Here is a 72089-nt window from a genome sequence, read left to right as displayed (position 1 = left end):
ATGGTCAACTTAGACATATTTGTGGCTTTAAGAGTAAAAGGGACATGGTTAGTGGTTGGAATTATACATCAAGGTTCATTATGGTGATATGTTCAAAGCTTCATAGCAAGAGTTGGTGTAAAACTAGATTGCAAGGGTCTAGGAAGTTGTTTGGGGGCTTTATTGAGAATTCTATGGTCATGCCACCCAATTGGAATCATGATGATCAATTTGAAGATGGGTGTCAAAACAAAGTGTGGGATCCCGGATCGCACAAGAAAAATCAAGTTTGGGAGCCCCAAGCTCGTGAGGAACTCCATCAACACTTGGTGCAAAAAATAAGGAATCTTGGGGCACAATGGAGGACCAAGCATTGGTGGATGTTCAAAGATAGCTTCAAGCACAAGCCACCTTGAGAGGAGCTCCCCATAAGTCCAACTTAAGGACAATAAACAAAAGTGCTAGGTGGGAGACACCCCACCATGGTAACTTCTTTCTATTTTCTCCTTTTTGTACATATTAGTAATTAGTTTAAATTCATGTTTTGTTGAGTTTGTTGAGTCTAATTAGTAGTTTAGTATTTTAAATAAGGTTTTATGGTGTTTTGGTAGCTGTTTGGAGGTTTGGAATGCTTGGATTGGTGCAAAAACATAGAATTTTTTTTTTGAAAAACAGAGCACCATCCACGCGTACACGCACTGCGCGTGTACGCGTGCATCAAGCATTTTCGCCTATCCGCACGCGCGCGCCATGTACGCATACGCGTGGATCCCAAAATTTCATTCCTCCATATATTGACCCGAGAGTTAGGCCCACACTGCGCCAATGTTGTGCCTTTGGCACAAACCAACTCGCACGTACGCGCACATGACGCGTACGCGCCACTCTCGAAATAAGCCATCGACGCGGACGCGCCATGTACGCGTATGCGTCGCGTCCATTGCACCACCCTCCGCGCGCGCACCATGTACGCATACGCGCGGATGTCCTTCTTTCAACACATCTCTTTTCTTCTCCTCTTTCCATTTCTTTCCCTCTCCTTTCTTCTTTCCTTCTTCTACCACTCATCCAACACTCCCAAACACCATTGATAACCATTTATTTTAGTTAGTTAATTTGTTAGTTAGTTAGTTTATTAATTAGTTAGTTAGTTAGTTAATTAGTTAATTAGTTTAATTTTCATTTATTTTTCTCTTTTTCATTGTAAGTGTTGGATTATTAATCTTGTTTACCATTAATTGCTGCTAAGTATTAAAAAGGGATGTTATCTTAACATCATTATGTTTATAATCTTTGTTGGATTCTATTGTTGAGGTTATATTTTGCTACTTGGTTTTAAGTTCTTCATGCCTACCTTTTAAGAATACCAAATGATGAGAATTGCCTTCGAGCTTGTAACTCTTCTTGAATTGCATGATTTGTCCACCATGTGATTTGAACCCTATTCTTTGATTAGGCAATCTCTTGATATTGGATGTTGAGCATTTACTTCAATGCCTTGTGTTTCATGATTATATGCATCCACATGTTTTTAGCTTGAATGCTCTCATACTTCTTTAATGCTTGTTTCACTTTACGAGCTCACTTAAGGCATCTCAAGCATACTAGAATGAGTAAAGTGCATGCTTCTTTAGTGACATCACTTTCTATACTAATGTGTGTTCTAAACCGCACAATTTAGAATTCACACACCTACCCTCCTTAATGTCACACTAACTCACTCACTCAATTCTAGTGATTACCACCTCATTCCAACAATGTATGCTTCCTTGCTTATGTATTTTCTCATCCTATGATGTTATTTTCTATTTTTCATGATTGATGCACCACAAGCAAAAACGGAAGCGGAACAAAGAACACGCAGCACCTGGTTGACCTACCAGCTGAAGGTAGCAATCCGGAGAGTCACCGTACCGCTTTGCTCATCTTTGGATGCACCGAGGACGGTGCAAACTTTTAAGTGTGGGGAGGTCGTCTGACCAATCGGCGATTTTGGGTGACATGTTTCTAATCCCAACACTTTTGCATTTCATTTTAGGCTTTTAGGATTTTTTTTGTTGCATTTTCTTAATTTTGCATATATATATATATATATATATATATATATATATATATATATATATATATACATAATAAGCTCAGTCAAAATGATGAAATTTTTTGAGAAATTATCTATAGGGCACCAATTGATTTGAGTGAAAACTTTTCATTGAACTTGCTTGAATCATATATATATTGTGGAACATGATTTTTGAGCTAAGAACACACAAGCTTGTGAGATTTGAGCCTAATGGTGTGGTTACATCTTATAACCACTTATTTTCCTTCTTGTGTGCATTATTCTCTTCCTATGATTGTGATCTTTGATTTGTTTAATTCTCTATGTCCATTATTTTGTGTATTTATACATTTATATGATTGAGGTCATCCTTTCATTAGCTCACTTACCTAAATAGCCTTACCTTTTATCTTCCATTGTTAGCCAATTTGAGCCTACGATTAACCCACTTGTTCTTAATTTAGAACATTACAAGCCTTAAAGCGAAAAACAATAAATGTCCTTCATTTGGATCTTTGATTGGCTTAGGCTAGTGAGTGTGAGTAACATTCAAGTGTGGGAACCTTGGGACATTAGGTGAATAAAAGGGTAGTTTTGTATTTTTATTGAAATTATTGGGAATAGGGTACATGCTCATGTATTGATAAAATGTATAGATCTTATGCATTGACGTTCTTGTATATAGTTTGAAAGAAAAAAAATGAGAAAAACAAAAGAAAAAGAAAGAAAAAGAAAAAAAAACAATATAGAAAAGAAAAAAATAGAAAAAGAAAGAAAAAGAAGAAAAACAATAAAAAGGGGACAAAAAAAGTAAAGTTCAATAAAAGAATCAATGCATAAGGGTTGTAATAAAGAAGAATGCGTGAGTATGTGAAAAAGTGGGAAAAATGGGTAGTTAGGTTTGTTTAGAATTGTATAGGATGTCATAGGTTAGGTGGAAAGTTTAAGCTTATCAAAGATTCAAACTTCAAGCTCACTTGACCAAATATGCATCCTACCTTGACCCTAACCCCATTACAACCTATGAGAAAGACCCCATGATACTTGTATGCATGCATTGAATAAATGTTGATTGTTAGAAGAAAAATAAATCTTGGAAAGCATGATTAGAGGAGAATTGAGAGAATCAACCCAAACACTTGAGCAAATAGAGTGCAAACACATATCCGGTGAGGGTTCGATTACTCAATTACATGATTTCACCTATAATCATCTCTTTTCATGCAAGTTTGTAAAAATATTTAATGGCTCAATTCAATTGTGGTTTGACATGGGTGTTAATACCCTTAGCCCTTATGCATATATGATATTATTGGGAATTGATTTATTTTGACCAAGCATTTGCATTCATGTAGATAGTTGCATATAAGTAGATTGTATTTAGTTAGTTTTCATTGAATAAATACCACACCCTTACTTCATTCTTGGTTTAAGCATGAGGACATGCTTGGTTTAAGTGTGGGGAGGTTGATAAATCCCATATTTAGGGTTTATCTTGTATTGATTTTAGGGGATTTTATCACCTTTTAACCCACATTTATTCAATGAAATAGCATGGTTTCATGATTGTTTCCCAATTTGTGCTTAGATATGAAAACATGCTTTCTAAGCCCTAAATTAGATCAATATAATTCACCTTTGATTCCACTAGATGCCTTGATTTATTTGTTAAGTGATTTCAAGTTGAAAAGGCTAGGAATGGATCAAAGGAGTGAAGAGGGAAGCATGCAAAGTGGAGAAATCATGAAAAAGCCAAAGATTTGAGAAACAACATCTACGCGTACGCGCACGGTACGCGCACGCGTGGATCGTGAAATCTTCAGGGACGCACACGCGCATTGTACGCGTACGCATCGGTGGCCGTATATGATTTTTTAATAGAAAACGTGCCCAACGATTTCTGAGAGCTGTAGGGCCCAATTTCAACCAACTTTGGCGCCAAAATGCATATAAGGACCAAGGATTGAAGGGGGAAAGCATCATTCACTCAACTTAGCATCATTCACACACATTAGGATTAGTTTAGAGTTAGTTTCTAGAGAGAGAAGCTCTCACTTCTCTCTAGAATTAGGATTAGGATTAGGTTTTAGATCTAGATTAGAATCTCTTAGATCTAGGTTAATTTCATGCTTTGATTTACTTTTCCTTTTGTAATTCTTCTTCTTCTACATCTCCTCTCTCTAGTTTAGCATTTAATTCTTGTAATTCTCTACTTTTATGTTGATGCACTTTTGTTTCTTCCATTTTACTTTTAATGCAATTTATGATTCATGTTCCTTTATTGTTCATTTGATTTGTTGTTGTTTAATTCCTTGCAATTAAGTAGTGTAGATTTACTTTCCTTGCAATTTCACTATGTTTTCCTTTTATGCCTTCCAAGTGTTTGATGAAATAATTGAAAGGATTTTAGAGTAGAATTTTAGTGCTCTTGGCTTGGGAAGATAACTTATGAACTCTTGAGTTACTAATGTCCAAGTAATTGACGGTTGGGAGCCATTAACTCTAGATCTCACTAATTGATTTGGTGGAGAACTAGGACTTATGGACTTGGATTGACATAGCTCACTTGACTTTCCTCTACTATTAGTTAGGGGTTAACTTAGTGGGGTTGGTTCTTGCCAATTCTCATGTTGTGGTTAGTGATTAGGATAGAGATCCTTGACCACCAAACCTTGCCAAGACCTTTTTAGTTGTTAGTTTATTTTCACTTCCATTTACTTTTCATGTTTCTTATCCAAAAACCCCAAAACACCTCATAACCAATAACAAGACACTTCATTGTAATTCCTAGGGAGACGACCCGAGGTTTAAATACTTCGGTTTATAGATTCTAGGGGTTTGTACTTGTGACAAACAAATTTTTGTATGAAAGGATTATTGTTGGTTTAGAAACTATACTTTACAACGAGATTTCATTTGAAAAATTCTAAACCGTCAAAAGTTCAATCATCATGTAGCCTTATAGACTTTTTCTGTGTCCTTACTCTGTCCCTGCCTCCAAAGGATGCCCTTGGACCTTGGTGTGTATCTTGGGGTTTTTCTTTTACTGTTTGTATTGCTCTTGAGTCATGTTTGTCTAAGCTATTTTGGTTAGTAATCCATTCTCTTTTTCTTTTTTTAGGACTAGTTGGCCATGTCTTCTCGCAAAAATATTGTTGAGACGTCTTCTAAGATTCCTGAGGGGATGTCCGATTGGTTGGACTCCCTTGTGTTGATGTGTGTTTCCGTAGTAAATGCTGAGTTTTGTGCGGAGCTTAGAAAACATCACCGACTCTGTAAGAATAGGGATCAGGAAAAGAACTATGAATTGGTAGCGCCTGATTCTGATGAGAGGGTTTGCTTTCCTGCTCTGAGCCGGGGGGAACGCCCCTTCTTTTATGCTTATGACGATTTTTTTAGTCAGCTGAATATTACTTTTCCTTTTACTTCCTTTGAGACCGACCTGTTGTGGTCATGTAATGTGGCTCCATCCCAGCTTCATCCGAATTTCTGGGGTTTTATTAAGATTTTTCAGTTGTTCTGCCAAGAGTTGGGCGTCACGCCTTCTCAGACTCTCTTTCTTTATCTTTTTGTTTTGGCTAAGCCCGGGATTTCTTCAAAAAAGAAAGCCTCTTGGATTTCTTTTCGTTCTGCCAGGGACACAAAGTGTTTGCTATGTATGATGAGTCTTTTAGGGACTTTAAGAATTATTTTTTTAAGGTCCGAGCTGTTGAGGGAGCTCGACCATTTTTCTTAGAAGTGAATAATGAACCTGCCTTCCCTTTGTGTTGGCAAAAGAACATTGTGGTGTCTCGATACACGTGAGAGATGCTTGGCGAGGTTGAGCAGGCTTTTGTAAATATTTTAGAAGACATCTGAGGGGAACCTCCCCATCTTGACACCAAGAGGTTTTTGGGAGACCCCTCCTTGGTCCGAATTGTGTTGGGTATTGGCCGACTTATTTTGCTTCTGTTTTTACTTTGCTTCCTTCTCTTTCCAGTTTGTAACCTGCTTCTTTATGGTTGTTTTTTGTTTTTCAGAGATGGCCAAGAATAATGACTCCATGAAAGCCTTTAAAAAGGCGAGGAAGGCTACCGCGCCCCAAAACATCTCGGCCAGGGTGATCGGGGAAGGGTCTTCTCAAGTTTCTCAAAAACTACCTGTGTTGAACTCTCCTGGACCGAGGAGGATGATCCCTATCCCTCGGGTTCATGTGCTTGATCCTCCCCAAGCTTCTGCTGTTACCTCTTCTCCTTCAGCCGTTCCTCCTTCAAAAAGACCTCGGGCTGTTGAGCCCTTCAATCTAGATGCTCCTGATTTTGACACTGTTGGGTTTGTCAACCAGCAGATTGCCCCTTATGGTATTATGCCTACTGACGATGTCTCTCTTCTTCGTCATTTGGATTTTATTACTCGGAGCAGTGTCAAGATGGCTCATATGGGAGCAGCATTATATCGGACCACCCAGGATCTTCCTATTCATGCAACAAAGGCTTTTATAGAGGAGGCCAAGTCAGAGTTTGACCAGATCAAGGGTTTGAAGGAGGAGCTCGAGGTGAAAGTGGCCAAGCTGGAAAAGGAGCTGGAGGGTGAAAAAACTAGAGCTATTGCTTTGGCGGCCTCTGTAAAGTTGGCTGAGGATACGACGTTGAAGCATAAGGAGAGCTATATCACCACTTATAGAGAGATGATGGGTCTCAGGGAGAGTTTGGAGTCTGTCCGAGCTGATTATACTGAACTTCAAGGTTATCTTGTAGGCAATGTCAATGCTGCTTATGAGAATTTGAAGGAGCAGGTTTGGGTTCTTGCGCCCGAGCTTGACCTCACTCTTTTCAGCTTGGACAACATTGTAAAAGATGGTAAAATTATCCCTGATGACCCTGATGATGATGACGATGTCGAGCCTCCTCCCGTGCCTGCTGCCAAAGTCTCTGTTACCCCTGCTTCCTCAGCTCCGACAGCTGAAGTTGGTCAGCCTGAGTCTGATCCTGACGTCCAGATCCTGAACCGGGATGATGGGACGGTAGATGATGTACCTCTTCAAACTCGTCCTCTTTCACCCCATGATGCAGCTACTGGGAAGTCTTTGGATCATCTATGATTATTTTTGGTACATTTGTGTATAGCCCGACCTGTGGGATTTAAACTCTTTTCTTTGTAATTTGTAGTCTTGGTTTCTGAATACTTTGGTTGCTTTTCTGTTAGCAACTTTATTTAAAAACAAAGTAATTTCTCAGGCTCTTGGGGTTGATTTCAGGTGGCCTCTTGGGTCTTTGTTTATTATAGCCGTTTTGGTTCCTGCCTGTTGATTGCTTGCTTAGTATTTAGGTTGAGGTGTTGAAACACTGTTTTCTGACCTCTTTTGATTGCCTTTACACTTTCATACTTGTAGCTTTACTTCTTTTGGGTCATAGCCTTCTGGGTCTGACCTGAAGTCCCTTATAGCGCATGCCTTCTGTTTGGCTGACTTCTTCTGAAGTTATTTTAGTAATCCATTTTGTTTGGATCTTTGTCAGATCTCTCCTATGGATTACCTTGTATAACTTTTTGTAGGTTTGTTGGGGCCGACTTCATCGTGTCGGTTTCTTCTAAGTTATTTCCAGTAATCATTCTTGGATCTTTGTCAGATCTCTTTTATGGATTACTTTTATAACTTTGGTTTGTGGGAGGCCGACTTCATCATTTTGGTCCCTTCGAAGTTATTTCTAGTAATCCTTCTTGGATCTTTGTCAGATCTCTTTTATGGATTACTTTTATAACTTTGGTTTGTGGGAGGACGACTTCATCATGTCGGTCCCTTCGAAGTTATTTCTAGTAATCCTTCTTGGATCTTTATCAGATCTCTTTTATGGATTACTTTTATAACTTTAGTTTGTGGGAGGCCGACTTCATCATGTCGGTCCCTTCGAAGTTATTTCTAGTAATCCTTCTTGGATCTTTGTCAGATCTCTTTTATGAATTACTTTTATAACTTTGGTTTGTGGGAGGCCGACTTCATCATGTCGGTCCCTTCGAAGTTATTTCTAGTAATCCTCTTTTTTAGGGCTAGCCAGGCCTCTTTCCAGGGATTTACTTTTTATAACTTTTGTTGTTGTGGTCGACTGGTCCGACTTCTTCATGTCGGTCCGTCTTTTTAAGTTATTTTTTAGCAACCCATTTTTATTAAGACCTTGTCAGGTCCTTTCCTATGGGTCACTTTCGATAACTTCTTGCATTTAATCTGTTTTGTCGCTTTTCATCTTTGCCGATTTTGTAGAAATTGGGTATGATCCTCGCTTGGCCGACCTTTGGTGAATTCAGTTTTCATCCTTGTTGGTCTTTATCGTGATCGGACAGTGAATTTTAGTTTTCACTTTTGCCGATCTGTAGCTTTATAATCGGGCGATGAAATTTTGCATTTCAGATTAATGCGTCTTGATAAAGGATTTGTGGAAAATCTGAAAAAGCTTTATTGAAAAAGAAAATATGCAAATATATACATGTGGGAGTTTTACCCCTCTAAGTTAGGTATTTTATGGATCTTGGTTTGGTGCCTCGTTAAAAAACCTTTTTAAGGAAAAAGAGTGCACCTCGTCCTAAGATCCTTTACCACCTACTAACTGTAGTACCTTCTTAAGTTGCAGGCGTGCCATGACCTTGGGAGTTCTCGCCCCTCGAGTTCGGATAGCTTGTAGTAGCCTCTTCCGAGTACTTCTATGACTTGGTAGGGTCCCTTCCAGTTTGCTGCCAGCTTTCCTTCTCCAGGTCGAGTTGTTCCGATGTCATTTCGGATTAGGACGAGGTCATTCTTGGCAAAACCTCGCGGCACTATCTTTTGATTGTATCTTGAAGCCATTCGACGTTTTAATGCCTCTTCCTTGATCCAAGCTCTTTCTCAGATTTCTGGAAGTAGGTCGAGTTCTTCCCTGTGAAGTTGGGAGTTGGCCTCTTCATTGTAATGGATCACTCTGGGTGATCCTTCTTCGACCTCCACTGGGATCATTGCCTCCGTTTCGTAAGCTAATCGAAAAGGTGATTCCTTTGTGGTGGAGTGTGGAGTCGTCCGATATGGCCATAGGACTTGCGGGAGCTCTTCATCCCAAACACCCTTTGCTTCCTGTAATCTTCGTTTTAACCCGGCTAATATGACTTTGTTAGCAGCTTCTGCTTGTCCGTTGGCCTGGTGGTGTTCTACGGATGTGAATTGGTGTTTTATATTCAGATCGGCCACCAATTTTCTGAAGCCTGCATCTGTAAATTGAGTGCCATTGTCTGTGGTGATGGAATATGGGACCCCAAACCTTGTGACAAAATTTCTATATAGGAATTTTCGACTTCTTTGAGCAGTAGCATTAGCTAGGGGTTCCGCCTCAATCCACTTTGTGAAATAGTCTACCCCCACGATGAGGAATTTGACTTGTCCGGATCCTTGAGGGAAAGGACCGAGAAGGTCGAGTCCCCATTTTGCGAATGGCCAAGGTGAGGTTACACTGATAAGCTCCTCTGGTGGGTTGATGTGAAAGTTGGCATGTTTCTGACATGGTGGACATGTCTTTACGAATTCTGTTGCTTCTTTCTGTAGAGTTGGCCAATAGAATCCTGCCCGGAGTACTTTTTTGGTAAGAGCCTGTGCTCCGAGATGGTTGCCACAGATGCCACTGTGTACTTCTTCTAAAAATTTCTTTGTGTTGGAAGTCAGCACACATTTTAACAGTGGTGTTGAAATCCCTTTTTTGTATAGAGTATTATTTATGATGGTGTAGTATTATGCCTCCCGTATTAACCTCTTTGCCTCCTTCTTATCTGTAAGGAGTATTTCTGTTTTGAGGTAGTTAATTATGGGAGTCATCCATCCTTGATCCAGATCTGTTATGGTTAGGACCTTTTCCTCTTCCGAGATTGACGGATTCTACAACATTTTCTGGATGAGGCTTCTATTGTTGCCCCCTGGTTTGGTGCTGGCTAGTTTTGAGAGTGCATCAGCTCGAGCATTCTGTTCCTGAGGTATATGGCGGACCTCATATTCCCCGAGTTGTCCGAGCTGTTCCCTGATTTTGTCCAGGTACTTTTTCAAGGTGGGATCCTTGGCTTGATAGTTTCCTGTTATTTGTGAGGTGACTACTTGTGAGTCACTGAAGATGGTAAGCTTTTGAGCTCCAACCTCCTTAGCCAGCTTCAAACCAGCTAGTAGCGTCTCATATTCAGCCTGGTTGTTTGAAGCAGGGAACCTGAATTTGAGGGAAAGTTCAATTTGAGTTCCTTGATCGCTCTCTATTATCACGCCTGCGCCACTTCCGGTTTTATTTGACGAACAGTCTACGTAGAGATTCCATTTTGTAGGGATTTCTGGGGTGTCCGTAAACTCTGCAATGAAGTCGGCCAGATACTGTGATTTGATGGCTGTCCGAGCTTCATACTGAAGGTCGAATTCGGACAACTCGACTGCCCATTGCAAGATTTTTTCTGCTAAGTCTGTTTTCTGTAAAATGCTTTTTATGGGCTGGTTGGTCCGAACCTTGATGATGTGAGCTTGGAAATATGGATAGAGTCATCGAGATGTTAGTATGAGAGTAAAGGCGAATTTTTCTATTTTTTGATAGTTCAGTTCGGACCCTTGTAGTGCTTTGCTGATGAAGTATATAGGTTGTTGTCCACTGTCGTCTTCTCGGACCAGTGCTGAGGCTACTGCCCGATTTCCTACTGCGAGGTACAATATAAGTGGTTCTCCTTTTCGTGGCCAGGTTAGAATAGGTGGTTGTCCTAGGAATCTTTTGAAATCTTGGAAGGCCTGCTCGCACTCCATCGTCCATTCAAACCTCTCTCCCTTCCTTAGAGTGGCGTAGAAGGGGAGAGATCTTATTGCCGATCCAGCTAAAAATCTAGACAAGGGTGCCAATCTTCCATTGAGTTGTTGTACCTCTTTGACACAAGTTGGGCTCTTCATGTCGAGTATGGCCCGACATTTATCCGGATTTGCTTCGATTCCTCTTTGTGTGAGCATAAAACCCAAGAATTTTCCAGCTTCTACTGCGAAGGTGCATTTTGCAGGGTTAAGTCGCATGTTGATGAGCGGATAATTTATACGCTTTTTGACATTGTTTTTAGTATGTTTTTAGTAGGATCTAGTTACTTTCAGGGATGTTTTCAATAGATTTTGTGTTAAATTCACATTTCTGGACTTTACTATGAGTTTGTGTGTTTTTCTATGATTTCAGGTATTTTCTGGCTGAAATTGAGGGACTTGAGCAGAAATCAGATTCAGAGGTTGAAAAAGGACTGCTAATGCTGTTGGATTCTGACCTCCCTGCACTCAAAGTGGATTTTCTGGAGCTACAGAACTCGAAATGGCGCGCTTCCAATTGCGTTGAAAAGTAGACATCCAGGGATTTCCCGCAATATATAATAGTTCATACTTTGGCCAAGAATTGACGATGTAAACTGGCGTTCAACGCCAGCCTTCTGCCCAAATCTGGCGTCCAGCGCCAGAAAAGGATCCAAAACCAGAGTTGAACGCCCAAACTGGCACAGGAACTGGCGTTCAACTCCACAAATGGCCTCTGCACGTGTAACACTCAAGCCCAAGCCCAAGCACACACCAAGTGGGCCCCGGAAGTGGATTTGTACATCAATTACTTACTCATGTAAACCCTAGTAGCTAGTTTATTATAAATAGGACCTTTTACTACTGTATTTGACATCTTGGAACGCATTGTTCTTAGACCATAGGGGCTGGCCACACGGCCATGCCTGGACCTTCACTTATGTATTTTCATACGGTAGAGTTTCTACACTCCATAGATTAAGGTGTGGAGCTCTGCTGTTCCTCAAAGATTAATGCAAAGTACTATTGTTTTCTATTCAATTCTTCTTATTTCTCTTCTAAGATATCCATTCGCACCTAAGAACGTGATGAAGGTGATGATTATGAGTGACGCTCATCATCCTTCTCCCTTATGAATGCGTGCCTGACAAACACTTTTGTTCTACATGAATTAAGCTAGAATGAGTATCTCTTAGATCTCCTAACCAGAATCTTCGTGGCGTAAGCTAGAATGATGGCGGCATTCAAGAGAATCCGGAAGGTCTAAACCTTGTCTGTGGTATTCCGAGTAGGATTCAATGATTGAATGACTGTGACGAGCTCTGAACTCGCGATTGCAGGGCGTTAGTGACAGACGCAAAAGGATAGTAAATCCTATTCCCGCATGATCGAGAACCGACAGATGAATAGCCGTGCCGTGACAGGGTGCGTGAGCATATTATTCACTGAGAGGATAAGATGAAGCCATTGACAAGGGTGATGCCTCCAGACGATTAGACGTGCCGTGACAGGGCATTGGATCATTTTCCCGAGAGATGACCGAAAGTAGCCATTGCCAGTGGTGATGTATCACATAAAGCCAGCCATAGAAAGGAGTAAGACGGATTGGATGAAGATAGTAGGAAAGCAGAGGTTCAGAGGAACGAAAAGCATCTCCATTCGCTTATCTGAAATCCCTACCAATGATTTACATAAGTATCTCTATCCCTTTTATTGTTTATTTGAATCTAACAAAATATCATGTTTAAATCTGCCTGACTGAGATTTGCAAGGTGACCATAGCTTGCTTCATACCAACAATCTCCGTGGGATTCGACCCTTACTCACGTAAGGTATTACTTGGACGACCCAGTGCACTTGCTGGTTAGTTGTATCGAAGTACAAAGAACAGGACAACACAATTTCGTGCACCAAGTTTTTGGCGCCGTTGCCGGGGATTGTTTGTGTTTGGACAACTGACGGTTCATCTTGTTGCTCAGATTAGGTACTTTTCTTTTTATTTTCAAAAACTTTTCAAAAATCTTTCAAAAATTTCCTCATCTGTTTTCGAAAAAAAAAAATTTGTTTTCAAAAATATATTTTTCTTCAAAATTTTTCAGAATGAATTCTAGTGTTTCAGATAACATGTTTTAGCTTGGCTGGCTATTAAGCCATGTCTAACTCCCAGGATTTTGATTGAGGACTATGAATTCATTGCTTCCTTTTTCCCAAATATTTTCGAAAAAAAAAGAAAAAAAAAGTTTTCAAAAATAAATTATTCTATGGCTTCAAAATTTTTAAGAATGAATTCTAGTGTTTCATGAAGCATGTTGGAGCCTGGCTGGCTGTAAAGCCATGTCTCAATCCTTATACTCAAGAGAAGAGCTTCTTTGTCTTTCTTAGCCAATTGGCTGTTGAATGCAAGGAATGTCAGGCGTGTCATGTCTGAGTTACATACTAAAGCTTGGCTGGCTATTAAGCCATGCCTGACCCTTTGATTGGAGCTTTAGAGCATAAGATTCCTGGAATTCATATTAAAAATTTTGAATCCTTATTTTTCTTTTTTCTAAATAATTTTCGAAAAATATAAGTTAAAAATCCAAAAAAATCATAAAATCATAAAAATAAAAAATATTTCATGTTTCTTGTTTAAATCTTGAGTCACATTATAAGTTTGGTGTCACTTGCATATGCATCTTGCATATTTCAAAAATTCATGCATTCATAGTGTTCTTCATGATCTTCAAGTTGTTCTTGGTAAGTCTTCTTGTTTGATCTTGATGATTTTTTGTTTTGTGTCTTTTCATGTTTATCATATGCATTCTTGAATTCTTAGTGCGTAAGCATTAAAGAATTCTAAGTTTGGTGTCTTGCATGTTTTCTTTGCATTAAAAATTTTTCAAAAATATGTTTTTGATGTTCATCATGTTCTTCATAGTGTTCTTGGTGTTCATCTTGACATTCATAGCATTCTTGCATGCATTCATTGTTTTGATCTAAAAATTTCATGCATTGCATCCTTTTAGTGTTTTTTTCTCTTGCATCATAAAAATTCAAAAATAAAAAAAAATATCTTTCCCTTTTTCTCTCCTCAAATTCGAAAATTTGGATTGACTTTTTCAAAAATTTTTAAAATCAAATTGTTTCTTATGAGTCAAATCAAATTTTCAATTTGAAAATCTTATCTTTTTCAAAATCTTTTTCAAAATCTTTTTCAAAAATCAAATCTTTTTCAAAATTCTTAGTTATTTTCGAAAATTCCAAAAATATTTTTCAAAAATCTTTTTCTTATTTTTGTATTAAATTTTCAAAAATAACATAAACAATTAATGTTTTGATTCAAAAATTTGAAGTTTGTTACTTGCTTGTTAAGAAAGATTCAAACTTTAAGTTCTAGAATCATATCTTGTGATTTCTTATGAATCAAGTCATTAATTGTGATTTTAAAAATTAAATCTTTTTCAAAAACTAATTTCTATCATATCTTTTTCAAAAAAAAAATATATCTTCTTATCTTATCTTTTTCAAAATTTGATTTCAAAATATCTTCTCTAACTTCCCAACTTCTTATCTTTTCAAAATTTGTTTCAACTAACTAACTAACTTTTTGTTTGTTTCTTAACTTTTTCAAAACCTCCTAACTAACTCTCTCTCTCTCTCATTTTCGAAAATATCTTCCTTCTTTTTCAAAAATATCTTTTCAAAATATCTTTTCTAACTTCCTAACTTCTTATCTTTTCAAAATTTGTTTCAGCTAACTAACTAACTTTTTGTTTGTTTCTTATCTTTTTCAAAACCACCTAACTAACTCTCTCTCTCTCTCAATTTTCGAAAATATCTTCCCTCTTTTTCAAAAATTTCTTTTTAATTAACTAATTATTTTTATTTTTTTTATTTTTGAAAAAAAAAATTTCGAAAAATACTAACAAATTTTCAAAAACCAATTTTCAAAAATCACTAACTCTTTTTTAAAATAATTTTCGAAAATTATTCCTCCCCCATCTCATTCTATTTATTCATTCATATCCTAACATCTCATCTCACATTCCAATCCTCACAGTTGTGTTTCTTCCTTTACATCACATCCTTTATCTCCCCCTCTTCTTCTACTTACAAAGGGATCCCTATACTGTGGTATAAAGGATCTCTATTATTATTATCATTTTTCTGGCCATTCTTCCTTGTCATATGAGCAGGAGCAAGGATAAGAACATTCTTGTGGAAGCAGATCCAAAACCTGAAAGAACTCTAAAGAAAAAATTAAGAGAAGCTAAAATACAACAATCCAGAGATAACCTTTCAGAAATTTTCGAACAGGCAGAGGAGATGGCAGGCGAAAATAATAATAATGAAAGGAGGATGCTTGGTGACTTTACTGCACCTAATTCCAATTTACATGGAAGAAGCATCTCCATTCCTGCCATTGGAGTAAACAACTTTGAGCTGAAACCTCAATTAGTTTCTCTGATGCAGCAGAACTGCAAGTTTCATGGACTTCCATCTGAAGATCCTTTTCAGTTCTTAACTGAATTCTTACAGATATGTGATACTGTTAAGACTAATGGAGTAGATCCTGAAGTCTACAGGCTCATGCTTTTCCCTTTTGCTGTAAGAGACAGAGCTAGATTATGGTTGGATTCTCAACCCAAAGACAGCCTGAACTCTTGGGATAAGCTGGTCACGGCTTTCTTAGCCAAGTACTTTCCTCCTCAAAAGTTGAGCAAGCTTAGAGCGGATGTTCAAACCTTCAGACAAAAAGAAGGTGAATCTCTCTATGAAGCTTGGGAAAGATACAAACAGTTGACCAAAAAGTGTCCTTCTGACATGCTTTCAGAATGGACCATCCTGGATATATTCTATGATGGTTTATCTGAGCTATCAAAGATGTCACTGGACACTTCTGCAGGTGGATCCATTCACCTAAAGAAAACGCCTGCAGAAGCTCAAGAACTCATTGACATGGTTGCTAATAACCAGTTCATGTACACTTCTGAAAGGAATCCTGTGAGTAATGGGACGCCTATGAAGAAGGGAGTTCTTGAGGTTGATACTCTGAATGCCATATTGGCTCAGAATAAAATATTGACTCAGCAAGTCAATATGATCTCTCAGAGTCTGCATGGAATGCAAGCTGCATCCAACAGTACTCAAGAGGCATCTTCTGAAGAAGAAGCCTATGATCCTGAGAACCCTGCAATAGCAGAGGTAAATTACTTAGGTGAACCTTATGGAAACACCTATAACTCAACATGGAGAAATCATCCAAATTTCTCATGGAAGGATCAAAAGCCCCAACAAGGCTTTAATAATGGTGGAAGAAACAGGTTTAGCAATAGCAAGCCTTTTCCATCATCAACTCAGCAACAGACAGAGAACTCTGAACAAAATGCTTCTAATTTAGCAAATCTAGTCTCTGATCTATCTAAGGCCACTGTAAGTTTCATGAATGAAACAAGGTCTTCCATTAGAAATCTGGAAGCACAAGTGGGCCAGCTGAGTAAAAGGATCACTGAAATCCCTCCTAGTACTCTCCCAAGCAATACAGAAGAGAATCCAAAAGGAGAGTGCAAGGCCATTGACATAAGTGCCCTGGCCGAACCTGTGAGGAGAGGAGAGGACGTGAATCCCAAGGAGGAAGACCTCCTGGGACGTTTAGTGACCAATAAGGAGCTTCCCTCTGAGGAACCAAAGGACTCTGAGGCTCATCTAGAGACCATAGAGATTCCATTGAACCTCCTTATGCCCTTCATGAGCTTTGATGAGTATTCCTCTTCTGAAGAGAATGAAGATGTCACTGAAGAGCAAACTGCCAAGTTTCTTGGTGCAATCATGAAGCTGAATGCCAAATTGTTTGGCATTGATGCTTGGGAAGTTGAACCTCCCTTGTTCATCAATGAACTAAGTGATCTGGATCAACTGACATTGCCTCAGAAGAGACAGGATCCTGGAAAGTTCATATTACCTTGTACCATAGGCACCATGATCTTTAAAGCTCTGTGTGACCTTGGTTCAGGTATAAACCTCATGCCCCTCTCTGTAATAGAGAAACTGGGAATCTATGGGGTGCAAGCTGCTAAAATCTCATTAGAGATGGCAGACAGCTCAAGAAAACAGGCTTATGGACAAGTAGAAGATGTATTAGTAAAGGTTGAGGGCCTTTACATACCTACTGATTTCATAGTCCTGGATACTGGAAAGGAAGAGGATGAATCTATCATCCTAGGAAGACCTTTCCTGGCCACAGCAAGAGCTGTGATCGATGTTGATAGAGGTGAAATATTCCTTCAATGGAATGAGAACTCCCTTGTATTCAAAACTCAAGGATCTCCCTCTGCAACCATGGAGAGGAAGCAGCAAAAGCTTCTCTCCAAGCAGAGTCAACCAGAGCCCCCACAGTCAAACTCTAAGTTTGGTGTTGGGAGGCCACAACCAAACTCTAAGTTTGGTGTTGAACTCCCATATCCAAACTCTAAGTTTGGTGTTGGAGAGTCTCAACAAAGCTCTGCACATCTGTGAGGCTCCATGAGAGCCCACTGTCAAGCTATTGACATTAAAGAAGCGCTTGTTGGGAGGCAACCCAATGTTTATCTAATTCTTATTATTATTGTTTTTCATATTTTCTTAGGTTCATGATCATGTGGAGTCACAAAATAAACAAAAAAAAATCAAAAACGGAATAAAAAACAGCAGAAGAAAAATCACACCCTGGAGGAGCATCTGTCTGGCGTTCAAACGCCAGAACAGAGCATAGTTCTGGCGCTGAACGCCCAGAATGGGAGCATCCTGGCACTGAACGCCCAGAACAAGCATGGTTCTGGCGTTCAACGCCAGAAATGGCAGCAAAGGGGCGTTGAACGCCCAAAATGGGCACCAACCTGGCGCTGAACGCCCAGAGTTGTGTGCAAGGGCATTTTGCATGCCTAAATTGGTGCAGGGATGTAAATGCCTTGACACCTCAAGATCTGTGGACCCCATAGGATCCCCACCTACCTTCACTCACTTTCTTCTCTCTTCTCAATCATCCTCTATTCCCAATAAACACCCATCCCTTCTGTCTTCCATTTACCACTCACACCCATACACCCACTTACCTTCAAAAATTCAACATCTCTTCCCCACCCAATCCCACCCATATGGCCGAATACACACAGCCATCCATCTCCTCCATATCCTCTTCTTCTTCTATTCTTTCTTCTTTTGCTCGAGGGCGAGCAACATTCTAAGTTTAGTGTGGTAAAAGCATAGCTTTTTTTGTTTTTTCCATAACCATTGATGGCACCTAAGGCCAGAGAAACCTCTAGAAAGAGGAAAGGGAAGACAAAAGCTTTCATCAAGGGTCTATAGCTCAGTGGTAGAACATTTGACTGCAAATCAAGAGATCCCTGAGATACCTCAGGGGATACATTTTCTTCCACACAATTATTGGAAGCAACTAAGGGTGGAACCTCAAGAGCACTCCATCATCCTTCATGAAATCAGAGAAGATATAAAAGCAATGAAGGAGGAGCAGCAAAGGCAAGAAAGAGACATAGAAGAGCTCAAGGACATCACTAAGGTGGACTCATTCCTTGTTCTTACTTTCTCTGTTTTTCGTTTTCTATGTTATGTGCTTATCTATGTTTGTGTCTTCATTACATGATCATTAGTAGTTAGTAACGTTGTCTTAAAGTTATAAATGTCCTATGAATCCATCACCTCTCTTAAATGAAAAATGTTTTAATTCAAAAGAACAAGAAGTACATGAGTTTCGAATTTATCCTTGAACTTAGTTTAATTATATTGATGTGGTGACAATGCTTCTTGTTTTCTGAATGTATGCTTGAATAGTGCATATGTCTTTTGAAGTTGTTGTTTAAGAATGTTAAATATGTTGGCTCTTGAAAGAATGATGACTAGGAGACATGTTATTTGATAATCTGAAAAATCATAAAAATGATTCTTGAAGCAAGAAAAAGCAGCAAAGAACAAAGCTTGCAGAAAAAAAAAATAGGCGAAAAAAAATAGAAAGAAAAAGAAAAAGCAAGCAGAAAAAGTCAATAACCCTTAAAACCAAAAGGCAAGGGCAAATAAAAAGGATCCCAAGGCTTTGAGCATCAGTGGATAGGAGGGCCTAAAGGAATAAAATCCTGGTCTAAGCGGCTAAACCAAGCTGTCCCTAACCATGTGCTTGTGGCGTGTAGGTGTCAAGTGAAAACTTGAGACTGAGCGGTTAAAGTCAAGGTCCAAAGCAAAAACAAAGAGTGTGCTTAAGAACCCTGGACACCTCTAATTGGGGACTTTAGCAAAGCTGAGTCACAATCTGAAAAGGTTCACCCAATTATGTGTCTGTGGCATTTATGTATCCGGTGGTAATACTGGAAAACAAAGTGCTTAGGGCCACGGCCAAGACTCATAAAATAGCTGTGTTCAAGAATCATCATACTGAACTAGGAGAATCAATAACACTATATGAACTCTGAGTTCCTATAGATGCCAATCATTCTGAACCCCAATGGATAAAGTGAGATGCCATAACTATTCAAGAGGCAAAAAGCTATAAGTCCCGCTCATATGATTGAAGCTCTGTTTCATTGATAGTTTGGAATTTATAGTATATTCTATTCTTTTTATCCTATTTTGATTTTCAGTTGCTTGGGGACAAGCAACAATTTAAGTGTGGTGTTGTGATGAGCGGATAATTTATACGCTTTTTGACATTGTTTTTAGTATGTTTTTAGTAGGATCTAGTTACTTTTAGGGATGTTTTCAATAGATTTTGTGTTAAATTCACATTTCTGGACTTTACTATGAGTTTGTGTATTTTTCTGTGATTTCAGGTATTTTCTGGCTGAAATTGAGGGACTTGAGCAGAAATCAGATTCAGAGGTTGAAAAAAGACTGCTAATGCTGTTGGATTCTGACCTCCCTGCACTCAAAGTGGATTTTCTGGAGCTACAGAACTCGAAATGGCGCGCTTCCAATTGCGTTGGAAAGTAGACATCCAGGGCTTTCCAGCAATATATAATAGTCCATACTTTGGCCAAGAATTGATGACGTAAACTGGCGTTCAACGCTAGCCTTCTGCCCAAATCTGGCGTCCAGCGCCAGAAAAGGATCCAAAACCAGAGTTGAACGCCCAAACTAGCAAAGAAACTGGCGTTCAACTCCACAAATGGCCTCTGCACGTGTAACACTCAAGCCCAAGCCCAAGCACACACCAAGTGGGCCCCGGAAGTGGATTTGTACATCAATTACTTACTCATGTAAACCCTAGTAGCTAGTTTATTATAAATAGGACCTTTTACTACTGTATTTGACATCTTGGAACGCATTGTTCTTAGACCATAGGGGCTGGCCACACGGCCATGCCTGGACCTTCACTTATGTATTTTCATACGGTAGAGTTTCTACACTCCATAGATTAAGGTGTGGAGCTCTGCTGTTCCTCAAAGATTAATGCAAAGTACTATTGTTTTCTATTCAATTCTTCTTATTTCTCTTCTAAGATATCCATTCGCACCTAAGAACGTGATGAAGGTGATGATTATGTGTGACGCTCATCATCCTTCTCCCTTATGAACGCGTGCCTGACAAACACTTCTGTTCTACATGAATTAAGCTAGAATGAGTATCTCTTAGATCTCCTAACCAGAATCTTCGTGGCGTAAGCTAGAATGATGGCGGCATTCAAGAGAATCCGGAAGGTCTAAACCTTGTCTGTGGTATTCCGAGTAGGATTCAATGATTGAATGACTGTGACGAGCTCCGAACTCGCGATTGCAGGGCGTTAATGACAGACGCAAAAGGATAGTAAATCCTATTCCCGCATGATCGAGAACCGACAGATGAATAGCCGTGCCGTGACAGGGTGCGTGAGCATATTATTCACTGAGAGGATAAGATGAAGCCATTGACAAGGGTGATGCCTCCAGACGATTAGCCGTGCCGTGACAGGGCATTGGATCATTTTCCCGAGAGATGACCGAAAGTAGCCATTGACAGTGGTGATGTATCACATAAAGCCAGCCATAGAAAGGAGTAAGACAGATTGGATGAAGATAGTAGGAAAGCAGAGGTTCAGAGGAACGAAAAGCATCTCCATTCGCTTATCTGAAATCCCTACCAATGATTTACATAAGTATCTCTATCCCTTTTATTGTTTATTTGAATCTAACAAAATATCATGTTTAAATCTGCCTGACTGAGATTTGCAAGGTGACCATAGCTTGCTTCATACCAACAATCTCCGTGGGATTCGACCCTTACTCACGTAAGGTATTACTTGGACGACCCAGTGCACTTGCTGGTTAGTTGTACGGAGTTGTGTCCACACATAGAGCCACAATGATGATTCAATACAATTATATATTGTTAATCTCACACAAGTACAAAGAACAGGACAACACAATTTTGTGCACCACATGTCATGCCTTCTTATAGTGTCGAATACTTGGGTGAGGTCGGACAATAACGACTGTTCACTTTGTGTCTTTATTAACATGTCGTCCACGTAGACTTCCATGACTTTCCCGATGTGGTCTGCGAAGACCTTATTCATTAATCTTTGATAAGTGGCTCCTACGTTTTTGAGTCCGAATGGCATGACAATGTAGCAGTAGTTTGCTTTCGGGGTTAAGAATGAGGTTTTCTCTTAATCAGGTGGGTACATCGGGATTTGATTGTATCCCGAATAGGCGTCCATAAACGAGAGGTATTTGTATCCGGAGGAGGCGTCCACCAGAGCGTCGATACTTGGGAGTGGATAAGGATCTTTTGGGCAGGCTTTGTTGAGATCAGTGTAGTCGGTGCACATGCGCCACTTCCCATTTGATTTTTTCACCAAGACAACGTTAGCTAGCCATTAGTGGGTACTTGATTTCTCTTATGAATCCTGCCTCCAGTAGAGCTTGCACCTACTCTTTCACAGCTTGGAATCATTCTGGTCCGAGCTTTCTACGTCTCTGCTGTACTGGTCGAGATCCTGGGTAGATTGCCAGCTTGTGGCACATTAACTTAGGGTCTATGCGCGGCATGTCTGCGGCCTTCCAAGCAAAGAGGTCGACTTTGCTTCGTAAGAACTGTATGAGGGACTCCTTTTCGTCCCCTTTTAGAATTGTGCCAATATTGGTCGTTTTATTTGGAGTATCTCCGATTTGAACTTTTTCTGTTTCGCCTTCAGGGTGTGGACGAAGTTCTTCCCGTCCTCGAACTCTCCTGAGCTCAATGGTGTGAATTTTTTCTCCTTTGCCTCTGAGGTTCAGACATTCGTTGTAGCAGCGGCACGCTGTCTTCTGGTCTGCTCTTATTGTTGCGATTCCTTCTGTAGTCAGGAACTTCATGGATAGATGTGGAGTTGAGACGACTGCACCAAGCTGATTTAGCGTTGTCCGACCTATCAGGGCATTGTAGGCTGAACCAACGTCGACCACAATGTAGTCTATGTTGAGTGTCCTTGACCGACTTCCTTTTCCAAAGGTGGTGTGCAAGGAGATATATCCAAGTGGTTGGATTAGAGTGTCTCCCAGCCCGAATAGGCTGTTTGGATATGCTTTGAGCTCTTTCTCCTCTAGGCGGAGTTTGTCAAAGGCCATTTTGAACAGAATGTCCGCCGAGCTTCCCTGGTCTACCAACGTGCGGTGGAGATTAGCGTTGGCTAATATGATAGTGATGACCATGGGATCGTCATGTCCTAAGATGACACCAGCTGCGTCTTCTTTAGTGAAGGTGATAGTGGGGAGTTCGGGTGCTCCTTCTCCTTCTTTGACATGATATATCTCCTTCAGATGTCTTTTGCGAGATGATTTGGAGACTTCTCCTCCTGCAAATCCTCTATCTATCATGTAGACGTGTCTCTCCGGAGTGCGAGGTGGTCGTTCAGTTCGTCCAACCTCTTCTTCTCTTATTCTTTTTCTTGGCTCATCTGATTTGTTGGCTAAGTACCGATCTAGTCTTCCCTTTCTTACCAATTTTTCTATGATGTTCTTTAGATCGAAGAATTCGTTGGTGGGATATCCGTAGATTCGATGGTATTCACAGTACTCTGTCTGATCTCCCCCTCCCTTCTTGCTTTTGAGTGGGCGAGGTGGAGGTATCTTTTCTGTGTGGCATACTTCTCGATAGACATCTACGAGAGACACCCGAAGAGGGGTGTAATTGCGATATTTCTTGATCTGTTCGCCATGCTGGTATTCTTTTTTCTTGGACTCTTTATCCTTATCATGGGAAGAAGAGAAGAGTCCGGATTTGGAGGCCTCTCCTAATCGGGAGTTTTCCTCCATGTTGATGTACTTTTCCGCTCGTTCTTGTACCTCATTTAGAGATGTGGGATGTTTTTTTTATATAGAGTGACTGAAAGGTTCCTCTCGTAGGCCATTGATGAGGCCCATAATGGCTGCTTCTGTTGGTAGGTTTTGTATGTCCAAACATGCCTTATTGAATCTTTTCATGTAGCTACGAAGACTTTCCCAATCTCCTTGTTTAATCCCCAGTAGACTTGGAGCGTGTTTAGTTTTGTCCTTCTAGATGGAGAATCTGGCCAGAAACATTTTGGCTAAGTCGTCAAAGCTTGAGATGGACCTGGGGGGCAGATTGTCAAACCATTTGATTGCTGTTTTAGTCAAAGTGGTTGGGAAGGCTTTGCACCGAGTTGCATCTGAGGCGTCGGTGAGATACATTCTACTTCGGAAGTTGCCGAGATTATGGCTGGGATCTGTCGTGCCATCGTACAGGGTCATGTCGAGAGGTTTGAAGTCTTTTGGGATTTTGGCCTTCATGATCTCGTTGGTGAATGGGTCTTGTTCTTTGCGGGAGTTATCCTCGTGGATGGATCGGGTAGTTTTAGCTTCGAGATCGGCTTCGATCTTCAGGAGCTTGTCCTCTAATTCGCGGCGTCGCCTAGCTTCTCTTCGTAAGTCTCTCTCGGCTTCCCGCTGGTACTCAACCTCTTTTTCAAGTTGTTTTAGACGATCTTGAAGTGCCTCCATGGCTCCCGTGCTTAGGGAGTTCTTGTCTTTGTTAGGTTGAGAAGTGTCATTTAGTGTAACCTCCGCGTTCTTGTGTGGCGTTCGGTTCTCTAAATCAGAGTTGTGGTCGTTGTCAAGGTTGTCCGCCATGATGATGGGATGACTTCCAGGTTCTCCGGCAACGGCGCCAATGTTCCGAGGGTTACCTGAAACTGTAGGTCGATCTCGGATGAGATCTTTTGTATTGGTCAGAGCTGTTGTGTCCGACTTGGTGGTGGTGTTGATCCTTCGTCACCGGAGGGTGGTGGTACCTGCAAGGGACTCCGATGCTTAAGTTAGCAAGGATATTAAGTAGGTTTTTAGTAGAATCAGAGTATGAGTTATACCTGGGTGCTCCAGCGTATTTATAATGGCGTAGAGTGACCTTTTCTGGAGATAAGATAGTTATCTTATCTTATCTTTGAGTGGAGTTATCTTATCTTTAAGGGGGACCGCCTTATCTTTCTAGGCCTTTGCTGCCTTTAGATTTGGGCTGTGTCCTTTCGTTTGGGCCTGCTTGGGCCTCTTATGGCGATTTGACCGAGCTCTTTGAGAAGAGGTCGGGTAGTCCTGATCTGAAGAGGTCGGTCGACTTGTCATTTAAACATCCCGGGTCGGTCAGTTCGACCCAGGGTATGAACAGGAACATATGGCGACAAGTACTATGATAAGAGCACAAAAAAAGTCCACAGTTTTAATATTCAGCAGTATGACCACTACTAGCAGTTTATTGACAAAAGGAAACTTGCATCCCATCCATTTGTAAGTTGTAATATTTAAAGTTCTTTGATAATTATCTTGTTTGCTATTGTTTCCACTGAAATATTCTATAATTTTTCGAAACTTAAGCTATTTGTCCCAATTTGCAATGGACGGCATTGGTGGTTGTGGATTGCTGATGTAAACAATAAGAAATTCTATGTCCTTGACCCTATCAACAAGAAGCCAGAAGAAATACCTGATTCGAGAAAGGAAATAAACAAATTTGTTGTAAGTTATTTTCTTGTAAATTATTGAAATTATTCTGTACATGAGAGGAGTTTGGTTCACTGTTGTTGGTTTTGTTTATTTACTTTTTTTGTCTCTTTCAGAGTTTAATAATTTTCCAGATGAGGGTGTGCGCTGGGGCGGAACCCTTAATAGTGGATGCACTGGGAGAGGAAGCAGAGTATATCCCATTGAATGGTCAACGTACAAAGTAAGAATCTTTCTCTTCTATAGTGCTATTTTTAATATGTTTTATTTTATATACTAATGATCGTATTATACTCAATTCTTGCTTAGCTATAATTGTGGAATATTCGTAATGAAATGGCTGGAAACAATAGATCCACAAAAAATAAAGAGCGGCAAGAGATATAAATATAAAGCTTGGACACAAGTAAGTACTTTCTAAATTAATAAACTTCTTTCTTTTCTTATTTCATTCAGTTAAGTTGATATTGTAACTAGAGCTTTGAAGTTGGTTGTTACTCTGTTCAATAGTTATTTTCCATGCAGAAAATACTATTCTTATTGATTGAAAATTGATCACCATTTATTGACCACATATAAAATTTTCGGTTCGGTAGCTCATATAATTTTGATTCACCAAATGAATGCTTTTCAGTTCGGTGGCTCTTATAATTTTGATTAACCAAGTGAATATTTTTCGGTTCGGTGGCCTCCTTTTAATTTGTTTAGGTTTAGGGTTACTGTGATTCCATTTTTACAGTATAACTAGGGCTTTGAATTAAAGTTGTTGTTATTTAATGTGGTTTTGATTTACTTGATATTTAGTGTGTTCAGGATGTAGGGTTATTGTGATTGCATTTTTACAGTAGGATTAGGGCTTTGAATAATATTGTTCTTATTTCATTTGGGTTCATTTCTTATGTAACTAATTCATTTCAATTGAAATGAAGAAGGAAATTAATGACTCCAGATACCAATATGATCCACATTTTCTGTTTCATGAAATGAACAAAATGAGAGACCAAGTAATTTCGGAATCTGAAGCAATAAGACTCACCAAGCCGCCTGCTTTCCTCTCCACCCCTTATTGTAAATACACATCTGGGAATTTAGATAGCAAATAGCATATACTAATTGTAATTAACAATATTTTTTTTAACTTGTTTAAAGAGCAAAAAATGCATACTTCAAATGTATATATGTTAATGTATATATCAAACAATGCAAACAATGCTTCTTTCAAAAGTATATATGTCAATGTTAATGTATATATCTATTCTTAATATCAATGTATGTATCAATTATTAATATTCATATATCTGTTGGAACTGTGTGGCTGCTGTTTTATTCTAGGTTCTCAGTGATTGCAATCACTGTATTTACGAATACATTTATAATCCAAAAGAACATAGTGAACCGAAACTAATACACTGGGCGAACCGAAAAGGTAGAAACACACTGAACCCTTAAACCCTGAACCCTAAACCCTAAACCCTAAACACTAAATCCCTAAACCCTAAAACCTGAAACCTAAACCCTAAACCCTAAAACACTGAACAATGAACCCTGAACCCATAAATCCTAAATCCCTAAAACCCTTAAACCTAAACCCTAAACACAAAACCCTGAACCCTAAACCCTGAACCCGAACCTGAACTCTGAACATAAACCCTGAACAATGAACTCTGAACCCTAAATGCTAAACCCTAAACCTTAAACCCTTAGAACCCTGAACCTTAGACCCCTAAACCCTGAACCCTTAATCTTGAATCCTAAACCCTCAACCATGAAAGAGGTGAACTGAAATTAATACACGGGGCGAACCGAAAAGGTAGAAACACACTGAACCCCTAAACCCTAAACACTAAATCTCTAAACCCTAAAACCTAAATCCTAAACCATAAACCCTAAAACACTGAACAATGAACTCTGAACCCATAAACCCTAAATCCCTAAAACCCTAAAACCTAAACCCTAAACCCTGAACCCTAAACCCTGAACTCTGAACTTGAACCCTGAACACTAAACTCTGAACCCTAAATGCTAAACCCTAAACCCTTAGAACCCTGAACCCTGAACCCTAGACCCCTAAACCCTGAACTCTTAATCCTGAACCCTAAACCCTCAACCATGAAAGCTGTGAACCGAAATTAATACACGGGGCGAACTGAAATTTTGAAACACACTGAACCCCTAAACAATGAACCCTAAACCCATAGCCCCTAAATCTCAAATTGACCCACGCCCAAATAAATTTACCCGCCTCCAACATCACTAAAATAAACGTGACTTCCACGCACTTCATTATAAAAAAACAAAATTCTTCTTCAAAACACACAAAACCTATCCTTCTCTTCAAATCTCTCTCAAAATCACTCAAATTTCAGTCACGTTCTCTGCGAAAACCACTACTGTAGAAGAATAGTGAGAAGATTTGGCAACGAACAACCACAAAAGAACGAAAATAGCAACAGAGACTACCAAAGGTGTGAAAAAACTATTGTTCACTTAAAATCTTGCAATGTCGCATTTCTCCTAGTTGCATTTTATGTTTCCTGGATTGATTTGCTTTGTTTAGAAAGTCAAACTATTGTGAATGTATTTTTACAGTTCAGTGGATAGTGTAACTAGGGCTTTGAAATTGGTTGTTACTCTATTCAGTACTTCTTTTGCATGGAGAAATACTATCATTTATCAACAGTGTTTAAGAATATGAGTCAGGAAAAGAAAGCTATAGTTGAAGAAATGAGATTCAGTGCCTGGCACATGTCCCAGAAATGAAGGTATCTCATGCCCTCTTAAGAGAATTGATTGATTGCTATGATGAGTATCATGGTTGCCTAAAAACTCTCCATGGAAAAATATACATAACACCTGCCAAGGTAGCAGCTGCGCTGGGGATAAGCCACGACGGTAATACACTTTCCACTTCTTGCTTATTTTCGGTTCATTGCTCACTTAAATTTCATTTCATTGCTCCCTTTAAATTCGGTTTATTGCTACCTTTAATTTCGGTTCATTGGTATGTAAAAAATTAAACTGAACCTTTTTGGCTCATTTGTTGCTATTAAAATATTGTAGGGGATCGTTTTCCTAAAAAGGTTGACTATAGCAAACTGAATGAGGAAGACAAGGCAATATTTGACAGCCTCAAATGTGTTATGTTGGCGACTTTGACAAAGTCTATCCTAAATATGAGTGTTGAAGGGGAGGAGAATCGGCAAAAATTCTGCAGGACTTTTGTCGTCTTTATACAGAAGTGCTTCTTATTGCGGACGACGGTAAGCATGGCCTCCGCGATCCATAAGCCGCCTATCTTTTGTGTGGACAACATCCGACAGTAGGATTGGGCATGTCATGTGCTCAGCTTCTTGAGAAAGGGAATCGAAAACAAGAAAAAGGGGAAGAAATAGTCCGTTGAGGGCTGTGTTTTTGTTTTGATGCTGATTTACTTCCATGAAACCAAGTTCCCTCACTTGGATGGACTTGATGCTCCCCCGGCACCGTGGGTGGCCTATTGGACAAAGAAGATGATACTCGACCGGATTTCTAAGGAAGCAACAGACACAATGGTAATGTGTTGATTTGAAGCATTGTGTATGCAGAAATATTTTTCTTGATAATTGAATGTTTATCACGTATTATTCATCACATGAATTGAATTTGGTTGAGTGTTTGTGATCATTTTGATTCACCTGATTGTTTTTGTATTTCCTCGTTTCAAATATTCTACTAACTAAATAATTTTGTGTTTTAGGGACTTCTGTATAGAAAGCAAATAAAGGGGAAAGAGAAAAGAAAAAGGGAGAAAGAAGAAAAGAAAGTTGTTGTTGTGGATTCTTCTTCGGAAGAAGAATCTTTTTTTGGAATCCAAATCAGAATCGGAATTTGACAATATAACACTGGCAGAAAGAACAAGACAAAAGAGGCTCATGAAAAAAGAAAAAATTGTTCCAACAGATTCAGAAACATCAAGTGAATCTCAAAACCAGTTCAGTTTGAATGGTTCTAATTAACAATATTTTGTTCAACTTGTTTAAAAAAGCAAACACTGCTTCTTTTGAATGTATATATGTCAACATTAATGTAAATGTTAATATTAATGTATGGATCTAATGTTAATGTATATACTGATTCAAGATGAATTACTCCTTGTCTTGTTATATATCTGTTGGAACTGCCTGGCTGCTGTTTTGTTGTAGGTTCACAGTGAAAGAAATCAGGGTGATTACCAATACATTATGAACTCCAAAAGAACACAGTGAACCAAAATTACTACACTGGGTGAACCAAAAGGTAGAAACATACTGAATCCCTAAACACTGATCCCTAAACCCTAAACCTAAACACTAAAACCAGAACCCTGAACCCATAAACCCTAAATCCCTAAAACCCTAAAACCTAAACCCTAAACCCTAAACCCGAAAAACATAATGAACCAAAATTAATGCAACTGGTGAACCGAAAAAGTGCATATTGCAACATAACATAGATCAAATTTTAAAAGAATGCTACTATCAAAACTCTGAACTCTGAACCATGAACCAAAAAACAAATTCTTATTATTCAACTTAGAAATTAATACACTAGACGAATCGAAAAACTGCATATATCAATATAGAATTTCATAAAAAAAGTGACTATTCATTAAAGACTATCAACATTCAGAAATTAAACCTGCTATAACTATGGTGAACTGAAATTTGCTCATGGGTGAACAAAAATTTACATTAATAAAAACTAAAACTTGTAAAATCCTGTCTTGGATAATTCATATCTGGTGTATTGTAAAGAGTGGAGCTTGACTGAATCGATGATTCGGAGTCTAAAAGGTTCAACTACAAAAGACATAATTAATTGTATATTAGGAAAATGAACAATTGAATTTTTAACTAATCAAAAGCAAGTCAATTTTACCTCGCTTGGAGCTGTCTTTTTTTTTCTTCATGGCATTTGAGATCTTTTTTTTCAGGTTTGATCCAAGTCTGTTCTTGGGCCGACCTCTTGTTTTGATACGTGGTGGGTTTTGAAGATCATTCACATTGCTTAATGTCGCTTCTTCGTGGGTTAACAAACTTTTTCCTTTCCTTCTCTCTTGATATTCTTCCATCTCCGTCATGATCTTGTCAAATGCTTGGTGCAAAATTCTGGTAAACTCTTCAGACTCGGATGCAAATTCACATATATTGTGTGACCGAAACACCAATTCATCAAATCTCTTACTTCTTGGCTCCAGTACAGGTTCATCTTGGTTGCTCTTGATATGTGTATACCTCCTCTTTATGTTCTTGCTCCAACGTTCCAATATGTATTTAGGTGCCACATTATCCACTCGCTCAAAGCTTAGAACACTTAGGGAATGGCGGCACGATATGCCCCTAGATTCAAACAGCAAGCAATGGCACTTTACATCTCGTGATACTGCGTCGTAGGTGACGACAAACTTGTTGAATGTGGAGTTGAAAACCTGCTCTATGACTTCATATGTTGTGAAACCCAGGGTGGAATGCATTGATCTTGTGATACAATTCACTTTACCTCTAAATTGAGCTTGAACTTCCCTGAACTTCTCATGGGTATATACACACTGAAACTATGCCTCTATTGCTGATTTTTGGCACACGGTATCACAGTGTAAAAATCTGCAGTATTGAATTCTCTCTCTGTTTGTTCTCTGCTTGCGAGGCAATTGTCGTATTGCTTCACAAATTGTCTCAAGGAGCTATTATATGTGATGAACTTGTTGAAAAATGAATGCATGCTCTCACTCCTTTGTGTGCTTCTCATCTCGGCCCAAAAGTGGTGATCCAAGTAAACCAGAATCCATATATGCCGATCCTCGTACAGCTCTGCAAACCGAACCAAATTTATAAGTTGTGGTGAACCGAAAACATGCATTCTTTTGGGAAAAAAATATATAAGCATAAAAATTATTCGAATTGAAATCTCAATTACCTAAAAGCCACTTGTTGCCTTCAAGACCATACTTTCTGAGGAAATCGTTCCAGTTTCTGTCAAAATTGTATTTGTGTACGAGTTCCAAACAACATGGCTCATCTCTTGTTCAATATCAATGTGTCCCTTGTAGCCATTTAGTTTGCTTGGGATCTTCTTCATTATGTGCCAGATACACCAGCGATGAATTGTTGTTGGCATGCATAGCTCAATTGCCCTTTGAATCGATGCACATTGATCGATAAGAATACCTTTTGGTGCCTTCCCTCCCATGCAATGTAGCCAACACTCAAATAGCCATTTGAATGATTGAATGTCCTCATTTTTTACCAGCGCGCATCCAAGAAGTGTGGACTGCCCGTGGTGATTCACACCAATAAAAAAACCTAAAACCAAATTGTACCTGCATAAATAACAAGCACACTATGGTGAACCGAAATATGTACAACCACTGAACATCAAAAGTATCTTTGAGGGAACCGAATACCTATTTGTGTTATATGTGGTATCAAATGAAACCACATCTCCGAAATAATTGAATGCATCCCTGCTTCTTGCATCAGCCCAGAATGCATGTTTAATGCAGTGATCGCCTTCAAGGTTGAGTTCAAAGAAGAAATTTTGGTTCTTTTCTTTCATTCTTACTAGGTACTTTCCAAATTCTTTGGCATCGTCTTTTTCTGAAATATTCCGTACTTCCCTTGTGATGTATTTTCTTACGTCTTTTTCTATAAAACCTAGTTCACGGTGGCTACCAGCTGCTGCCACAAATGATTGGTAGGGTTTGCTCGGTCTGATTCCAGCTTCCTCATGGGTTTCAATGGTGCGACGCACGAACATGCTAAGCTCCCTGTGTTGTTTGAGCATCTCAGCCTGGTTTGGACAACAAGGATGTGAGTGATTCAAAACAATTTTGGAAATTGTCCAAAGATCAACATCCTTCATTATGTGTACATAAATTCTGGCCGGACAATTTAACCCACATGAAGCATTTGTCTTCAAAGTTGGAGATATCTTTGATTTCCACCTCCCCTCTCTAGAGCATACAATTAGTTGATTCTTAATCTTGTCTCCATCCCGAGTCGTGTTGCTTATTTTGGTGGAAAAACCAACAAGTTTGGAATAATATTTGTAAAACTTTCTAGCTCCTTCTAGGGTCTTGAAAATCATTCCCACCTTTGGGACAAATTTTTCGTCCACAACACAGCTAGTCTGCATGATGAACCGAAATCTTAATTATGGTGAACCAAAATCTTAATTATGGTGAAACAATTATATAGTGCTTAGGGAAGAAAACAAAACATGTTGGTCTAATTTTTGTTAGACTGCTTTCTACGTACCGAACCGAAAATATGAAAGTGATGAACCACCTCTTTAGTACTTACCGAACTGAAAAGTTACTCAAATTTACTCAGAGTTACTCACAGTTAATGACACTCACAATTACTCACAGTTACATATTATCAATTGATTTGAATTCAATTCAGATGTGGATCACCTCAGTCCATTCAATTCACTTCAAATAAAATTAGCAATTTCATTCCATTAAATTTGATTCAGAATTCAATAATCCAAACCTCATCAAATTGATGCGTTTCAGAAGAATCATCCAAATCGCAGTCATTCAACTGATTTGAAGATGATTCATTCATTGTTTCAACTCAAAAGTGCAGATCGAAGAAGAAAATGAAGAAAAAGATGAACGACGAAGCTAATTACGTTGAATCAATCCAGATCCATAATGCAGAGAAGAAAAATGCGAAAGAGGAGAACAACGAATTTAATTAGGATAAATAAGAAGAAGAAGAAGAAGAAGAAGAAGAAGAAGAAGAAGAAGAAGAAGAAGAAGAAGAAGAAGAAGAAGAAGAAGAAGAAGAAGAAGAAGAAGAAGAACGTGAAGAAGAATGCGAAAGAGGTTTACGTTATATCAGAAGGTTTACGTTGAGAAATGTTGAAAAAGCAAAATAAAGATTCGTTATATAGGTTATAAGTGGTGCGTGTAAAACAAACAGGGATGTGGGGCATGGAGTGAAAGTTATATGAATACCATCCATGTAATTTTTACATGGATGTAGAGCCTTTCTCTAATTTTAAATATTTAGAATTAAATATTATATTTAATTTAACCGGTGTAATTATGGTTTAATTTTGATCAATGTTCTGAAAATCGGTTCGAACCGGCCGGTTGAACCGGTCGAACCGTGAACCGATAAGAAAAACGGTTCAGACAAATAGCATAATCGCTCATTTAAAAAACCGGAATTGGACCGTTGGACCGGCCGGGAACCGGTCGATCGGACCGAACTGGGACTCGACTGGTTTTCACATTTTAACTCACCGTTTTGAATTTTAAATAAAAAAAGAAAATTGAAAAAAATAAACAGAAAAAACCCTCTCACCAACACCGAGTCACCGTCTACCTCTCTGTCTCCCACTCATCTTCCCTCTGCATCCCTCTCTCAAAAGAAAAAACCCTAGCCTCCATCGCTACTCTCTTCTTCAAGCTATCACTGCCGCCGTCCTACCGCCGCCGTCGAATCTGGTCTAGCTGTCGCCCCACTGCTTTAGCGTGTCTTTGCTTGTCTCAGCCGTCGCGTCGCATCGCATCGCATATGCTCGAAGCCGCCGTCCCACTGCAACTCATCTCGTGTCGTTTCTCCATGGAGCAGCCGCTGTTCCGCCGCATCGGTTTTGGTCCACCGCGCTCCAGCCCTCCTCTGCTCCAGATCTGCCACGCTCCACCCTCCTCTGCTCCAGTTCTGCCGCGCTCCACCTTCCTCTGTTCCAGTTCCGCCGCGTTCCACCCTCCACGGCTCCAGTTACGCGACGGTCCAGCCACCCCTTCTCCAATTTCGCGACGGTCCAACCACTCCTTCTCCAGTTCCTCAACGGTCCAGCCACCTCTTCTCCAGGAACCCTATGTCTATACCTTCATCATATAACTGTTTCAATTTAGAAGATTCATATGCTTCACCCTTTTACTTCTGTTATGTTGTCTGTTTACTTTAATATTTTTGGTTTTATTGTGATTTTTTGTTATTGAACTTGTTAAGTGGATAATTTGCTAAATTATTGGGCTGCTGTTGTCTTAATTTGTTAAATTGTTGGGTTGCTGTGGCTGAATTTGTTGGATTTTTCTATTCAAGTTTTGTTGTTGTTTGTTTCATATACCTATTATTGTTCTTCAGATTATTGGGTTGTTGTGTTTTTTTTAATTGTTAATTTGTTGATTTTTTAATTTGTTATTATGATTCTTGGGATATAGATTGCTTTTGTTTTTTGTTATTAGGTTGTTGGTTTTTCTATTCCAATCTTGCTCTTGTTAATTCATTAAATTATTGTTATTGTGATTCTTGCTGTTGAGATTGTTCTTCCTAGTGAGTATATTAATTTGGATTTGTTGAAATTTGTTAGACTATAACTATATTTGGTGTGTTTATAATAGAGGAATAGAGAAATGGGCAGCTAGCATTGTTTGATTTGTTTCATTGATTGTTGTTTCAATTCTCCCTCTTTTCTGTTGTAAGAAGCTCACCCTCTCACTAATTCGATGTTCCTTCTTAATGGTTGTGAATTTGCTTATTTTATTGATGGTTGAATTATTCACACTATACCTTATACTTTTCCTAATTCAGTATAATTGTTGAGTTTGCCTGCATGGTTATATGATATCAGTTTATTTATATTTATTATTTTATTATAAAACGGTTTTTTCGGTTCAACAACGGTTGAATCGGTTGAACTTATAAACCAGTGAACCAGTAGTTAGAACCAAGGTTTTGAAAACCAGATCGGACCGGCCGGTTTGACCGAATTAACCGGAAACCGGTCATTTGACCGGTCCGGTTAGCCTCTAAAACCGTTCTGCAAAAAATCGGTTTAAAAACCGGCTGAACGGGCGGTTAACCGACAAACCGAGCGAACCGGCCGGGTTTTTTAAAGTCCTGGTTCGCTGATCCAACAATCAAAACGGCGCCGTTTTGATTCCAGATAAAACACAAAAAACCAATGCTGAGTTATCCCCTTTCTTTCGCTAACAAACACACCCTCACCAACCCTAGATTCTCCTAAACGGCGAAACCCTATTAGAGCCACCATCACCATCCCCCCTTTCATTCTGCTCTTCTCCTCGCGTCGCCAGAAGCTAAGGTCGGTTCGGGGCTGTTGTTGGCATCGCCGTTTTTCTGTCCGAGCTCTCTTTGTCGCTACTTCTTTGCTCTTCACCGCTGGTCGTTGTCGCTTCTCCACTCCTCGCCGTAGGTCGTCACTGCTTCTCCCCTCCTTGCCATGTCGTTTCTTCTTCTCACCTCGTCGTTTTTGGCTGTGGCCCCTTCTCGTCTCCCCGCCAGTCTTGTCGTCACTGCCTCTCTGCTCCGCACCGTGTCTCACTGTCGTCGCTTCTCTGTTTCACGTTACCAAAATTCCCAATTTGAATTTCTCTATCTCGCTGGCTCTATGCTGTCTTTTCCTCTCCTTCGCTGGCAATCCAGATAACGTAAAACCTCCCCTTTATCCTCTTCAATAATGTTCAATTTGTTGTAATTGTATTACATTGTTTTCTTCTTTATTTGTTCTGAATATACATATGATAAATTATTGATGATTCTGCTGAGTTTTGAGATATTCATTTTCTGAAGTTTTATTTGAATTTAGTCAGTTGATGTTGAATTAATTCTGCTAAGATTGAGTTATAAATTTACTTTTTTTAAGTTTAATATATTAATTATGCTGAGGTTATATTTGCTGAGATTGATATTGAATTAATTCTACTGAGATTGGGTTATAAATCCAATCTGTTTTTCTTGTTATTTTGGTAAATTGTTATTTTGCTGTCATTGATTCAGAAGAGAAACATTGCTACAATTCTGCATTGGATTTAATATATGGCTTTAAAATAAGGGTTGGATGAAGTTCAGACAAGGTGATAGTTTATTCATGGGAAAAGAGAATGAAGTTAAGAAGTAAAGAACAAAAAGATTACCTAATTTATGAAAATGGAAAATTCAGGAATGGAAACCTAATTTATAAAGGTTATTCATGCTTTTATATTGTGTTTTTTTTGTTTAGTTAATTTAATTGTTCAGTTTTTGTGTATTCTGAGCTTCTTACTGTGCTGTGGAATTGCTTCTTCTTCTTCAAATTGAAGACTATACTGATTTCTTTTTCTCCCTGCACCATGCTAAAATTTGTGGCCTCAAATTTAGGTAGCCTATAATGGATCATTATCTTCTGCTATATCTGGAACTGATATTGTTTGACCAAGCTTAGAAGTTGCTAATGTGTTATATATACATGAAGATTGACAAACTTAAATGAAGGAACCAAGCTTCGACCAATTTTAATTCATACAATGCTTTAATTGCTCTGCACCTTATCTCACAATACATGCCACTTTGAATTTTTAATAATTTTATGTTATATTTAACTAAACCGGTTCAATCATGGTTTGACCTCGGTTGAACCATTGAACCAATGAACCAGTTACTTGACCGGTTCATTGACCGGTCCGGTTCTCGCAACCTTGGCTAGAACGGTTCGATGACCGGTTCGATTTTCAGAACCTTGATTTTGATTGGACCATTTACTTAACCGGTTTGGTTTTTGCAACCTTGATTGATTCAGGCATTCAGCAACTTTCGTAGCTTCGACCCAGAAGATAAAAAAGAAAGAAGAAAATCAACTATAGAAGCGGACAGGGCGCCGGAACCTCTCTCTCTCTCTCCGTAAGTCGTAACCATGGCTATGGCTATGCAAAGCGGGATCGGCTTCTCCAAGATTCTCATCATAGCTGGAGCTGGTATCTCTCTCTCTTCTAAATCGGATATGCACCCAACGCAACCAGTTTGTTCTCTATATACACCTACCTCACGTTATCTGATTCCACTATGTTCTCACTTTCAGGCTACACCAGTACCGTCCTCATCAAGAACGGTAAACTTTCCGATTTAATTGGCGAGCTCCAGGTATTGCTTACATAATCTCACATCCTTCACTTCATTGTCTGTATCAAGTTTTCTATTATTATTATTATTATTATTATTATTATTTTTATTTTTTTTCTCTTTTTCTTTGATTTTGAAATTCAATTGCAAATATGCTTTGATTGCAATCTATTTTTTTCTGGTGATGTATTTAGTGCACTGGTATTGAAATTGAGGAGGTTGTGTTGGAATAGGGAAATTAGGGTTTCGAATGATCGCTCTTTTTTTTTTTTCTAGGTTAGTGGTAGTTGTAACAGAGTATGGCTCCGGTTCCTGCAAATTTGAACTTTGGAGAGTTCTTGTCATACTAGAGCTATATAGTTGTGTACCAGAAAAGGGAAAAAAAAGCTAGTATATATAGTTGTTTTGGTAGTCTCTGTTTTTTGATAAATTAGTTATAGGATTTGCACTTTGTCGTGCATACTGGTATTTGTTTCTGATTCTATAATAATTTTTTTCCTTTCTTTTTCTCCCCACTTCTAAGTTTTTTTTTCTTCTTTTATTGTTTTTATAGTTGTTGGTGAAGGGATGGGAAAAATCTGGCGATCGCAGTGAAGGTGAAGGTGAATATGCTGATGCCATTGCTGCGCAGGTAACAGGCTGGTTGATCATGATATAAATGCCTTTGTTTCCGGAATACACTTGAAAAAATTATTTAACTTATTGCTGGATTTCTACACTAGGTGCGTCGATTGGCAAATGAAGTTCGGCAGTTAACATCAAGCAGGCCAATTACAGTACTCAATGGGGGTTCTGGAGAAAGTAATATATATAGTGGCATCTTTTTTCTTTTTATTTATTTTTTATTTTGCCATGTGGTATTTTTTCAGAGTCTCTTATTTTTTCTGCCCCATTCCTTGTTTTTTAAGGGTTTATCCTTTTCTGCAGGTAACTTATCTTCACTTGTGGTTCCAGCAGCTGCATTGGGTGTTGTGGGTTATGGTTACATGTGGTGGAAGGTATGGAATTGGTTTTGGTTTGTTTTTTTCTTAGTTCCATTGGTATGTTGCTGACTTATGAGCATTTATTGTTTCAAAATCTTTTTTCATTTAAGGTTGCAAATTGTAGCTATTTTAATCACCCAGAATTCTTTTGAATAGATTTTTCCATTTTATCATTGTGGCCTCAATGATTATTTGTGATACTGATTCTTTTTCTTTTCCTTTCCAATTTCAGGGAATCTCATTCTCAGATCTTATGTATGTCACTAAACGTAGTATGGAAAAAGCTGTTTCAAATTTGACAAAAAAGCTGCAGCATGCCTCAGATGTCATTGCTGTAGGTTTCTATTAGCTGCATGTGATTTTATTGTATTTTCATACCATTTAGCACAGCTGAATTGAATACTATGTGTCTTCACTTATGTTTGACTTGATTTCTATTGAAAAATATCATTAATGATTATTATGGTCACAGATAAGATGTAGTATATGTCTATAGGCACAGTGTAGAGTTGGATAGAATATTTAGTCTATGCAAGCTTCAAACTTAGTATAAAATCAAGAGAAAATGTCATCAAGAATTTAATAAGTTTCCATGAGTGTTAGGGTGAAAGTTCCTTAAAAACTTGGATGATTTGAAGTTTATGTTATGTAGGATTCCCAATTCCATGAAAGCTTTTAAATCTTTTATGGCCTGATTTCTGGGCAATGAGCTACCTGGAGGTAGCTATTTTCAAACAATGGTCTAAACCATGTTTAGTCCAAGATCTGTTTGATTCATGAAATACTGGAAAGATAAAAAGGGAGCAGAATAGCTAATTGACCTTAAGGAACAATAGACCATTAAGAAGAAACTGTGTTTCCAGGATAAAGTGTTTTTCCAAATGGCTAGAAATATTTTTGTCACATGTGGCGCCATGACCCAGACATGTTGACATATGTATCAAAGCACCTTTGTTTTAACATGGAAACTAATCTGTGTAAATGTTTTAGAACTCATCTTCTCAATTCTTCTGCTGGCAGGATGCTAAGAAGCATTTGACACAGAGGATCCAACATTTGGATGACAAAATGCTCAAGCAGAATGAATTGGCACGGTCAATTAAGGATGAAGTATGTCTTTCGTTACATGCATATTCTTATATTTTCACATGTTCACAATGCAATCAGTTTTAGATCATAAGTCATAAACATGCTGATTACAATACATGCAGTACATCTTTAATTACATATTTAAATAGGCGCAGGTACTCATAACACTGCAAAACAACAGGATCAGGTTTCCTGTGGAAGGCATTTTGAGAATTCAGTCTATCTGATTTTGAGATGTTACTAGTCTATGTGTGATACATTTTGTCTTTGATTATGAAATATTTTCTCCAAATGATTCACAAGCTCTTTAGGAGCATCGGTTTTGGTTTCTCTTGACGGCCCAAGGATTTCAAATGTAATTGTTAAGATCAAACTATTGTCTTTATCTTAACATCTCCTAACCAAGTCACCATTTGCTCTTTCTACCTTATTCCTTAAGCTCCATTTATATATCGAATCTCTGCAACAAATTCAGTTTGACAATATTTAACCATGCAATTATTATTTTTACGTACTATTTGACCTTTGAATCATAAAAGTTCAAACCAAGTAAACATTCTTTTTTAATTCTTTTTGAACTTTCAAACCTGACAGCATTTGACTTGGTTACTTTAATCAAATCACTGAAAAATTTTCCTGCATTACTCTGAGCATCTAGATATGGTTTAAAATACTTAAAAACAGAATATATTTGTAGATGCATATCATTTCATTTATAACCTACCCTACGATTCTAATGAGCTCATTTAAGTGAGCTGTGTTCCTGTCCCAGACAATGTAGTTTACCAATGCCATACTCATTTGTGTTGTGTATGCTATAGTTTGTAGATTTCACTAGAGAAAGGAAGATAATAGTAAGTTAATAACAATGGTTAACATCGTGATATGCAGGTGGCTGGGGTTCGAAGTACAATTACTAATTTCCATGATGACTTGGGAATCTTGCATTACACAGTGGGATCATTGGTATGTTTGATTTCGTGCATTGGCTTGTTAGTAGTTGTCATTGTCGCCTTGCTAATGTAGAATTTTGAAGTAGATTTTGGAGTTGAGTGCATTTTAATTTTCATTCAAATTAAAATGATGTATTTAGTGTTAAATATTACATTTTATGCGTCTTTATTATATATGTGCTGCCTCTTATCTTATTCATTGTCTGTATTTCAGGATGAAAGATTGGCTACACTAAGTGGCATGCAGGTAAAACATTTTATATGTCCTTGTTAAGTTTTGAAAGCCATTTCTGACCTTTTGTCATAAGCTTTTCCTACGCTTATTTGTATTTAAATGATATGTACATAATTTTTATTCTAAGTTCACCATGTCACCATGACATGGAAAGAAATTTTAGGTTTTCTCTACTAGAAACACTACCATGCGGGCTTAGTATAAGATTTTCACCTAAACAAATACTGATCCAGTATTCTGGTTGCTTCAGGATGATGCAAATCAAGGTTTGGCGTACCTCATCGACTTCGTACATGGGAAAACCCGCAAACCACCTGAATTCTTGCAGGTTGGATTCATTTTTGATAATCATGTTCACCTTTGCTGTTTCTTCCTCTCTAATTATGTTTGGATTTCTGAATATGCAAATTGTATAGAATGTGGACTATCATTGATCATCTGAGTATTAAAGTGACAGTGAGAGACATGGAAAAATTGAAGTACTCATAGTTGACATTTAAAATTACTATTTCTGACACAATTTATCGTTCTGTTGGTGGCTTAATCATTGATTAATCTCTCCATTGTCCTGTTTGGATAATCTGATGATGTAAATTAATGAATAATCTGCAGGAGCGGCTGAGGATTTCTGCAAAATCCCGTAGTGTTCTCACATATCAGGGAGCTCCAAGTCTGATGGTATTTTTTAACTCAGTTTTTTTTACTCTTATTTTCTTCCCAGTGGAACATTGACTTTGTATTACTCTGTTAATATGGTTGTGAATCTGAAATTTAATTGGTTCAATTTATTTATTAATTCCTATTCTCATTGTTAATGGTGAAAATCCTTCACATATTTATTTGCTGAAGTCTCTTCCTGTATGAATTAGATCTTCACAGAAAATTTTTTACTTTTAACTGTTACATTTGTCCAATGAAACAAATAAGCGGTCTGGAGTTATTTCTATTGTGGAAAGTTCTCCAGTTTTTACTTTAGCTGATGCGCCATCATCCATACTTGTCTCCTAATAATCTTCTATGATTAAGACACTAGTTTTTACAGAAGGTTATGGTATTTGTCTACTTGATAAAAACTAAATTTGAAAGCTGCTGCTTAAAGTATGCTCAGTGATCCTGATTTACTTGCAGGGACTCAAAGACATTGCGGAAACAATGCGTAGTGATTTAGACAGGTCAGCCTCTGACGGTATCTTATCAGATGGCATGGATAAGCTAGAGCATCTGCGAAGGCCATTGCTGAGGTTTGTTAATATTGTTCTTTGAATCTTCTTGCCCTTTCTGGGAACCATGTATTGAATGCTTTGAGATTCTAAATCACAATGGTATTTAAGTTTTTTATGGCACCATTCTCCCCGGTTTACCCTAGGTAGGTTAGTAGGTATGAAGAGCACCACCAATTTAAGTTGGCGTTGATATGTTAAAGAACTAGTATTTTTACCCGTAATAATATTACGGGAATATAAATATTTTAAAACTATGTCGGTTTTGTTCTGACATTATAGATTATGGCATATATTTATAGAATTAAACTACTTTTACAAAAATATCGTAGGGGACAAAAGTCTATGTCGGCTAAGAAGACCAGGATCTCCGTAGATAAAAAAAAGTCAAATAATAAGATTTTTAGTTATTATTTTCATGTGAAAGAGTTAAATTTTTTTACTAATAATTAATTTTAACATTCTTTATCTAAAATTTGAAAGAATTTAATGTGTATACTTTTACATTTGATTAGGTGTTAAGTCTATTGCATAAATAAAATAATTAATTTTTATACTTGTTATTTAAAAATAATATTTTTTCTCCCTATGTATATAAAAATATAATTAGATATTAGCATAAAAAAAATTATATTGATAGTTATAAGATTAACTCAAAATTAATTATTTTTAAATAACTTAATGTTGATTCTAAATTCTAATCACATTAGTATTATCTCTAAATTATATATAATAAATATTTGAAGGAAGAGAAGTGAAAGTATAAATTAGAAAGATAAGTAGTAAAAGTTTAAAACTAAATAAAAAAATTTAAAAATATGCATATAATAATAATATTTTTTATTTGAATTATATTATTTTATTAATTTTATTTTTTGTAGAACAGAAAGGTAGAGAAAAATGGAAAATGAAAGAAAAGAGAGAAAAAGATAAAGAAGAATGAGAGAGGAAGTTTGTTAATTTTAAAAGGAAAAATTTTATTTTAATTGTAACGAAAAGATATCTGGTGACATATTTTGATTTATCAAATTATTAGTATAAATTATAAATTATATATAGAGTAAAAAGGATAGCGAGAAATAGAAAAAAGAGAGGTAGATAAGAGAATGTAGGAAGGGAGTTTATTAATTTTGAAGAGAAATATTCTCTCAATTTTAATAAAAAAGTATCTGACACATTTTGGTTATTAAATTAGTTACTAATATATAATATATAATATAGTTATATTTCAATTTCAATATTTTAATTTTAATTTAATTTGAATGCAATTAGAAAATGTCATGTTGCACATTTTAATTGTCAAATTTGTAATTGGTTAAATGAGTTATAGCTCAAATGGCATAGTCTCCCCATACTTAATTAAGAGGTTGCGGGTTTGAGTCTCCTATCTTTGGTAAAAAAAAATTGAGAAAAGGACAAATCCGTCCCTGACCTTTGTTTTAGAAGACATTTTCGTCCTTGATGATTGCAAAATACAATGATGTCCCTGACCCTTCAAATTTTTGGACAAATCTATCCCTCCGTGAATCTCAGCCCGTTAGCCCCGCCGAAAAGTGCTGAGTTGGCTGCCGTGGCTCTGACGTGGATGTAGTGGGGGGACACGTTGGCATGACTTTCTGAAAATGAGACAGATTAGTCCCCAGCCCCCTTAAACGACGCCGTTTCTCCCCCACCCCCAATCCTTCAAAATCTTGAACCCTATTTCCTCGTCTGCACAGAAAGGGCGAAGGTGGTGAACGAAGAAAGGGAGCATGGCATCGGATGGGGTATCATCTTGCTCCCGAAGGAGTGGAGGTGTAGGAAGAGAAGAGCAATTCGCGGAAGGTTCTGGTCCTAAGAGGAAGGATGGCAAAGATAGGGTGTCACCGAAGTGCTTCTGTGGAGAACATGCCATCATGTTCATGTCGAAGACGAGCAGCAACCCTAACAGATTATTTCTCGGATGTCCGTTTTATAAGGTATGTATAACTGTGGGAATCTGTTAGTGTTAGGGGTTTGGGTAACCCAGGTTTTCATGGTGATATGTGTGGAATGAATATGTGCAGGTGAGACAACCCCATTGCAAGTTTTTTTTGTGGTTAGATGAGCACATTGGAAGGCTTGGGTTGAGTGATTCAAGGTTCCAGGCAGAGAAGGAATTAGGTGACGTTGAAGAGGATGAATGGAAGCCTGACATGGAGAAAAAGATCATTTGTTTAGAGAAGAGGATTGTAGCTTTAGAATCCAAAAAAAATCCAGTTAGATGGTGTATGTATGTGATTGTAATTGTCCTTATTGCTGGTATTTTACGTTGTAAGAACTGAGTGATGGTTGAATATGATAAATTTTGTAACGTGTTGCCTGGAAAAATTTGAACATATTCTTTCTAGAAATATATGAATCTTGTACCCTGTATATTGCAATGTAATGCAGAAAATGAAAGATGGCAATATCACAGGTAATTAAACACTGAGTAACTGGCATTAAATATTTGAACCCAAACATTGTTCATTGTAACTGACAATCCAAAAAAAAAAAGAGGAGGACTACTTGGCTAGTAATGTCTTCACAAGTTTTTACTTAACCAGAAACATGTAACCAAAAAAACCGACTAATACCCAACAAAAAGATAGTTATATCTGGGTAAAACAAAAAACGTTTACAGCAGGACATATTTGCCACAAAATAACATAAGACATGAGTTGCTTCATTCGTTGGACTCCTTCGACGCTGAGACAGTTAGTTTATCTGCTTGTGGGGGTGGGGCCTGCTGAGGTTGTGCAGCTGCCTGCGTGTTAGATGGGGCTTGGTGAGTTGCGTGTTGGTGCTGTGTGCTAGAAGGTGGTGGCCCTTGAGCAAGTGGAGCAGGTGGCCTGAATATCTTCTGTTTTGGTCTGAACTTTGGCTGTTTAGGGCGAGCTGTGCTGGTGATCATGGATGGAGCATTTCCTGGGGGCATGAAGGGCTGGTTTAAACTTGGGGTGGATGGCCTAGCAATGGAACCCGTTGGGGCAGGTGGTCCTAATACAATTGTTGATCTTGTAACTCTTGCTGGAGCAGGGGCAACAGTCGTCGCAGTTGGACCAGCTCCGCTCGGAACCTGCCATATAAGATGCCGACATAATCAATCAGTATGTACTCAGGACAATTTAATGTTAGGACATATAGTGCAAAAAGTTAAACAGTTACAGTAGGTTGTTGCTGCTGTGGTGTTGAGCTGGGTGGTTGGCTGTGTGAAAGATCCTGGATATGAAGGGTAAATTAGTTGACAAGTTAATGTTAGGACATATAAGTCCCTCAGGATTCATATACTAATACAAATCAATCCTTCAAGATTCAGCTACTAAGACATAAAAATCCCTGAGGTTTAAAGTACTAAGACAATTTAAAGTCTGAACTACAATCACTAGGGACACAGTATTTGCTGGATCTTATAAGCAAATATAGCATTGTAACCAAATGATTTTACCTCTGGTGGTGGAGCAGACTGTGACAAAGGGAGACATACATGTGCTTGGGATGTGCTCTCTTTCTTCTTCTTAGGCTTTTTGGTCTTCGGTTTCCAATTCGGGTTCGATGGTGCTCCTTTGCAAGTTTTGTAATTATGGCCCTTCTCACCACACTTGCTGCAAGACACAGAGAAGGACTTCTTCAGCTTACCCCCTTGCATCATTGGCTCTGCAGGGTCTTTCTGCCGATTATGCACCTTTGGGCGCCCAATCCCTCTTTTGATGATTGGTGGGTCTGGCTGTGTGAATTCAGTTCTGGCCCAGAACTTTGAACTTGGCACTGGTTTAATGCAATGTGCGTAAGTCCTCCTGATTGACTCCATACACAGCCAAGGGTGCACGTAGTCTTGTGGCTGGTCCCGTCTCTTCCTAATGGCAGCAAGTGCATGTATGCAAGGCATGCCTGAGTTGACAAGGGAAACAGTTTAGAAAATGTGCAAAATAACAAAAGAATCTAACAATCATTCATACTGCACAGAGACATAGGTTACCAGTAAGTTGCCATTTGTTGCACGAGCAAGTGTATTTAATTAGATCCACATCTACCTTGCTTGCCTTCCAGCTCACCTCAAACCTTTTCCTCTCGTTGTCACCAACCCATTCGGCCATCCACTTAGTACTCAGACTGAGTAACCTCTCCATCCTCTTCTGTTGTACTGGTGCTAGCTTTCCAGTGTGGTTAACAAGGACCCGTTTGTGATTCACCATCCTCCTCATCAGATAACATCTGATTTCTTCACACATGGTGAGGATGAGCTTCGTACGGTAAGTAACTATTTTTGCATTGAAAACCTCACACATATTATTTGTGAGGTTATCAACCTTTGAAGCATGAGAGAAATATGCCTTAACCCAACTTTCTGGTGGAAACCTGCTGAGATATTCCCAAGCTCCATGGTTAACTTGCTTCAGCTTATCCATACATTCCTTGAATTCTGCAATGGTTGTGCATCTAGCACACTCCCAGACAACTTCCCTAATGTACAAGTCTTTGAAGCGGTTGATAAAATTCTTCCACATGTGCATCACACAATTGCAGAGTTTTGCATGTGGCATAACCTCCTTAAGCGCAGGCAGTAAACCCTGCACCATAAAAAAGGAGATTAAGGAATGTTAGTTGACTTTAAACCCTAGATATCTGAAACTAAACTAATTGACTAATCATGATTAAAACTTACTTTTTGTTGGTCTGATATGAAGGTCCACCCATGGCTGGCACTGTCACCAATGTCTTCCTGGAGATTAGTCAGGAACCATTTCCAAGCATCTTTGGTCTCACCCCTAACAACTCCATATGCAACAACGTAGAACTGATTGTTGGCATCTTGGACAACTGCTGCTAAAAGCCAGCCCATATAGTAGGTCTTCAAGAAACACCCATCAAGGTGCAACAAAGGTCTGCACCCATCCCTGAAGCCTTTCTTACAGGCATCCAAGCAGATGTATAACTTATCAAATATGGGAGGTGATTCTGGAACTGGCATAAGCTCCAACCTGGCCGTCGAACCTGGATTACTTAACAGAATCTGCTCACAATAGTCTCTGCTCCGTTTGTATTGGTCCCTCTCATTGCCCATGATCTTCTCCCTGGCCTCAACTACTGCTCTGTACACCATCTTAGGGTGGGGACATAATGAAAAATCCTCTCTTAGAAAGTCATTTGCCTCCTTCGTGTTCATGTGGGGTTGGGTTGCCATCCTCTTTTCAATCTTCTTGCTCAGCCAATGCTGGTCAGCTGCATTGCTCCCTAAATCCCTTGCACAAGTATGTTCTTGCACATATGTCTTTACTTGATAGCACTGCAGTGTTTTGTTATAAGACAAATGAACCAGGAATGGACACTCATCATCCTTGCAACCCACCCTTACCCTCTCCTTGTCATTCTTTATCCACTTCAGCTCCCTCCCTTCAGCTATGAAGGAATCCTTCACCACCTCCTTAAACCTTTCAACAGTAGCAAATCTGGTTCCCAACTCAAACCTCCCCTCACCGTGAGCATAGTCATTATCGAATTCAGGAAATTTCCTGCTGCTACCTTCATCATCAGATGAAATGGGTGTATGCAACTCCTCAGATTCATACTCAAATACGATTTCTTCCATTTCTGATGGCAACTCACTAATGTAGAAACCCCCAACCCCTGCATTGTTTGGCTCAACACCAGGATTACCACTGCCTCCTCCTTCATCATTCGGCCGAGCAGCCCCCTGACCACCTTTCTTAACCCCTGAACTATTTTCTCCCCTAACATTCACCTTAGCCCTTTTATGAACCTTCCTTTGTTCAACCTTAGCCTTTCCCTTTGACCCTTGACCCCTTGCAGCTGGCTTCTTGGGGGTGACAATCTTTTTTCTACCCTGTGTTGGTCTTTTTCTCTTGCAACTGGCTTCTTTTTCACTCTCAGAACTAGAGGTTTCCACTCCAGCTGGTGGAGGTTTGTACAGCACATCTTCCGTGCTTTCATACCCTTCATCTGATGAAGAGGATGTCTTCAGTTCCTCTAATATCTCATCCACATCCACCTCCACATCGGCTGCCCCATCAGCATCCCTTCCAGCATCCTCAACAACCTCAGGAACATCTACTCCATGATCAAAGTATATATGAAATTCAGCAGAGTTTTGGTTCTTCGAAATGTTTTCTCGCATTGCATTTATCCCAGCATCCCCAGTTAGCTTGTTCAATCCCGACTCAATGTCGCTACTTGTGGGATCATACCAGTATACTTCCCTGTATGACTGGTATCCCAAGCCCTTGAACAACGTAACAAGGTCTCCAAAGTTCACAAAGTCTAGGTCCATCTCAGGGAACCTCTCTTCCTTCCCATTTTCATAGACCAGGACTCCATCAATCCCTCTGACAAACTTTCCTCCATGATGAAAAACCGGCACCACAAAAACGTCTACCATCTGAAATTAACCAATGATCAACAACGTCTCAGTCCAAAAACAGTTACTAAAATTTTGATAGAAACCCCTTTGCCCGAACAACTTCCCCCCTACTGATCATACACACAACTTTTTCAAAAGAAACAAACCACTACATTATACCCCTGTTTCCCACACTCTCAACATGCACACACACTGCATTCACCCTTTCTTCCCACACAATAACTAAAACTTAAACGAAGAGGGTCACGATCTTACCTTCTGAGAAAGACAACAACTACGCCCTCAACGAAACCCTCCTTGTTGGCCTCCCACAGCAACTCCACGACGGACCGATTGCTCTTCCACGTAGTGCAATTTTTGGAAGGAGAAACAGGGGTGGGGGGAGCTTTGATCGTTGCTCTTCTAGGGTTTTCAGTAATTCAGAGTAGAAAGCATGGGTGTTATGGGTATTGCATATGTGAATTAAAATGTGTTTGGAGGGGTGGGGGAGAAACGGCGTCGTTTAAGGGGGCTGGGGACTAATCTGTCTCATTTTCAGAAAGTCATGCCAACGTGTCCCCCCACTACATCCACGTCAGAGCCACGGCAGCCAACTCAGCACTTTCCGGCGGGGCTAACGGGCTGAGATTCACGGAGGGATAGATTTGTCCAAAAATTTGAAGGGTCAGGGACATCATTGTATTTTACAATCATCAAGGACGAAAATGTCTTCTAAAAAAAAGGTCAGGGACGAATTTGTCCTTTTCTCAAAAAAATTTGTAATTGGTCATTGATATATGTAAGAGAGATAAAATGGGTGAAGGAATGAGATAGATAGAGAAAGGAAGAGGGAAGAGAGGAGAATTTTTAAATTTTGAAGGTAAAGATTTGATTTCAATTGCAATTTTGAGGTGACATGTGGCACATTTTGGTTGTAAAATTAGTAATAGATAATAGAAATGGATATCTTCCCTTTGCTATGTGCTTAATTGTTGCTTGTTTTAGTGCACCTCTGCATGTGACACAACAAATTGCAGTGTAAAACCCAAAGACTAGATAGCCTGAGACATTGGGGGAGAAACAAAATGGTTGAGATCTTGCCCATATTTAGCAGCCGTATATAGGCTATGGATCAAACAATCATGGTGGCTTATCATAGTTCATATCTGTTTGTAGCTCATATACATTAATGTTTTTCCCCCCTGAACGTGCTTATTTGATTTTACAGGGCTGCTTCAACCAGGTGATGATGACAAAGTCTAGGTCACCTAACTTCTAAGCGGGCTTTCTTTCACTGCTTGGGTGTAATCGAGCAGCAACTTAAGCTCACTCGCTGATATATACTCCCTCTGAATCTACATAATATTGATACTAGATTAAGTTTTATATTCAAACTAGCAGATGAAGTAATATATTGTAAATAAAGTTTTCTCTTGAAGCTCATGTATTGGTGCAGCCAAGAGCCTATCGTATTCCAGATGTATGTAATTCGTGTCTTAACATAGTATGTTTTATGTAGGTTGTCATTATGGGTCGCTTTCTTCTAATGTATGAGCTGGATGATCACCATCTTACTATGATATCTGGAAATGAATTCTTGCAATTCAATAGGCAATTTTTGCAAACGCTTTAAAAGAAAACGTAACATAAAACATTTTACAAAATTAATTTTTGTAAACATCGTTGTTTTGTCATGCAAAAAGGGGAAAAAAAAAAAGAAAAGATTTGACTGTCTTTCTATTTTCATTCTTATATTTAGTATTTTATGTTTTTAAGATTGTGACTAAACGAGAGTAAATAGAAAAAAAAAATTATCTTTCTATATATTTTTTCATTAAATTCTGGAAATAAAAATTTTAAAATAAAAACAATACATAAAATTGAAAATTAAACATATTTTAAAATAAAATTAGTTAGGTGAAATCTTATATAAGTGTTGATAAAATTAAAATTATATGTTTTTTTTTATATATTTTTGGTAATATTTTTTTATTTTTTAAATTAAAAAATGTTGCTAAATAGTAAGAGACATTACTTTAATTTTAACAATATTTTTTAAGACATTATAGTTAGAGATGGACAGATGGTAATACTATTCGAATTTGTGGGTATCTCCTACCTGTTTGGGGCGGGTTTTTAGTGGGGCGGAATCTTGGACGGGTGGGACGAAGTCGGGTTTAGGATTTTAGGTTATACCTACTCTGGTATATATATAATTTTAATGTATAATATATGTGATATATGTAAAATAATTAGTAAAAATAATTAATATTATATTATATTATAGTTTTTACTTTAATTTATGGTATGTATGTGATGATGATTATATAAAATTTGAAAATTAATTTTAGGAAAAAGGACAAATAGGTCCTTAAACTTTTAATTTGTGGACATTTTACTCCCTCGGAACTGTAAAATACAAAACGATCCCTGACCACTCAAAACGCCGTACAAATGGGTCCCTCCGTTCAATCTGCTTCGTCACATGTTACGGATTCATATTACGTGGCGCTTATGTGGCGTAGGAGTGGGTACGTGTCTTCAAGATGCTGTGAACGGGGCTGACGTGGTCCGTTGTAGAAAGTTATGGGACATATTGGTCCTTGTGCACTAAGACGACGTCGTTTCGAAAAACGTTATGCAACGGTTCTTATGAGATATGCCAATGAGCCCATATCAGTCACAGACAATTATAGGAAGCCCTAACACTTACGTTTTCCCTCCAAAAAATACAACGCTTCGTCTCCATGTTGTCATCATTACTGTTCCATGAAGCAGTTCCATTGAAGCTTCATTGTTCTACCTGCGTCCGCCATGGAGAGTAGTAAGTACATTGTTGTTGAAACTTGTTTTGCTTATGCCCTTTATTTGTGATACATGTTGTAGGATGAGATTTATGGGGACTGTAAGTGAGGGTAGTAGCTAATTAGTTGTGGGGTTAGTCATTTTTCGGGTATTGTTTAGTGAGGTTTCGGAGATTTTGTTAATAATGTTTGGTTTTGTGTTGTGTTGTGTATTGAAAAATGTTACAGATGTATGATGTATTCTGTGTTCTTGTGTTCCATCATGGGGCTACTTTTCAAAGGCACCTACTGGTGAGTTAGTCTATCTACATGGTCAAGTTAAGAGGTTTTTACCGATGGACTTGGATTCTGTCAATTTCGGAGATCTGGTCACGCTGTTCAAAGGATTGGGGTATCAATTGTATAAGGAGGCTTACTGGTATGATCCAAAAAACAAAGATATAGAGTCAGAGTTGCATGTACTGAAGGGGGATGCAGGGATCAACCAAATGCGACAGGCTAAGTTGAGGAACAAAAATACGGATGAGTTTTATATTTTTTTTATCATCCTGTTGATCAACCTCAGATGGCAGATGGTGCTTGTGAGAAAAATGATGAGATTGAGGAAGAAGTCGATCCAAATGAGTTGGAGAAATTGGATGACTCATTTGCTAATGATGATAGCGATGACAGTGAGAAAGATGAGCTGTATAAACCACCACCTCCTGGTTATGAAAGTGGGAGTGAGAGTGGTGAAGATGATGTTGAGGGCAGAAGGGTTAGAGCTGCCAAAGGGAAGAGGAAACAAGTGTCTCCATCAACCCAAGGAAAAGCAAAAAAAAAAAAAAAAGCCACAAATGTGTCTAAAACGCAGAGATTTAAAGCAAGAAGGGTGGCTCAGTTGGAGAAGGTTCTTCAAAGTTCACTGGGCCTGCTAAATAGCCCAACACAAGTGGGCCAACAAGACAACCCAATAGAGTTAGGCCTGCTAAGGAGCCCAATATGAGGCCAGCCATTACAGAGTATGTCACTGATATAGACACAGAGGATGAGGACATTGTGTATGAGTATGAATCTGAGGAGCTGCATACCTCTATCTCATCGGAGGATGAAGGGAACAAACCACATTGGCTTGAGTTTGATGAACAGTATGGCTTCGGAGAAAGCAGATTTGAGCTTGGCACAAGATGAAGAAAGTTAATCAGGATACCTGGTCATACCTGATAAAATTTGATCCTATAACATGGGTAAGAGCCTACTTCATCCATGGTCCGAAAGTTGACAACCTGACTAACAACATATGCGAGTCTTTCAATTCTAAGATTGTCAAGTACAGGTGCAAGCCTATACTCACAATGTGCGAGGAATTGCGATGCTATCTCATGAGGCGTATAGTTCAACACAAGAGACTAATAGAGTGCCATCACGGAAAGCTTGTACCAGTTAAAGAGAAAAGGTTGAAGCGGCTTGTCAAGCCAAGTAACAAAAGGACTGCGGAGTGGATTGGTGATAACGAGCGCAAGCATTTTGAGGTCACCTACAAGGGATCTAAATTAGATGTGGATCTGATCAAGCATACATGCACATATAATAGGTGGCAACTAACCGGTCAGTGTGGATTTCTATTTTCTTTAGTGGAAATTGTATTTCTATCCTTGTTTTTGCTGTCTTTGCCTTACTGCTGGTATTATTATTACTTGAATTTGTTTTTGCTGTCTTTGCCTTGCTGCTCATATTATCATTGCTTGAGTTTGTATTTTTCTGTTATTGTTACTTGCATTGCTGTTACCTTGTTGTTGGGTTTTCTGGAAAAGGAATGCCATGCACTCATGTCGTAGCTGCAACTAGGAAAAGATATGATAACATGGAAGATTATGTGCATCCATGGTTATACATGGAATCTCTAAAGAAGACTTACGAACACTTCATCCAGCCTGTAACTAGTGAAGAGTTCTGGATACGGACGGATCAAACTAGGCCTGATGCACCTATCGTTAAAAGGCTAATCGGTCGTCCAAAGGTCCATAATAGGCAGAAAGACCCAGCAGAAACTGTAATTGAAGGTGAAAAATTGAAGAGGAGTTTCTATGTGACATGTAGCAAGTTTGGTCAGACAGGGCACAACTATAAGACCTGCAAGAGTGTGCCATCAAACCCAAATTGAAAACCTAAGACTAAGAAATCAAAGAAGGCCACTAACAACCTTTCACTTGTGGTTCTACCACTGTCACAATCAACCCCCAGGCAGAGGTACTTAACAAGGTGAAGGATCTTTATGTCCCCCTAATAAAAAATTGAAGGATTTAGTTGTCCATTTTAAAAGTTCTAAGGGACCTACTTGTATCTTTTAAATTTGCTTGATGACTTTAGTGTCTCTCTTCATTTATGATATGAACATAACATGGTGTTTCAGGGTGAAAAGGAAAATTCAGCTGAGGCAACCAACCAGAACTATTCTGATCCGAACCCCACTGTCCAATCTTCTATTGGGATAAGTCGTGAAAACTGCCTATCGATTTGAAGAAATTGTCTTGAACTTATCTAGAACTTATCCTGAAGTTACAGCCTAGCACAACTCCAAATATGATTCAACAATAAGCTGCTCTAAAAGCTCCATCTGTGCCTGTTTCTGTAGTCCCTGCAAGGCAAGGCCAAGTACCATTCAAACCTCCAACCAAAGTTTCAGCAAGGCCATCCAATAGAACTTTGAGACCAAAATAACCAATTAGAAGAAAGGCTGTTGGCAAACAGCATGTTCAACCACCACAGCAACCAACTACAGAAGTAAGTAGAGGACCATCTGATGAGACTTTGGCTGCAGCAAGCACTGGAACTAAAAGAATGTTTAGGTTCATCCCTACCCCAGGAGTCAACAATTCCAAGAAATGATGTTATTTTAGGAAGTTAGTTGTAGTTGATGTGAAACTTGACATTAAGCTTTTTTTTGGCGTGTTATGCATTCTAGTATCATTTTGGCAAACTTATGGTGCTGGTAACCTGTTATGAGACTGCTTATGATATTTTGTTAGGATTTTAATCCTTCAAACTTATCTTATAGTTCAATGTTTAATGAACCAAATTATTTAATGAATTTTACATACTTAGACCATCAACAGGATATTATATATAGCCATTTAAACACATGATATTACAGCAACAAAATATTATCACTCATCAAAGGATAAACATAACTACATTCTATCAACTCTAGCCATTGTTCCTCAAAACAGCAATGCACAACATCTAATAACATCTAATAACAACAGCAGCAGCACAAATTACTACCAAACATACAACAATAACTAACAAATTAGATTTTTTTCTTCCTCTCTAGATAAGCAAGCTTTTTCTCCAAGTTAACCAGTCTTTGTTCTACTTTATTCTTGCACATGTACTACTCCAGGTTGTCAACCTCGTCACAAATTGACTTATCTATACCCTCAATTTTTGCAACATGATCATCAAGCCAGACAAAGAACTTGTAGTGGGATGGATTTTTCATCTACAACATCAAAAATAAAATCAAAATTCAATTAAACACATGAACGTGCTTCAAGCTTCATAGAACCATGTTACCTTGAAGAAGGAGCACCCAAGAAACAACCAGTTGGAGTTAGTTGGCGTCTTGGACTTGTACAGTATAGCATACACGCCACACTTGCACATCGGAGCAATGTTGTCCTTCTCGCCTCTAACCTCCACGCAACGAATGTGAGACGGCAATCGGACTCGTTGGGTGCTCGAGGAACCTCCTTCACTGGCCATAGAATGGAGCCCTAGACACAACAATCCCCTAACTATACAACTGCGATGGTGTCTGGAATCAATTTGGAGAGTTAGGGCACCTCCTAAAACATCATCATTTTGGGCACAGAAGGACCTTCTTGTCCTCCAAATGAATGTCAACATCTCATTCTAAACCGTAGCAGACACATCACTCTGTTATCGCCACATGGATGCCACATCAGCCTTGTCCGTTTGACATTAGAGAGCAAATTGAATGGAAGGACCCATTCGTATGGTGTTTTGAGTGGTCAGGGATCGTTTTGTATTTTTCAGTCCTGAGGGAGTAAATTGTCCACGAATTAAAAGTTTAGGGACCTATTGGTCTTTTTCTCTTAATTTTATTTGTTGGATTTTAATAATTATATGAGCAAGTAGGGGCAGAGTGGGGTACCTGTAGGAGCAGGTTAGGGTTCAACATTTAACTACATGCAAATCGGAGTGAGATGGGTTTTAAGCGGGTTATTATAGAGCGAAACGGAATTGGGTAACACAAAAATCTGTCCCTACCCACCCTATTACCACCCCCTAATTATAGTTACTATAACCACCATAACATAAACATCATAGCATGCTTCACTTAGTTATTATGAAGTTGTGATTTCAAAAGCTTTTGTAACATGGAACTTTGATTAAAAATATCTAAAATTATAGTATTTATTGAAGTTGAGATAAAATGGTGAATGCTAATGTGCTCCTTGTACTGTAAAGTATAAATCTTAAATTCTAAACCTTAAATCTTAAACTCTAAAATCTAAGCTTTAAAATTATGAACTTTAAATACTAAAACCTAAACTCTAAAATTAGTTAGGTGAAGTCTTATACAAGTATTGATAAAATTAAAATTATATGGTTTTTTTTATATTTTTGGTAATATTTTTTATTTTGTAAATTAAAAAATGTTGCTAAATAGTAAGAGACATTACTTTAATTTCAACAACACTTTTTAAGATATATAGTTAGAGATGGCAACACTATCCGAACTCGCGGGTATCCATCTCGCCCTTATCTGCTCGGAGCGGATTTTTAGCAGGACGTGAGCAGCCGCCCAGGGGGGGTTGGTGGGGGACGACCTAGGTAATACTTGCCTGAGTATATATATGATATATATAAATATATAATATACGTAAAATAATTAGTAAAATAATTAATGATATTATATTATATTTAAGTTTCTACTTTATACTATGTATATGATGATGGTTGTATAAAATTTGAAATTTGATTTTATTTGTTAGATTTTAACAACTATAAGAACGGATAGGGGCAGGGCGGGATACCTGTAGGAGCGGATTATGGTTCAATCATTAACTATCTACAAATAAAAATATGGCGATTTAGGGTTATTGTAAAACGAAGCGAAATCGAATAAGACAAAAATCTTTTCCTATTTGCCCATTGCCATCCCTAATTATAGTTACTATAACTACCATAATATAGACATCATAGCATAGCATGCATCACTTAGTTATTTTGAAGTTCTGTTTTCAAAAGCTTTTGTAACATGGAATTTTGATTAAAAATGTCTAAAATTATAGTATTTATTAAAGTTGAGATAAAGTGGTGAATGCTAATGTGCTCCTTATACAGTAAGGTATAAATTTTAAATTCTAAACCTTAAATTTTGAATCTTAAATCTAAAACTCTAAAATTCTAAGCTTTAAAATTATGAACCTTAAACCTTAAACTCTAGGTAAACTATACTCGTCCGCGATCTATTTGTTATACAATTTTTCTTTTTTAAATAATATTTTTAGCATATATAATATATTAAAAATATATATACATCATTACATTTTAAAAGTTAAACCTAAAATTCTTTAAAAATATAAAATATTTATTACTATTTTAATTAATATTATATTTATTATTACTACATGATTTTAATTGTATAATTTTTTATTTATATATTTAAAAAAGAAATAACTATCAATTTGGTACTCCCAAAATTCAAATACTGACAAAACGGAATGTAAAAGATGTTATGACAAAAAAAATCCCTAAAAAATAATTAATTTTGACAAAAATAACCAACCGTTAATTGAGTTAATAGAAATTAATGTTAAACGGTAATATGAGTACGTGACAGTTAACATTATTATAATTACAAAAATTACTCATACTTTTAACTTTTATAATTTTAAAAACTCCCCATTTTTCAATTTTCTAAAAACCTTGATCCTTTTTTTGAAACTTTTTTGTTTTCAATCTCTTCACACCCATTTCTTTTTCTTTTTCAATCTCCTCACACTCCCTATCTCTTGAGTCATCTGCCTCCTCTTCCTTTACTTATAACCGTCAAATCAAATATGTCCACTCTCTTCATTTTCTTTGTTGCCATTGTCCCCGCTTTCCTCCTTTTCTTCTGATAAACTTCCATCTCCGCCTCGCTTTAATAGCGTCGTCTAACTCCTTAACTGTCACCCTTTCATCCACAGTTACGTTTATCCCTTGAGTCATTTGCCTACTCCTCCTTCACTTACAACCATCAAATCAAATATGTTCACCCTCTTTATCCCCTTTGTTGTCGTTGCACCCACTTTCCTCCTTTTTTTCTAATAAACTTCCTTCTCCACCACGCTTTAACAGCATTGTCCAACTCCTTAACTGTCACCTTTTCTTCTGCGGTTTCATCAACATCGCCTTTTTTTATGCTCATGCTAACTGTTGTTGAATCCTCTATTCTTCAACCGATTAAACTAGAAGCTTTGAGCTCTGTAACCATTTTAGTAGTAACAGCAGTGGTGTCATCCTCCTTTGTCGTTTCCCTCCTTCTTCCTCCTTATTCTCTCTTCTTTTTTTTCTCTTTTCTTTTTCTTTTTCTTTTATTTTTTTAATGTGCATTGTAATTTTGATGCTGGGATTTGAATTTAAATTTTTTTTGTGATTTGAGATTTAAATTTATTGTTGTGATTTAAAATTTGATTTTGTTTTTGTAAACAAAGAAAGATGAGATGGATGGTTGAGGGAGTTGGAAGTGTGAGAAGATCGAGGAAGAAGAAAAAAAGATTGGATGATGATGATGATGAAAAGGAAGATATGAGAATTTAAAAAAAATTGAAATTAGATATTTCTAAAATTATAAAATTAAAAAATATTAGTAATTTTTATAATGATTATAATTATTGTTAATTATCACATCAGCGTTTAATGTTAACTTCTGTTAACTTAATTGATGGTAGATCACTTTTTTGAAATTATTCATCTTTTAGGATTTTTTTTGTCAATAATATTTTTTAAGGACCTTTTTTTCATCTTTTAAATTTTTTGAGTTCCAAATTAGTAGTTATCTTTTTAAAAAATTGTGCCAAGAACCATTCACTTATTTTCATAATGAATATTATTTTTAAAATTGAATAATTTATTAATTAGGTTATACTTATTATAGCGAGGGTTGTGCAAAAAAAAAAAATCCAAACTAGATTATTTTAAAAAAATTAATATTAAATAAAAAATTCAAACCAAATTATATCTATATTTTGTATAATTTATACCGTATATTTAAATTTTTTTATAAAATATTAATATAATAAATAGCATATATAATAATAATAATGAAAAAGATAAAGTGATTTTTCTTAAAAAATTATTGTATGAGAAATTTTTTTGGATAAACAAGTCTCTAAGATATCAAAACGATATCGTTTTATCTAAATGAAGATGGACAAGTGAATTCCTGGTAGCATGAATCCTCACACTTTCGTACTGTTGTACCAGCAAGTGCACTGGGTCGTCCAAGTAATACCTGAGCAAGTCAGGGTCGATCCCACGAGGATTGTGGTTTGACGCAATCTATGGTTATCTTGCAGGTATTAGTCAGGCAGATCAAAAGGTTGTTGGATAGATGCAAGGGCAATTCATGAAAGGAATATATTGTATATATATTAAAATCAGTGATAGAAATAAGGTAAAGGATTGGAGTTGCTTCGCCTTTCTGAGTTAACTCTGGTACTACTGTCTTCTCTGCTTGTGAATGATCTTCTTCTATGGCAGGCTGTATGTGATCAACGCCATGGGCTGTGGTCATTGATCTCCTATGCTACAGATTGAATGCCATTGGCCGTGGTCATCCAATCTGACGAAGGGTGAAGTGCTTAGCAAGTCATTCCCCTAGCGATCCTACTCAAAGCGCCACAGACAAGGTCAAATCTTCTGGATCAGAGAACGCTGCTTCTATGGATTCTAGCCTATACCACAGAGACCGTAATCTCCCCGAAAATTGGCTGAACTGGTGTCTCGAGAAGTCCCCAGCGAAGTCGTTGATTAACCGTCTGAGAGATGTATAAACATAGATGTTGGCTCGTGCTTTTCAGTCACGTATTCACACGAACCTAAGTAGACGCAGGTGTTTATCAGGCACGTTCGTCTTAATGTGATGAACAGAACTAATTTGTAGATCATCCTATTCACCATGATGAAGATCGGATATACATCTTAGAGATAGATCAAACACGGATCGGAGAAGAAACAATAGTACTTTTATTAATTCATAGGACTCAGTAGGGCTCCTCCCCTCAACCTAGGAGGTTTAGAAACTCATACTGAAGTAAAAATACAATGGAAAACGTGAATGGTGTGTAAAAAGTCTGTGTTGTCCTAATGATTATGTAAAAATTAACTTTAAATACTAAACAGATGACTAGTAAGGGTAAAATAGTCTATCTAGTGCTAAAATCTACTTCTGGGGCCCACTTGGTGAGTGTTTGGGATGAGCTTTGATGAGATCCACGTGCTATAGGTCTCTTGGGTGTGGAACACCAGATAGGGGGTCCTCTTTGGGCGTTTGTACATTGGTCTCTGCTCTTTGGGCGCTGGACGCCTGGAAGGGGGCAGGTAGCTGGCGTTGGACGCCAGTTTTGGGCCTTCTCATCCAAAGCAAAGTATGAACTATTATATATTTCTGGAAAGCTATGGAAGTCAGCTTTTCAAACATGTTGAGAAAGCTCCATTTAAACTTCTGTAGCTCCAAAAAAGCTCTTCTCAGTGCAGGTAGGTCAAATCTGGACAGCATCTGCAGTGCTTTCTCTGTCTCTAAATAAGACTTTTGCTCCAACTCCTCAATTTTAGCCAGAAAATACCTGAAATTGTACAAAAACACAAAAATTCATAGTAGAATCCATAAATGTGAATTTAACACTAAAACCTATAAAAACTTAATAAAACTAAATAAAAACTACTAAAAACTATATGAAAGTGATGCCAAAAAGCGTATAAAATATCCACTCATCACAACACTAAACTTAAACCGTTCCTTGTCTCCAAGCAACTAAAAACACAGTAGGATAAAAAAGAAAATTAAGGTACAATAAATTTCTAAGTTTCCGATGAAACTTAGTTACAATAAGATGAGCGGGACTTAGTAGCTTTTTGCTTCTGGATAGTTTTGGCATCTCACTATCCATTAAAACTCAGAGATGTTGGCATCCTTAGAAAGTTAGAATTCAGATGATATTATTGACTCTCCTAGTTAAGCTTATTTTGATTCTTGAACACAGATTTCAGAGTCTTGGCCGTGACACTAAGGACCTTATTTTCCAGTATTACCACCGGATACAATAATACCACAGACACTTTAACTGGGTGAACCTTTTCAAATTGTGACTCAACTTTGCTAGAGTCTCTAGATAGAGGTGTCCAGAGTTCTTAAGCACACTCTTTTGCTTTGGGCCACGATTTTAACCGCTTAGTCTCAAGCTTTTCACTTGACACCTTCACGCCACAAGCACATTGTTAGGGACAGCTTGTTTGAGCCGCTTAGGCCAGGATTTTATTCCTTTAGGCCCTCCTAACCACTGATGCTCAAAGCCTTGGGCCCTTTCACCCTTGCCTTTTGGTTTAAAGGGTTATTGGCTTTTTCAGTCTGCCCTCCTTTTCCTGCATTTTTGGGCAGTAATGGATTTTTCTACTTTTTCTTTTTTTTCTTTTTCTTTTTGCCATTTTTTTATTTCTTCTTTTTTTCGCATGCGTATAATTTTTTTTCCTTTTGCAACATGCTTTTTCTTTTGCTTTTTGCTGCTTTTTCTTATTTCAAGAACCAATTTTTAGATTTTTCATATTATCAATAATATTTTTCCTTTTTCCTTATTCTTTCAAGAGCCAACATTCTAAAATTTCAACTTCAAATATGCACTGTTTAATCATACATTCAGAAAACAAAAGCAAATGACACCACATCAAAATAATTGAGCTAATCTTATTTTAAACTTGAAATTTATGCATCTCTTAATTCTTTTCAACAAAAATTTTCATTTAAGTAAGGTGAGAGATATATGGAACATTTTACAACTTAACAACATCAATGCAAATAATCATGCAACTAGAACAAGAGAACAGATAAATAAATAGACAGAAAATAGAAAAATAACAGGAAATGGGTGTAAAGAGAACGAATCCACCTTTAAGGGTGGCATCTAGTGCTCCTCCTTGAGGATCCAATGTGATGCTTGATCTCTTCTATGTCATCCCTTTGCCTTTTTTGCTCTTCCCTCATAGCCCTTTGGTCTTTCCTTATGGCTTTTTGGTCTTCTCTTATTTCATTGAGGGTGGTGGCATGCCCTTGATGCTCCATCCTCAATTGCTCCATGTTAGTGCTCAATTCTCTAAGAGAAATTTGCCATTGATCCCAAGAGTTTTGGAGAGGAAAATACATCCCTTGAGGCATCTCAGGGATCTCATGATGAGGCGGATGCACAGGCTCTTGTGCATGCTCTCTGCTTTGCTCCATCCGCTTCTTAGTAATGGACTTATCCTCCCCAATGGAGACATCTCCATTTATGACAATTCTAGCTGAATTGTATAGGTGACAGATGAGGTGTGGGAATGCCAACCTGGCATTGGTGTGAGGCTTCTCAGCTACCTTGTACAATTCTTGAGGAATCACCTCATGTACTTCCACCTCAATTCCAATCATGATGGCTCTATCAACAGTCACTTCTGACCGATTGCTAGTAGGGATGATGGATCTTTGAATGAATTCCAACCATCCTCTAGCTATAGGCTTAAGGTCAACCCTTCTTAGCTGAATGGGCTTGCCTTGGGAATCCCTTTTTTACTGTGCTCCTTCCACACAGATATCTGAGAGCACTTGATCCAATCTCTGATCAAAATTGACTCTCCTAGTGTAAGGATGAGGATCTCCTTCCATTAGAGGCAAGTTGAACGCCAACCTCGCACTTTCCGAGCTAAAATCTAAGATTCTTCTTTAGACCATGGTGATCCAATTCCTTGGATTTGGGTTCACACTAGTGTCATAGTTTTTAGTAACCCATGCATTAGCATAGAACTCTTGCACCATGAGAATCCCAACATCTTGAATGGGATTGGTTAGGACTTACCAACCTCTTCTTCAGATTTCTCTTCAGATTTTCGGATACTCATTCTTCTTGAGCTTGAAAGGGACCTCAGGAATCACTTTCTTCTATGCCACTACTTCAAAGAAGTGGTCTTAGTGAGCTTTGGTGATGAATCTCTCCAGCTCCCAAGATTCAGAGGGATTGGCTACTGCCTTTCCTTTCCTCTTTCTAGAGGAGTCTCCAACCTCAGGTGCCATAAATGGTAATAGAAAGAAAAAAGCTATGCTTTTTCCACACCAAACTTAAAACTTTGCTCGTCCTTGAGCAAAATTAAAGAAAGGAGAGGAATGGAGTAAAAGAAGAAGAAGATAGAAGGATAGAGAGGGAGAGAGAGGGCTCGGCCTTATGGGTGTATGAGTGTATGAGAGGTGTGTGTATGAAGGGTTAGAAAAGGGGTATTTATAGGAGTGAGGAAGTGTTAGGGTTCGGCCATAAGGTGAAAGGCCTTCAGTTGGGAGTTTCTTGTCCCTTCAGCCTTTAGGTACTTTCTTTTTAGTACCTTTGTGCTTAGAGCTTGTTGAGGGATACCCAACACCAAACTTAGAATTGATGTCTGGGGACTCTGTAAAGCTTTACACAAAAAGAGAGGGTTGAAACACTAGGTGTTGCACAGTTATCTCTCTTTTAGAGGGAGAATTAGGGTGAGGCATCTTGAACAGGATGTGATCCTCCCCTAATTGTAGGATCAGTTCTCCCTTAGCCACATCAATGATAGCATTGGCAGTGGCTAGAAAAGGTCTTCCAAGGATGACAGAGTCATCCTCATCCTCTCTAATGTCCAAGACAATGAAGTTTGCAGGGATGTAGTAGTTTTCAACCTTCACCAGGACATCATCTACTAAGCCATATGTCTTCTTCATGGTCTTGTCTGCCATCTCTAATGAGATGTGTGTAGCTTGTACCTCAAGGATTCCTAACTTCTCCATTACAGAGAGTGGCATGAGGTTAATGCTTGACCCTAGGTCACACAAAGCCTTTTCAAAGGTCATAGTGCCTATGGTGCAAGGAATCAGAAAGCGTCCAGGATCTGGAAGCTTCTGAGGTAGCTCTTGCTGAACCAAAGCATGGAGTTCCTTAGTAAGCAGTGGAGGTTATTCCTCTAGAGGCTTTGTACGAAATAACTTGGCATTCAGCTTCATAAGAGCTCCTAGGTACCGAACAACTTGCTCTTTCCTAGTGTCTTCATCCTCATCAGAGGATGAGTAGTCATCAGAACTCATGCACTACAATAGTGCATTCAAAGAAACCTCTATGGTCTTTAGGGTTTCATTTGGTTCTAGGATAGAGGGTTCTTGAGTGGCCTTAAAGCACTCAAAGGGTGTGTGATGAGCGGTGATGATCGGATAATTTATACGCTTTTTGGAATTGTTTTTACATAGTTTTTAGTATAATTTAGTTAGTTTTTAGTATATTTTTATTAGTTTTTAAGCAAAATTCATATTTCTAGACTTTACTATGAGTTTGTGTATTTTTCTGTGATTTCAGGTATTTTCTGGCTGAAATTGAGGGACCTGAGCAAAAATCTGATTCAGAGGCTGACAAAGGACCACTGATGCTGTTGGATTCTGACCTCCCTGCACTCGAAATGAAATTTTTGGAGCTACAGAAGTCCAAATGGCACGCTCTCAACTGCATTGGAAAGTATACATCCAGGAATTTCCATAAATATTTAATAGTCTATACTTTGTTTGAGTTTAGACGACGCAAACTGGCCTTTAACGTCAGATTTTTGCCCTATTCTGGCGTTAAACGCCAGAAACAAGTTGCAAAAGCAGAGTTAAACGCCAGAAACAAGTTACAAACTGGCGTTTAACTCCAAGGAAGACCTCTACACGTGAAAGCTTCAATGCTCAACCCAAGCACACACCAAGTGGGCCCAGAAGTGGATTTCTGCATCGTTTACTTATTTCTGTAACCCTAGTAACTAGTTTAGTATAAATAGAACTTTTTACTATTGTACTAGGGGTCTTTTTCCCTATTTTTGAATTCACATGCTATTTGGGGAGGCTGGCCATTCGGCCATGCCTAGACCTTATACTTATGTATTTTCAACGGTGGAGTTTCTACACACCATAGATTAAGGTGTGGAGCTCTGCTGTTCCTCGAGTATTAATGCAAAGTACTATTATTCTTCTATTCAATTCAAGCTTATTCTTATTCTAAGATATTCATTCACACTTCAACCTGATGAATGTGATGATTCATGACACTCATCACCATTCTCACTTATGAACGCGTGCCTGACAAACACTTCCGTTTTACCTGCGAAAGCTAGAGTGTGTATTTCTTGGATTCCTGGTCCACGATGCATGGTTGCCTTTCCTGACAATAGAGCCTTCCATTCCGTGAGATCAGAGTCTTCGTGGTATAAGCTAGAATCAATTGGCAGCATTCTTGAGATCCGGAAAGTCTAAACCTTGTCTGTGGTATTCCGAGTAGGATCTGGGATGGGATGACTATGACGAGCTTCAAACTCACGACTGTAGGGCGTGGTGACAGACGCAAAAGGATAGTAAATCCTATTCCTACACCATCGAGAACCAACAGCTGATTAGCCATTCGGGAAACCGTAGAGGACCATTTTCACTGAAAGGACGGGAAGTAGCCCTTGACAATGGTGACGCCCAACATACAGCTTGCCATAGAAAGGAGTCAGAAGGATTGGATGAAGGCAGTAGGAAAGCAGAGATTCAGAAGGAACAACGCATCTCCATACGCTTATCTGAAATTTCCACCAATGATTTACATAAGTATCTCTATCTTTACTTTACGTTTTATTTATATTTTAATTATCAAACTCCATAACCATTTTAATCCGCCTGACTGAGATTTACAAGATGACCATAGCTTGCTTCAAGCCGACAATCTCCGTGGGATCGACCCTTACTCACGTAAGGTTTATTACTTGGATGACCCGGTGCACTTGCTGGTTAGTTGTGCGAAGTTGTGAAAAAGAGTGATATTACAATTGTGCGTACCAAGTTGTTGGCGCCATTGAGATCACAATTTCGTGCACCAAGTTTTTGGCGCCGTTGCCGGGAATTGTTCGAATTTGGACAACTGACGATTCATCTTGTTGCTCAGATTAGGTAATTTTCTTTTCAAAAAGTTTTCAAAAACCTTTCAAAAATTTTTTATTTGTTTGCGTTTTTCCAAAAATAATTTTCAAAAAAATCCAAAAAAATTAATAAAATCATAAAAATAAAAAAATAATTTTGTGTTTCTTGTTTGAGTCTAGTGTCAATTTTTGAGTTTGGTGTCAATTGCATCTTTTCAATTTTCTGAAAATTTTCGAAAAAAAAATCCATGCATTGCATTCTTCATGATTTTCAAGTTGTTCTTGACAAGTCTTCTTGTTTGATCTTCATATTTTCTTGTTTTGTGTCTTTTGTTGTTTTTCATATGCATTTTTGAATTCTTAGTGTCTAAATATGAGAAATTTCTAAGTTTAGTGTCTTGCATGTTTTTCTTTTCTTGAAAATTTTTCAAAAATAAGTCTTGATGTTCATCTTGATCTTTAAAGTGTTCTTGGTGTTCATCTTGACATTCATAGTGTTCTTGCATGCATCAGTGGTTTTGATCCAAAATTTTTATGTGTTGAGTCATTTTTTGTGTTTTTCTCTTTCCTCATTAAATTAAAAAAAAAAACTTTTCCTTATTTTACTCACAAATTTCGAAATCTTTGGGTTGACTTAGTCAAAAATTTTTAAAATAAGTTGTTTCTTGTTAGTCAAGTCAAGATTTCAATTTCAAAAATCTTATCTTTTCAAAATCTTTTTTCAAAAATCAAATCTTTTTCATTTTTTTATTATTTTTGAAAATTTTAAAAATTGATTTTCAAAATCTTTTTCTTAATTTTATTTCATAACTTTCGAAAACTTTACTAACAATTAATGTGATTGATTCAAAAATTTGAAGTTTGTTACTTTCTTGTTAAGAAAGGTTCAATCTTTAAATTCTAGAATCATATCTTTTAGTTTCTTGTTAGTCAAGTAATCAATTTTAATTTCAAAAATCAATTTTTTTTAAATTTTCTTTTCAAATCTTTCTAAATTTCTTTTTCAAATCTTTTTCAAAATAAATTTCAAATATCTTTTTAATCATATCCTTTCCAAATCGTATCTTTTCAAACATATCTTTTTCAAATCATATCTTTTTCAAAATCAATTTCAAAATCTTTTCTAACTTCTTATCTTTTCAAAATTAATTTTCAAATCTTTTTCAACTAACCAATTGACTTCTTTGTGTGTTTTACAATTTCTTATCTTTTTCAAAACCACCTAACTACTTTACTCTCTCTAATTTTCGAAAATCACCTTCCTCTTTTTCAAAATTCTTTCTAATTAACTAATTGTTTCAAATTTTAATTTTAATTTTATTTCTTCTCTTAATTTTTGAAAATCACTAACCATTTTTCAAAAACAATTTTTGAAATTCTCTCCCTCTCATCTTCTTCTATTTATTTATTTAATCACTAACACTCTTCTCTTCTTCTTATAATTCGAACCATCTCTTCCTCTCTGTGTTCGAATTCTTCTCTTCTCCTTCTCCTATTCTTATCTTCTTCTACTCACATAAAGGAATCTCTATACTGTGACATAGAGGATTCCTCTTCTTTTATGTTCTCTTCTTTTTCACATGAGCAGGAGCAAGGATAAGAACATTCTTGTTGAAGCTGATCCGGAACCTGAAAGGACTCTGAAGAGGAAGCTAAGAGAAGCTAAAACACAACATTCTGAAGAGGACTTTACTGAAATTCTCGAAAAAGAAGTAGAGATGGCCAAAACCAATAACAATGGTGGAGGTGCAAGGAAGATGCTTGGTGACTTTACTGCACCAAATTCCAACTTCCATGGAAGAAGCATCTCAATCCCTGCCATTGGAGCAAACAATTTTGAGCTAAAGCCTCAATTATTTTCTCTGATGCAACAGAATTGTAAGTTTCATGGACTTCCATCAGAAGATCCTTTTCAGTTCTTAACTGAATTCTTGCAGATCTGTGATACTGTTAAGACCAATGGAGTTGATCCTGAGGTCTATAAGCTTATGCTTTTCCTTTTTGCTGTAAGAGACAGAGCTAGAACATGGTTGGACTCTCAACCTAGAGATAGCCTGAACTCTTGGGATAAGCTGGTCACAGCTTTCTTAGCCAAGTTCTTTCCTCTTCAAAAGCTGAGTAAGCTTAGAGTGGATGTTCAAACCTTCAGATAGAAAGAAGGTGAATCCCTATATGAAGCTTGGGAGAGATACAAGCAACTGACCAAAAAGTGTCCCTCTGACATGCTTTCAGAATGGACCATCCTGGATATATTCTATGATGGTCTGTCTGAATTGTCTAAGATGTCATTGGACCATTCTGCAGGTGGATCTATTCACCTGAAGAAAATGCCTGCAGAAGCTCAGGAACTCATTGACATGGTTGCAAATAACCAATTCATGTACACTTCTGAAAGAAATCCTGTGAATAATGGGACGCCTCAAAGGAAGGGAGTTCTTGAAACTGATGCTCTGAATGCCATATTGGCTCAGAACAAAATGTTGACTCAACAAGTCAATTTTATTTTTCAGAGTCTGAATGGATTTCAAAATGCATCCAACAGTACTAAAGAAGCAACTTCTGAAGAAGAAGCTTATGATCCTGAGAACCCTGCTATGGCAGAGGTGAATTACATGGGTGAAGCCTATGGAAACACCTATAATCCCTCATGGAGAAATCATCTAAATTTCTCATGGAAGGATCAACAAAAGCCTCAACAAGGCTTTAATAATGGTGGAAGAAACAGGTTTAGCAATAGCAAGCCTTTTCCATCATCTGCTCAGCAACAGACAGAGAATTTTGAGCAGAACTTCTCTAGCTTAGTGAACATAGTCTCTGATCTATCTAAGGCCACTCTAAGTTTCATGAATGAAACAAGGTCCTTCATTAGAAATTTGGAGGTACAAGTGGGCCAGCTGAGTAAAAGAGTCACTGAAACTCCTCCTAGTACTCTCCCAAGCAATACAGAAGAGAATCCAAAAAGAGAGTGCAAGGCCATAACCTTACTTAGTGTGGCCGAAACTAGAGAGGAGGAGGAGGACGTGAATCCCAGTGAGGAAGACCTCCTGGGACGTCCTCTGGACAAAAAAGAGTTCCCGTTTGAGGAACCTAAGGAATCTGAGGCTCATCTAGAGACCATAGAGATTCCATTGAACCTACTTCTGCCATTCATGAGCTCTGATGAATATTCTTCCTCTGAAGAGGATGAAGATATCACTGAAGAGCAAGTTGCTAAATACCTTGGAGCAATCATGAAGCTAAATGCCAAGTTATTTGGTAATGAGACTTGGGAGGATGAACCCCCTTGCTCACCAATGACTGAATGACTTGGTTAGGCAGACATTACCTCAAAAGAAACAGGATCTTGGTAAATTCCTAATTCCCTGTAACATAGACACCATGACCTTTGAGAAGGCTCTGTGTGACCTGGGGTCAGGCATAAACCTAATGCCACTCTCTGTAATGGAGAAACTGGGAATCTTTGAGGTACAGGCTACCAAATTCTCATTAGAGATGGCAGACAAATCCATGAAAAAGGCTTATGGACAGGTAGAGGATGTGCTAGTAAAGGTCAAAGGCCTTTACATCCCTGCTGATTTCATAATCCTAGACACTGGGAAGGATGAAGATGAATCCATCATCCTTGGAAGACCCTTCCCAGCCACAGCAAAAGTTGTGATTGATGTGGACAGAGGAGAGTTGGTCTTTCAATTGAATGAGGACTACATTGTGTTTAAAACTCAAGGATCTCCCTCTGCAACCATGGAGAGGAAGCAGGAAAAGCTTCTCTCAATGTAGAGTCAAACAAAGCCCCCACAGTCAAACTCTAAATTTGGTGTTGGGAGGCCACAACCAAACTCTAAGTTTGGTGTTGAACCCCCACATTCAAACTCTAAGTTTGGTGTTGGGAGGTCCCAACAATGCTCTGAACATCTGTGAGGCTCCATGAGAGCTCACTGTCAAGCTATTGACATTAAAGAAGCGCTTATTGGGAGGCAACCCAATTTTATTTATCTATGTTATTTCCTTTTTTTAGGTTGATGATCATGTGGAGTCACAAAAACAAATGCAAAAATTAAAGAAAAATAAAAAATAGCATTAAAAACAGCACACCCTGGAGAAGGAACTTACTGGCATTTAAACGCTAGTAAGGGTAGCAGAATGGGCGTTTAACGCCCAGTCTGGCACATTTCTGGGCATTAAACGCCAGAAACAAGCACCAGACTAGCGTTAAATGCCAGAAAGAAGTAACAATATGGCGTTAAACGCCAGAAACAAGTTGTAGCCTGGCGTTTAACGCCAGGAAAGGAATAAAAGCTGGCGTTTAACGCCAGAAACAAGCAGCAGTCTGGCGTTAAACACCAGGATTGCACAGTAAGGGCGTTTTGCACGCCTAAAGGAGTAGGGATGAAATCCTTGACCCCTCAGGATCTGTGGACCCCACAGGATCCCCACCTACCCCACCTCTCTCTTTATCTCCCTCCATCTCCTCCATTTTCTTCTTCTTCCCCTTCTTTCTTTCTTCTTTTGCTCGAGGACGAGCAAACCTTTTAAGTTTGGTGTGGTAAAAGTATTGCTTTTTGTTTTTCTATAACCATTTATGGCACCTAAGGCCAGAGAAACCTCTAGAAAGAGGAAAGGGAAGGCAAAACTTCCACCTCCGAGTCATGGGAGATGGAAAGATTCATCTCAAAGGTCCATCAATACCACTTCTATGAAGTTGTGGCCAAGAAAAAGGTGATCCCTATGCAATTCAGTTGGAATTGTCATAGAGGAAGACATCCTCATTGAAGAGGACAAGCCCATCACTAAGAAAAGGATGGAGCAAACAAGAGAGCCCACTCATGGACCTCAATAAGTCAAGAAATTCCTGAGATGCCTCAAGGGATACATTTTCCTCCACACAACTATTGGGAGCAACTAAGGATAGGAGCACCAAAATCACTAGGGATGGAGCAACAAAAGGCAAGGAAGAGACATAGAGGAGCTCAGGCATTCCATTGGATCTTCAAGAGGAAGACGCCACCCTCACTAAGGTGGACTCATTCCTTAATCTCCTTGTCTATTTATTTTTCTGTTTTCGGTTTTGAGCTCTATGTTTGGCTATGTTTTGTGTCTTCATTACATGATCATTAGTGTCTAATGTCTATGTCTTAAAGCTATGAATAATTCCATGAATCCTTCACCTCTCTTAAACGAAAAATGTGCTTAATTACAAAAGAACAAGAAGTACTTGGATTTCAAATTTTATCTTGAAATTAGTTTAATTATTTTGATGTGGTGGCAATACTTTTTGTTTTCTGAATGAATGCTTGAACAGTGCATATTTCTGATCTTGTTGTTTATGAATGTTAAAATTGTTGGCTCTTGAAAGAATGATGAACAAAGAGAAATGTTATTGATAATCTGAAAAATCATGAAATTGATTCTTGAAGCAAGAAAAAGCAGTGAATAAGAAAGCTTGCAAAAAAAAAAAGTGGCAAAAATTAAAAAAAAGAAAAAGAAAAAGTAAGCAGAAAAAGCCAATAGCCCTTAAAACCAAAAGGCAAGGGTAAAAAGGATCCAAGGCTTTGAGCATTAATGGATAGGAGGGCCCAAGGAAATAAAATCCAGGCCAAAGCGGCTAAATCAAGCTGTCCCTAACCATGTGCTTGTGTCATGAAGGTCCAAGTGAAAAGCTTGAGACTGAGTGGTTAAAGTCGTGATCCAAAGCAAAAAGAGTGTGCTTAAGAACTCTGGACACCTCTAATTGGGGACTTTAGAAAAGCTGAGTCACAATCTGAAAAGGTTCACCCAGTTATGTGTCTGTGGCATTTATGTATCCGGTGGTAATATTGGAAAACAAAGTGCTTAGGGCCACAACCAAGACTCATAAAGTAGCTGTGTTCAAGAATCAATATACTGAACTAGGAGAATCAATAACACTATTTGAAATTCTGATTTCCTATAGATGCCAATCATTCTGAATTTCAAAGGATAAAGTGAGATGCCAAAACTATTCAGAGGCAAAAAGCTACTAGCCCCGCTCATCTAATTGGGACTAAGTTTCATTGATATTGTGAGATTCATTGTATATTCTCATCTTTTTATCTTATTTTGTTTTTAGTTGCTTGGGGACAAGCAACAATTTAAGTTTGGTGTTGTGATGAGCGGATAATTTATACGCTTTTTGGCATTATTTTTACATAGTTTTTAGTATGATTTAGTTAGTTTTTTGTATATTTTTATTAGTTTTTAAGCAAAATTCACATTTCTAGACTTTACTATGAGTTTGTGTGTTTTTCTGTGATTTCAGGTATTTTCTGGCTGAAATTGAGGGACCTGAGCAAAAATCTGATTCAGAGGCTGACAAAGGACCGCTGATACTGTTAGATTTTGACCTCCCTGCACTCGAAATGGAATTTTTGGAGCTACAGAAGTTAAAATGATGCGCTCTCAACTGTGTTGGAAAGTAGACATCCAGGGCTTTCCAGCAATATATAATAGTCCATACTTTGCTTGAGTTTAGACGACACAAACTGGCGTTTAACGCCAGCTTTCTGCCCTATTCTGGCGTTAAACGCCAGAAACAAGTTGCAAAGCAGAGTTAAACGCCAGAAACAAGTTACAAACTGGCGTTTAACTGCAAGGAAGACCTCTACACGTGAAAGCTTCAATGCTCAGCCCAAGCACACACCAAGTGGGCCCAGAAGTGGATTTCTGCATCGTTTACTTATTTCTGTAACCCTAGTAACTAGTTTAGTATAAGTAGAACTTTTTACAATTGTACTAGGGGTCTTTTTCCCTATTTTTGAATTCACATGCTATTTGGGGAGGCTGGCCATTCGGCCATGCCTAGACCTTATACTTATGTATTTTCAACGGTGGAGTTTCTACACACCATAGATTAAGGTGTGGAGCTCTGCTGTTCCTCGAGTATTAATGCAAAGTACTATTGTTCTTCTATTCAATTCAAGCTTATTCTTATTCTAAGATATTCATTTGCACTTCAACCTGATGAATGTGATGATCTGTGACACTCATCACCATTCTCACTTATGAACGCGTGCCTGATAAACACTTCCGTTCTACCTGCGAAAGCTAGAGTGTGTATCTCTTGGATTCCTGGTCCACGACGCATGGTTGCCTCTCCTGACAACAGAGCCTTCCATTCCATGAGATCAGAGTCTTCGTGGTATAAGCTAGAATCAATTGGTAGCATTCTTGAGATTAGGAAAGTCTTAACCTTGTTTGTGGTATTCCGAGTAGGATCTGGGATGGGATGACTGTGACGAGCTTCAAACTCACGACTGTAGGGCGTGGTGACAGATGAAAAAGGATAGTAAATCCTATTCCTACACGATCGAGAACCAACAGCTGATTATCCATGCGGGAAACCGTAGAGGACCATTTTCACCAAGAGGACGGGAAGTAGCCATTGACAACGGTGACGCCCAACATACAGCTTTCCATAGAAAGGACTCAGAAGGATTGGATGAAGGCAGTAGGAAAGCAGAGATTCAGAAGGAACAACGCATCTCCATACGCTTATCTGAAATTCCCACCAATGATTTACATAAGTATCTCTATCTTTACTTTACGTTTTATTTATATTTTAATTATCAAACTCCATAACCATTTTAATCTGCCTGACTGAGATTTACAAGGTAACCATAACTTGCTTCAAGCC

General features: G+C 38.1%; 2 protein-coding genes across 8 annotated transcripts; one reads left to right on the top strand and one right to left on the bottom strand.

Annotated features, from left to right (window-relative positions):
- Window positions 1–30685: 30685 nt before the first annotated feature.
- On the bottom strand, window positions 30686–31630 carry LOC140182232 (protein FAR1-RELATED SEQUENCE 5-like). The gene is made up of 2 exons (XM_072228372.1): window positions 31173–31630; window positions 30686–31088 (listed from the first exon to the last, which is right to left on the bottom strand). Exons 1-2 carry the CDS (start codon window positions 31628–31630, stop codon window positions 30686–30688), a joined length of 861 nt encoding a protein of 286 aa, XP_072084473.1.
- A 3073-nt stretch (window positions 31631–34703) lies between these two features.
- Window positions 34704–49090, top strand: LOC112775773 (uncharacterized). 7 transcript variants are annotated; one of them, XR_003189672.3, is made up of 15 exons: window positions 34704–35180; window positions 36308–36482; window positions 36587–36648; window positions 37181–37258; window positions 37350–37428; window positions 37555–37625; window positions 37843–37944; window positions 38631–38720; window positions 39591–39665; window positions 39867–39899; window positions 40138–40215; window positions 40500–40565; window positions 41016–41128; window positions 42826–43065; window positions 43153–43501. XR_003189672.3 is itself a non-coding variant. In XM_025819612.3 (14 exons), exons 2-14 carry the CDS (start codon window positions 36422–36424, stop codon window positions 48710–48712), a joined length of 927 nt encoding a protein of 308 aa, XP_025675397.1. In that variant the 5' UTR covers window positions 34704–35180; window positions 36308–36421; the 3' UTR covers window positions 48713–49090. The 7 variants fall into 7 exon arrangements, 4 of the variants coding, with proteins under 4 accessions (XP_025675397.1, XP_072083047.1, XP_072083046.1 ...); XR_011877095.1 differs by having other exon boundaries at window positions 42641–43065; XR_011877094.1 differs by having other exon boundaries at window positions 34718–35180; window positions 35890–36482.
- Window positions 49091–72089: the final 22999 nt, after the last annotated feature.

This window comes from Arachis hypogaea, chromosome 19 (genome assembly GCF_003086295.3).
Source record: "Arachis hypogaea cultivar Tifrunner chromosome 19, arahy.Tifrunner.gnm2.J5K5, whole genome shotgun sequence".
NCBI lineage: Eukaryota > Viridiplantae > Streptophyta > Magnoliopsida > Fabales > Fabaceae > Arachis > Arachis hypogaea.
Note: the sequence above shows the minus strand (reverse complement) of the source record. Positions and strands in the feature narration are given on the sequence as shown.

Bases quoted from the DNA above. Each gene is read 5' to 3' on its own strand.
- LOC112775773 (XM_072226945.1), top strand. From the start codon at position 36,422: ATGGCTATGGCTATGCAAAGCGGGATCGGCTTCTCCAAGATTCTCATC. The intron at 37,945-38,630 runs GTAGGTTTCTAT...TTCTGCTGGCAG, and splicing joins ATGCCTCAGATGTCATTGCT to GATGCTAAGAAGCATTTGAC. The intron at 38,721-39,590 runs GTATGTCTTTCG...CGTGATATGCAG, and splicing joins CACGGTCAATTAAGGATGAA to GTGGCTGGGGTTCGAAGTAC.
- LOC140182232 (XM_072228372.1), bottom strand. From the start codon at position 31,630: ATGAAGGATGTTGATCTTTGGACAATTTCCAAAATTGTTTTGAATCAC. The intron at 31,089-31,172 runs GTATTCGGTTCC...TTATTTATGCAG, and splicing joins ACCACATATAACACAAATAG to GTACAATTTGGTTTTAGGTT.